General features: G+C 46.4%; 1 protein-coding gene across 4 annotated transcripts; it reads left to right on the top strand.

The window, feature by feature from the left end:
* Positions 1–8690: 8690 nt before the first annotated feature.
* On the top strand, positions 8691–25000 carry LOC115151453 (angiomotin-like 2a). Of its 4 annotated transcripts, none has more exons than XM_029695399.1 (11): positions 8691–8998; positions 10491–10666; positions 10754–11397; positions 11565–11751; positions 15380–15524; positions 16084–16167; positions 19859–20112; positions 20462–20760; positions 20958–21322; positions 23787–24026; positions 24758–25000. In XM_029695399.1, the coding sequence occupies exons 2-11, from the start codon at positions 10571–10573 to the stop codon at positions 24838–24840; spliced, it is 2397 nt and encodes a 798-aa protein (XP_029551259.1). In that variant the 5' UTR covers positions 8691–8998; positions 10491–10570; the 3' UTR covers positions 24841–25000. The 4 variants fall into 4 exon arrangements, with proteins under 4 accessions (XP_029551259.1, XP_029551257.1, XP_029551258.1 ...); XM_029695397.1 differs by having other exon boundaries at positions 8691–9014; XM_029695398.1 differs by having other exon boundaries at positions 8691–9014; positions 10491–10681; positions 10769–11397.
* The last annotated feature ends 42546 nt before the right edge of the window (positions 25001–67546 follow it).

Raw genomic sequence — 67546 nt, 5'->3', positions numbered from 1 at the left:
CTCCCCCTCCCTCTCTCTCCCTACCCCTTCCCCTCTCTCCCCTCCCCTCCCTCTCCCCCCTCTCCTTCCCCTCTCACTCTCTCCTCTTCCCCTCCCCCTCCCCTCTCTCTCTCTCCTCTTCTCCCTCTCTTGGCCGGTATCAGCAGCAGAAAACAGAGGCTGGGAGGTGGGGGGGTGGTAGCCCCCATGGACATGGTAATGTCAGGAATGTGTCCATTTCCTCCTTTAGCAGTGAAACAAAGGGAGTGGAGTGGCTGGCCTGGTGTGTCCCACCTCCCAACACAAGGCAGGTCGCACCCACAATGCTCATAAACTGCATTGTGCTGCTACTGCCTCAGTCAAACCAGGCCTAAACCAGGCCTAATCTCCCGTGGGCAGATTCAGTTTGTAGGCTGAGAGAATCTGCTAGAATTTAACAGGATGCGCGAGATAACGTGAGATAACGAACACAGAAATTAATTTTACTTCTAGGTTGACAGAGATTAAACCAGGCCCAATGGCACATTAATTAACAGGTTCTGATGGTTCTAATGGCCTGTCCAGGTAGATCACAGGTTCTGATGGTTGTAGTGGTCTGTCCAGGTAGATCACAGGTTCTGATGGTTGTAGTCGTCTGTCCAGGTAGATAACAGGTTCTGATGGTTCTAGTGACCTGTCCAGGTAGATCACAGGTTCTGATGGTTGTAGTCGTCTGTCCAGGTAGATCACAGGTTCTGATGGTTGTAGTCGTCTGTCCAGGTAGATCACAGGTTCTGATGGTTGTAGTCGTCTGTCCAGGTAGATCACAGGTTCTGATGGTTGTAGTCGTCTGTCCAGGTAGATAACAGGTTCTGATGGTTGTAGTCGTCTGTCCAGGTAGATAACAGGTTCTGATGGTTGTAGTGGTCTGTCCAGGTAGATCACAGGTTCTGATGGTTGTAGTCGTCTGTCCAGGTAGATCACAGGTTCTGATGGTTGTAGTCGTCTGTCCAGGTAGATCACAGGTTCTGATGGTTGTAGTCGTCTGTCCAGGTAGATAACAGGTTCTGATGGTTGTAGTCGTCTGTCCAGGTAGATAACAGGTTCTGATGGTTGTAGTCGTCTGTCCAGGTAGATCACAGGTTCTGATGGTTGTAGTCGTCTGTCCAGGTAGATCACAGGTTCTGATGGTTGTAGTCGTCTGTCCAGGTAGATCACAGATTCTGATGGTTGTAGTCGTCTGTCCAGGTAGATCACAGGTTCTGATGGTTCTAATGGCCTGTCGAGGTAGATAACAGGTTCTGATGGTTCTAATGGCCTGTCCAGGTAGATCACAGGTTCTGATGGTTGTAGTGGTCTGTCCAGGTAGATCACAGGTTCTGATGGTTCTAATGGCCTGTCCAGGTAGATCACAGGTTCTGATGGTTGTAGTGGTCTGTCCAGGTAGATAACAGGTTCTGATGGTTCTAATGGCCTGTCCAGGTAGATCACAGGTTCTGATGGTTCTAATGGCCTGTCCAGGTAGATCACAGGTTCTGATGGTTGTAGTCGTCTGTCCAGGTAGATAACAGGTTCTGATGGTTCTAGTGACCTGTCCAGGTAGATCACAGGTTCTGATGGTTGTAGTCGTCTGTCCAGGTAGATCACAGGTTCTGATGGTTGTAGTGGTCTGTCCAGGCAGATCACAGGTTCTGATGGTTGTAGTCGTCTGTCCAGGTAGATCACAGGTTCTGATGGTTCTAGTGACCTGTCCAGGTAGATCACAGGTTCTGATGGTTCTAATGGCCTGTCCAGGTAGATCACAGGTTCTGATGGTTCTAATGGCCTGTCCAGGTAGATCACAGGTTCTGCTGGTTGTAGTCGTCTGTCCAGGTAAATCACAGGTTCTGATGGTTCTAATGGCCTGTCCAGGTAGATCACAGGTTCTGCTGGTTGAAGACGTCTGTTTTATTTTTATTTTTATTTCACCTTTATTTAACCAGGTAGGCAAGTTGAGAACAAGTTCTCATTTACAATTGCGACCTGGCCAAGATAAAGCAAAGCAGTTCGACAACATACAACAACACAGAGTTACACATGGAATAAAACAACATACAATCAATGATGCAGTAGAAAAAAATAAGACTATATACAATGTGAGCAAATGATGTGAGATAAGGGAGGTAAAGGCAAAAAATGCCATGGTGGCAAAGTAAATAAAGTATAGCAAGAAAAACAATGGAATGGTAGATTTGTAGTTTGAAGAAAGTTTAAAGTTAAAATATAAATAATATGGTGCAAAGGAGCAAAATAAATAAAATAAATAAATACAGTAGGGGAAGAGGTAGTAGTTTGGGCTAAATTATAGATGGGCTATGTACAGGTGCAGTGATCTGTGAGCTGCTCTGACAGCTGGTGCTTAAAGCTAGTGAGGGAGATAAGTGTTTCCAGTTTCATAGATTTTTGTAGTTCGTTCCAGTCATTGGCAGCAGAGAACTGGAAGGAGAGACGACCAAAGGAGGAGTTGGCTTTAGGGGTGACCAGAGAGATATACCTGCTGGAGCGCGTGCTACAGGTGGGTGCTGCTATGGTGACCAGTGAGCTGAGATAAGGAGGGACTTTACCTAGCAGGGTCTTGTAGATGACCTGGAGCCAATATGTCAGATCACAGGTTCTGATGGTTGTAGTGGTCTGTCCAGGTAGATAACAGGTTCTGATGGTTCTAGTGACCTGTCCAGGTAGATCACAGGTTCTGATGGTTCCAGTCTGTGCAGCAAAACAGTTCTGTAGCTTAGCATCCGCGTCATCTGACCACTTCCGTATTGAGTGAGTCACTGGTACTTCCTGCTTTAGTTTTTGCTTGTAAGCAGGAATCAGGAGGATAGAATTATGGTCAGATTTGCCAAATGGAGGGCGAGGGAGAGCTTTGTACGTTCGAAGCGTTTAACAAAGGCTTCCAAACTGGCAGTGACTACAGGGCAAAACAGACCAAAAAGACATGGGAAAATGCTTAACCTTTTAAGGTTTAAGACTTAAGTTGATAGGCACTATAAGCACATACAGTATATTGGTTAAATTGGTACTGTCACGACTTCCTCCGAAGTCGGTCCCTCTCCTTGTTCGGGCGACGTTCCGCGGTCGACGTCACCGGTTTTCAAGCCATCGTCGATCCACCTTTCATTTTCCATTTGTTTTGTCTTGTCTTCCCACACACACCTGGTTTCAATTCCATCAATTACATGTTGTGTCTTTAACCCTCTGTTTCCACTCATGTCCAGAATTGTTTGTTGTAAGTGCTTGTGCATGTTATGCTGGTGGTTGACGGGTTTTATATCCATTTGATTTATTGTTCTGTTAACGGTGGTTTTAATTATTTAAACTGCGCCGTTGTAAATCAGTTTTTGTTCTCCTGCGCCTGACTTCTCTACCGCCAGTACACACCCTTTACAGGTACAGCATTCTGACTCAAGGGTACAACAAATATAGCCACTTACAAGGCACGCCTCAAAATATGTTATTGTGACAGAAACAACAATACCATGCAGCCACAAGTGTCAAAATATGCTCGCGCTCCAAAGACACGGTATTACAGAATTAGAGTGCCATTCGAAATACAGCAATTCTCCCACAATGCACCATCATTTAAAGTAACACAGTTTTTTTTACTCTTGATAATACCTAAAATTACCATATAAATGTCAATTTTCCATGACAGTGTATAGTTTTTCATTTTATTTAATTCATGCAATCTAAATCCACAGCATACAAGCTCTATGGAAAAAGGGTTTAGGGCTATTGAGTTTGTGGCAGAATATTATGTTAACAGTTCCAGATTAGGGGGATACCTAGTCCCGTTGTCCAACTGAATGTATTCAACTGAAATGTGTCTTCCTCATTTAACCCAACCCCTCTGAATCAGAGAGGTGCAGCTGCCTTAACCGACATCCACAGCACCCAGAGAACAGTGGGTTAACTTCCTTGTTCAGGGGGCAGAACGACAGATTTTTACCTTGTCAGCTCGGGGGGATTCAATCCAGCAACCTTCCAAGTTACTGGCCCAACAGCTCTAACCACTAGGCTACCCTGCAATAGTGTATGTTGTTTTGTGTTGTTAGCTAGGTATCGCTGCACTGTTGGAGCGAGAAACATGAGCATGTCACTACACCTGCGATAACATCTGTAAAATACGTATGCAGGACCAACAACATTTCATTCGATACGGGCTGAATGTACGTAGCAACAACGGTTGGCACCAAATGAACCAGGAGGTCATTTCACAAGGAGATGATTGGTTGTTTACAGACAAGATAAGGATCTATGTCATCCTGACAGTGTCAGCAAGTTGAGGCTTGTCATAAAACACAATCACTCTAAAGACAAATCCTGGCTAAAAGTACATAGTCTATAACTGAAAATCAGATGCGTCCAGGTCTCTCTATACATTTTTAGAGGCACAACTTTCTCCCTTTATCAGCCACTAGCCTCCCCTCCTCTCTCAGCCAGGCCAACTGATCCTAGAGCCTATGCAGCATCCCCTTCTCTCAGCCAGGCCAGCTGATCCTAGAGCCGATGCAGCATCCCCTTCTCTCAGGCCCATCCCCTTCTCTCAGCCAGGCCAGCTGATCCTAGAGCCTAGACAGCCTCCCCTTCTCTCAGCCAGGCCAGCTGATCCTAGAACCTAGGCAGCATCTCCCTCTCTCAGCCAGGCCAGCTGATCCTAGAGCATCTCCCTCTCTCAGCCAGGCCAGCTGATCCTAGAGCCTAGGCAGCATCTCCCTCTCTCAGCCACATCCCCTTCTCTCAGCCAGGCCAGCTGATCCTAGAGCCTAGGCAGCATCTCCCTCTCTCAGCCAGGCCAGCTGATCCTAGAGCCTAGGCAGCATCTCCCTCTCTCAGCCAGGCCAGCTGATCCTAGGGCCTAGGCAGCATCCCCTTCTCTCAGCCAGGCCAGCTGATCCTAGAGCCTAGGCAGCCTCCCCCTCTCTCAGCCAGGCCAGCTGATCCTAGAGCCTCCCCCTCTCTCAGCCAGGCCAGCTGATCCTAGAGCCTAGGCAGCCTTCCCCTCTCTCAGCCAGGCCAGCTGATCCTAGAGCCTAGGCAGCCTCCCCCTCTCTCAGCCACATCCCCCTCTCTCAGCCAGGCCAGCTGATCCTAGAGCCTAGGCAGCCTCCCCCTCTCTCAGCCAGGCCAGCTGATCCTAGAGCCTAGGCAGCCTCCCCCTCTCTCAGCCAGGCCAGCTGATCCTAGAGCCTAGGCAGCCTCCCCCTCTCTCAGCCAGGCCAGCTGATCCTAGAGCCTAGGCAGCCTCCCCCTCTCTCAGCCAGGCCAGCTGATCCTAGAGCCTAGGCAGCCTCCCCCTAGGCAGCCTCCCCCTCTCTCAGCCAGGCCAGCTGATCCTAGAGCCTAGGCAGCCTTCCCCTCTCTCAGCCAGGCCAGCTGATCCTAGAGCCTAGGCAGCCTCCCCCCTCTCTCAGCCACATCCCCCTCTCTCAGCCAGGCCAGCTGATCCTAGAGCCTAGGCAGCCTCCCCCCTCTCTCAGCCAGGCCAGCTGATCCTAGAGCCTAGGCAGCCTCCCCCTCTCTCAGCCAGGCCAGCTGATCCTAGAGCCTAGGCAGCCTCCCCCTCTCTCAGCCAGGCCAGCTGATCCTAGAGCCTAGGCAGCCTCCCCCTCTCTCAGCCAGGCCAGCTGATCCTAGAGCCTAGGCAGCCTCCCCCTAGGCAGCCTCCCCCTCTCTCAGCCAGGCCAGCTGATCCTAGAGCCTAGGCAGCCTTCCCCTCTCTCAGCCAGGCCAGCTGATCCTAGAGCCTCCCCCTCTCTCAGCCAGGCCAGCTGATCCTAGAGCCTCCCCCTCTCTCAGCCAGGCCAGCTGATCCTAGAGCCTAGGCAGCCTCCCCCTCTCTCAGCCAGGCCAGCTGATCCTAGAGCCTAGGCAGCCTCCCCCTCTCTCAGCCAGGCCAGCTGATCCTAGAGCATCCCCCTCTCTCAGCCAGGCCAGCTGATCCTAGAGCCTAGGCAGCCTCCCCCTCTCTCAGCCAGGCCAGCTGATCCTAGAGCCTAGGCAGCCTCCCCCTCTCTCAGCCAGGCCAGCTGATCCTAGAGCCTAGGCAGCCTCCCCCTCTCTCAGCCAGGCCAGCTGATCCTAGAGCCTAGGCAGCCTCCCCCTCTCTCAGCCAGGCCAGCTGATCCTAGAGCCTAGGCAGCCTCCCCCTAGGCAGCCTTCCCCCTCTCTCAGCCAGGCCAGCTGATCCTAGAGCCTAGGCAGCCTTCCCCTCTCTCAGCCAGGCCAGCTGATCCTAGAGCCTCCCCCTCTCTCAGCCAGGCCAGCTGATCCTAGAGCCTCCCCCCTCTCTCAGCCAGGCCAGCTGGTCCTAGAGCCTAGGCAGCCTCCCCCTCTCTCAGCCAGGCCAGCTGATCCTAGAGCCTAGGCAGCCTCCCCCTCTCTCAGCCAGGCCAGCTGATCCTAGAGCATCCCCCTCTCTCAGCCAGGCCAGCTGATCCTAGAGCCTAGGCAGCCTCCCCCTCTCTCAGCCAGGCCAGCTGATCCTAGAGCCTAGGCAGCCTCCCCCTCTCTCAGCCAGGCCAGCTGATCCTAGAGCCTAGGCAGCCTTCCCCCTCTCTCAGCCAGGCCAGCTGATCCTAGAGCCTAGGCAGCATCCCCCTAGGCAGCCTCCCCCTCTCTCAGCCAGGCCAGCTGATCCTAGAGCCTAGGCAGCCTCCCCCTCTCTCAGCCAGGCCAGCTGATCCTAGAGCCTAGGCAGCATCCCCCTAGGCAGCCTTCCCCCTCTCTCAGCCAGGCCAGCTGATCCTAGAGCCTAGGCAGCCTTCCCCCTCTCTCAGCCAGGCCAGCTGATCCTAGAGCCTAGGCAGCCTTCCCCCTCTCTCAGCCAGGCCAGCTGATCCTAGAGCCTAGGCAGCCTTCCCCTCTCTCAGCCAGGCCAGCTGATCCTAGAGCCTAGGCAGCCTTCCCCCTCTCTCAGCCAGGCCAGCTGATCCTAGAGCCTAGGCAGCCTTCCCCTCTCTCAGCCAGGCCAGCTGATCCTAGAGCCTAGGCAGCCTTCCCCCTCTCTCAGCCAGGCCAGCTGATCCTAGAGCCTAGGCAGCCTCCCCCTCTCTCAGCCAGGCCAGCTGATCCTAGAGCCTCCCCCTCTCTCAGCCAGGCCAGCTGATCCTAGAGCCTAGGCAGCCTCCCCCTCTCTCAGCCAGGCCAGCTGATCCTAGAGCCTAGGCAGCCTCCCCCTCTCTCAGCCAGGCCAGCTGATCCTAGAGCCTAGGCAGCCTCCCCCTCTCTCAGCCAGGCCAGCTGATCCTAGAGCCTAGGCAGCCTCCCCCTCTCTCAGCCAGGCCAGCTGATCCTAGAGCCTAGGCAGCCTCCCCCTAGGCAGCATGTGTGTGAAGAATGCAGGACATCTAGGACCAGGGGGTTGGTGTTGGTTAGTCCTGGCCAGTGTCCCAAATGGAACCCTATTCCCTATGGGCCCTGGTCAAAAGTAGTCCACTACATAAGGAATAGGGTGCCATTTATGATGATGATGGTGGAGGAGGGGCTCCCATACAGCAGATGGCAGGGCTGTCCCCTCCCCTCCTCCCCTCCCCTCCTCTCCTCACCTCCTCTCCTCACCTCCTCTCCTCCTGGTCATGTCTGCTGTGAGGAGAACAATGCATCTCTTCTCTCAGAGCTAACCCTGATTAGGAAGGGGACATGGGACAGAGGACAGAGGACAGGGGGCAGGGGACAGAGGACAGGGGATAGAGGACAGGGGACAGGGTACATGGGCAGGGGACAGGGGATAGGGGACATGGGGCAGGGGACAGGGGACATGGGCAGGGGACAGGGGACATGGGCAGGGGACATGGGCAGGGGACAGGGGACATGGGACAGGGGACATGGGGCAGGGGACAGGGGACATGGGCAGGGGACAGGGGACATGGGACAGGGGACCGGGGACCCCAGACAGCTGGCAGGTAGCATGGCTCATACACCCAACCAGCACACACCCCTCACACAAACAGGAACACACACACACACACACACACGCACACACACACTCGACCTCGGCTTAAATATTTACCAGACACAGGCAAACAAAATACCTTTGAAGAAATAACGATGAATGATGAATACTGCTAGATAACCTGCCTAGTATATGCTATTTTCATTCATGCTAAAGTACATGTTAGGACATATTGCAGTAACTTCTGTCTGAATTGCAGGTGAGTAGTAAGGCCTGTATTTGATCAAGCATCCAATTACCATTTCATGGTATTGTATTTTATAAAGCCCTTCTTACATCAACAGTTGTCACCAAGTGTGATAAGGGATTTTTCAGACTTAACTAATATTACAGCTGTTGATGGTGAAACTCTAAAGCAAAACAATGTGTCATATCATGATAGAATATTTTTGATAGACTATTTCTAGATGTAATTAATAGGATATTGGTGTATGGTATACTATAAAAGGATTTTAGAATGTTATGTAGGCTAAACAAAAGCTTTTTTTTAAATGGAAAACATTAACTCTCTGCTTCACAATAGCGCCCCGATCTGTTTCTAGTCACAGCATGCTATATAGCTAATTACACCCATCTCCCCAACTGCTAACAACAAAACGCTTTACATTACACAGGCAGATCTCTCTCTCTCTGCTATGTGCACGGTGCTGCTCCGCTCCGTTCTGCTCTGCAGTTTCCGATTCTACTTGCCCTGCCCCCCCCCCCCCCCCTTTTCCCTCTGTGCACTTTGCGCTTTGCTCTGCGGTTCTGCTTTTCATCCCTGGGGGGGACTTGGAGTTCTCTCATTCCAATCATTCCAGTCTCAGGGAACAATCGGCCCTCAGTTATTTAATAGCAGCGCGATCTCTCGCACACGGCTCAGTCTGTTGTGAGGTCTTCTCAGACGCACACCGTAGCAGCGCTCCCTCTCTCTCTCTCTCTCTCTCTCTCTCTCTCAGAGCAACAAATACTCTACATCATTTGCAGTTCCACTAAATTGTATTAGGATTATTATTTTTCGTCAGCAAGAAATAGAAACAATATACGCGTGAACAACTTGCTTCCGCGGTGAGAATGTAAAGGGGTAAGAATTTAATTTAGCTGGTTTCTGGAATGAGTTTTACGCATGGTGGATAGGTCTTCCAGAGTAGTATTATAGGCGAAAATTCGGGTTTGTTCCTTTCATCTTGATTTGTTACAATAATGTTATAATAATTGTCTTTTAATTCCTTGTTACATATATTTTATACTTTCATTTAAATGTTGGGAAGTCGGCTTTGGTCTGTGATCAAGTCTGAGACTTTATCTGCACTTTATTGACAGTCGAGTTGAAATAGTTTTATTGGGTTATATGTTTTCTTTTCCTAGTTGAGACTGGAATGTTATCAGATATGTGAAAGTCTAGCCTGTCTATGTGTGTTGACTGTAGAGTTTCTAGTATTTAGGCTCATGTATACAGTAGGCCTGCGTTATCCACACTGTTTAGATTGTAGAGTAAACATACATTTTGTCTTTTAACAAAACCTCAATGAATATGTGGCCTACATTTGGTCTCTGTCATACTACTGTATGTGCACGTCTTGGAAAGACCAAATAATTAGTAAAAAAAAAAAGACAGGACAAATCAGGCAATTTAATGGCATCTGAACAGAATATGAAAGGAAACTGTGTAGCTGGAAGCAGGAAATGACTCAGTATAATGATATCCAATAACTAAAATAAACATTTTATTTTTTTCTTCAATACTTTAGGGTTTTCACCTTTTTTTCCAAAATAGATATATATATATATTTTTTATTTTACCTTTATTTTACTAGGCAAGTCAGTTAAAGAACAAATTCTTATTTTACAATGACGGCCTACTGGGGAAAAGTGGGTTAACTGCCTTGTTCAGGGGGCAGAACGACAGATTTGTACCTTGTCAGGTCGGGGATTTAAACTTGCAACCTTTCGGTTACTAGTCCAATGCTCTAACCACTAGGCTACCCTGCCGCCCCATAATGCCTAGTAATATGGCTTGACAAGCTAATATAGGCCTATGCTATAGTATACAGTGTGTGGTATGTTTGCATTTACATGCTGAAGTAAATTCTACTTAATTATAATAGACTACCCTGAACTGAATGCAGATAGAATCTATACTGAGTATCATGTACTAGAGTCCTAGCTCGTACTTTAAAAAAAAATGAACAGCAAAAGCCCAGAGGGGAATGTTGCAGGGGTTGTATTTGTTTGTAACTTGGTGTTACTATGGGAATTGGGGTGGCAGGTAGTCTAGTGGTTAGAGTGTTGGACCAGTAACCGGAAGGATGCAAGATTGAATCCCCGAGCTGACAAGGTAAAAAAAAAAACATGTCTTTCTGCCCCTGAACAAGGCAGTTAACCCACTGTTCCCCGGTAGGCCGTCATTGTAAAATAAGAATTTGTTCTTTAACTGACTTAGCCTAGTTTAATAACAAGTCTTAATTATAACGGCATTATAAGGCTTTATGTTAAATGCTTCCAAATGTATTAGCTAGTTACTTGATTGAGCTAATTCTCTTATTTCTCCTCTATATAGATCTGTGGTTAATTAAGAATCCAAAAAACATCCAACTCTTCAACACAGCCCTTCACTTATATATTCTCTGATTGACTGAGATGAGAACTGCTGAGGAGTCTTCTGGCACGGTCCTGCACCGTCTAATCCAGGAGCAGCTCCGTTACGGGAACCCCACAGACACCACTACCCTCCTGGCCCTCCAGCAGCAGGCCCTCCAGCAGGCCCTCCAGCAGCAGGCCCTCCAGCAGCAGGCCATCCAGCAGCAGGCCATCCAGCAGCAGGCCATCCAGCAGCAGGCCCTGCGTGGAGGCAGCAACAGCAGCAGCGGAGGAGGAGGAGGAGGCGGTACCGGATCACCCCGTTCCTCCCTGGAGAGCCTGACCCAGGAGGAGTCCCAGTTCATCCACATGTCCACCAGACAGGATCCCCAGGGTCAGGAATACAACCACTTTGAGAGTGACTCTGTGTGTCATCTCTACCAGCTTCACAGACACGGAGAGGAGTTGCCCACCTATGAGGAGGCCAAGGCCCACTCTCAGTACCTGGCCTCTGTAGGGGCCCACCAGGGTCAGCGTCAGCTTGGTCTGAGACCTGAGATGATGGATCACCAGGGAGACGGCCAGTGGGACCTGAAACGGAAGCACGCCCGGAGTCTCAGTGAACGTCTCATACAGCTCTCCCTGGAGAGATCAAGTGGAAACATTCAACCTCTCAGTTCCTCTTACAGTTACCCTCAACTGTCTAATGGCCACTCTGGGCCTGTTGAACACCAGGGACCAGAGTCTCTCCAGTACCCTGATCAGAGGGGACCTCCCCCGGACTACCCCTTCCTGGTCAGGCCTCCTGGATACATGCTCAGCCACTCACAGGAGACACACGGACACTACCACCAGGAACCTCCTCCCTCATTCCAATCACAGCACAGGTAAATATGACACACATATACCATATTATGGGTGCCAGACCAGTAATGACACTCTGTTTTCTATATGGGATGAATATAGCTTATATCCCAGTGACCCTATGTGTTTACAACCAAGATTTTGTGAATGATACCATTTGATATTAATGAGTCCCTCTCCTCTCCCCCAGGTACGTACCTTCCCAGCCCCAGGCTGAGATGGTTCGACACAGTGTCCACTATGGTCCAGAGGACTACATGAGCCACAGCAACCCCAGTACTCACAACAACACTGCCCAAATGGACCTGTTGAGGGAGAATGAGAGACTAAGGAAAGAATTGGAGGTGTACAGCAAGAAGGCTGCTAGACTTCAGAAGGTGAGAGAGAGGAGACTCCTTGGTTACAATGCCTTTTGAAATGCATCGTTGAGATCCTTATATATATATTTTTTTGGGGGGGGGGGGATTAACTAGGCAAGTCAGTTAAGAACAAATTATTATTTACAATGACGGCCTACCAGGAAACACTACTGTCTTGTTCAGGGGTGGAACGACATATTTTTTACCTTGTCAGCTCGAGGATTCAATCTAGCAACCTTCCAGTTACTAACCCAACGCTCTAACCACTAGGCTACCCTGCCACCCCATTTAACTTATACAGTCATTCTAATTCACATTTGACATGTACATTTTAGTCATTTATGGGTTTTCCCTGGTGGAAACACAGCATCTCCCTTGTGATCAAAGCAAATCATTCCAATCTTCTAATTTCCCTTTAGGTTTGACGCTTGAGTCACTCTGTTCCTGCTGTCTTTACAACCCTTCATTATACTGTTCGTTAAGTGGTCCGTGTTTAAGAAGATCAGAGGGGCAGCTAGACTCGTCACCTGTAGAGAGAGAGAGATCACTCATTTTGACATGTACATTTGAGTCATTTAGCAGACGCTGTTATCCAGAGCGACTTACAGTTAGTGATTTTATCTTAAGCTAGCTGTGTGGGACAACCACATATCTCAGTCATAGTAAGGACACTTTTCTTCAATAAAGCAGCTATCAGCAAAATCAGAGCTTGAAAGAGGAGGGGGTGAGGGGGGAGGCGCTGTGGGATTATTTAAGATACTTATTGAAGAGGTAGGGTTTCAGATGTTTTAGGAAGATGGGCAGGGACTCTGCTGTCCTAGCTTCAGAGGTAAGCTGGTTCGGCCACTGGGGTGCCAGGAGAGAGAAGAGCTTGGACTGGGCTGAGCGGGAACTGCCTTCCCGTAGGGGAGGGAGGGCCAAGAGACCAGATGTGGCAGAACGGAGTGCTCGGGTTGGGGTGTAGGGTTTGATCATAGCCTGAAGGTAGAGGGGCAGTTCCTCTTGCTGCTCCGTAGGCAAGTACCATGGTCTTGTTGTGGATGCAAGCAGAGGAGCGGGTGACATGGAAGAACTTGGGAAGGTTGAAAACCAGGAGGGCTTGCAGCATTCTGGATAAATTGCAGGGGTTTGATGGCACAAGCAGGCAGCCCAGCCCATCAGTGAGTTGCAGTAGTCCAGACGTGAGCTGACAAGTGCCTGGATTAGGACCTGCGCCACTTCCTGTATGAGGTAGGGTCATACTCTACGGACGTTGTAGAGCATGAACCTGCAGGAGTGAGTCACTGCTTTGATGTTTGCAGAGGGACGACAGGGTGTCGTCCAGGGTCAAGCCAAGGTTCTTTGCACTCTAGGAGGGGGGACACTGTGGAGTTGTCAACCGTGACGGAGAGGTCTGAGCGGGCAGGAGAAAGAGCAGTTCTGTCTTGTCAAGATTGAGGTAGTGGGCCAACATCCAAGCTTATAGATACCTGCCAGACAGGCAAAGATGCGAAGATGCATGTCGCCACCTGGGTGTTAGAAGACGGGAAGGAGAAAAGGAGTGGAGTGTCATCCTCATAGCAGTGACAGTAGAGACCATGTGATGATATTTCAGAGCCGAGTGCCTTGGTGTATAGAGAGAAGTGGAGAGGGCCTAGAACCGAGCCCTGGGGGACACCAGTAGTGAGAGTACGGGGTGCAGAGACAGATCCTCTCCATGTCACCTGGTACGAGCGACCTGCCAAGTAGGGTAGTCTAGTGGTTAGAGCGTTAGCCTAGTGGTTAAAGTGTTGGATTAATAACCGCAAGTTTGCAAGATCAAATCCCTGAGCTGACAAGGTACAAATCTGTCGTTCCACCCTGAACAAGGCAGTTAACCCACTGTTCCTAGGCCGTCATTGAAAATAAGAATTTGTTCTTAACTGACTTGCCTAGTTAAATAAAGGTAAAATATCTATATATTTTTTGGGAAATCCAAGAGTGTGCAGAGCCTGAAACACCTGGCCCTGAGAGGGTGGAGAGGAGGATCACATTGTTGAAGGGAAGCAGATAGATCAAGGAGGATGAGAACAGTGGAGAGAAAGAGTCAGCTTTGGCAGTGCGAGGAGCCTCCCTGACTCAGAGAAGAGCAGTCTTGGTTGAGTGACCCGTCTTGAAGACTAACTTGTTTGGGTCATGAAGATTGTTCTGAGAGAGATAGCAAGAGAGATATCAAAAACAGCATGGTCAAGCTCACAGTACCCTTGAAAGACTGCGTCACTGCATCCTGTTCGTAGCAGCCTATCTGCTTGTAATATAGTTTGTGACAGTAATAATTATCAGTAAACTATAATTTCATTATGTAAGCATTAATAGGTTTATTTCTAAGCCCTGTTGGCACACAAAGGTTGTAGAGGTAGGTAGAGGTGTGTGTGTGTGTGTGTGTGTGTGTGTGTGTGTGTGTGTGTGTGTGTGTGTGTGTGTGTCATTGCTGCATATCAGTGAGATTAGCCCTCTAGCTGTGCTGTAGCAGGAATGTGCACAGTGGATGGATCAGAGGGACATTCATTTCTAATGACAGAGACGTGTTTACAGGCTCTTTTAGTGACAGAGACATGTTGTGACCACCTCCTGCTCCTCCACCTCCTGCTCCTTCACCTCCTGCTCCTCTACCTCCTGCTCCTCCACCTCCTGCTCCTCCACGCCCTGCTCTTCCACCTCCTGCTCCTTCACCTCCTGCTCCTCTACCTCCTGCTCCTCCACCTCCTGCTCCTCCACGCCCTGCTCCTCCACCTCCTGCTCCTTCACCTCCTGCTCCTCCACGTCCTGCTCCTCTACCTCCTGCTCCTCTACCTCCTGAGCCTCCACCTCCTGCTCCTTCACCTCCTGCTCCTCCACCTCCTGCTCCTCTACCTCCTGCTCCTCCACCTCCTGCTCCTCCACCTCCTGCTCCTCCACCTCCTGCTCCTCCACCTCCTGCTCCTCTACCTCCTGCTCCTCTACCTCCTGAGCCTCCACCTCCTGCTCCTCCACCTTCTGCTCCTCTACCTCCTGCTCCTCCACCTCCTGCTCCTCCACCTCCTGCTCCTCCCCCTCCTGCTCCTCTACCTCCTGCTCCTCCACCTCCTGCTCCTCCACCTCCTGCTCCTCCACCTCCTGCTCCTCCACCTTCTGCTCCTCCACCTCCTGCTCCTCCACCTCCTGCTCCTCCACCTTCTGCTCCTCCACGTCCTGCTCCTCCACGTCCTGCTCCTCCACGTCCTGCTCCTCCACGTCCTGCTCCTCCACCTCCTGCTCCTCCACGTCCTGCTCCTCCACTTCATGCTCCTCCACGTCCTGCTCCTCCACCTCCTGCTCCTCCCCCTCCTGCTCCTCCACCTCCTGCTCCTCCCCCTCTTCCTCCTCCCCCTGCTCCTCCCCCTCTTCCTCCTCCCCCTGCTCCTCCTCCACATGTCTCATTCATTCATTCAGTATCCCAGTCTTGTGAGACCATTGATATCTTGATTCTAAATCACCCCTCTAATTGTCACTTTTCCACTGTCTGACTTTTCATCAGTGTTTTATTGTCACTATTCCAATGTCGACTTTTGTGTTTCCACCTCAAAAAGTGACCACTGTTGGGGATGAGCTGGGTTTTAAGCTAGAGACCCTCAGACTGACAGTGTCCTCCTCTTGTGTTTCCTTCCAGCTTGAAGTAGAGATCCAGAGGATATCTGAGGCCTACGAGACCCTGATGAAGGGCTCAGCAAAGCGAGAGATCCTGGAGAAAACCATGAGGAACAAACTGGAGTCAGAGATCAAGCGACTACACGACTTCAACAGAGACCTCAGACGTAAGGCTACAAGCAGCTAGATGCTAATGCTAACACAGCTAGTCATTTCAAATAATCAATCTTTTTTTTTATGGACTTACTTGCATAAATAAAGGTTAAATAAAGCAAAACTAAAGACTGCAGTGGGCTAAATCAGGGTTTCTTTCTTAAACAAAATCTACTTTGAAACAAGCATATCCACCTCACATACATGGTTATGAAGACACCTGTACCATGTCAGATATAGAGATGAAATGTATTACATTTTGAATTTACATCCCAATATTACACTTTATATACATCACAGAAGACTGAAATATGACAAAACTGTTTGACATAGAAACACCGTATTTTCGGGCAGGTTTAAAAAAAATTAACCTAATGTTTATTAATGATAAAATTATTTGAAAATATTAATAACATTCCATCCGTGATGTCACAAGAGATCAATTTGGTCATTTGACTGCAGGAAAGCTAGTAACCTGCAGCAGGAGTCTTTAGGGGTTTAAGTGTGTCTCTCCCTTCCAACAAGTACTAATAGATCCTAACTGAGTTCCCTCCCTCTCTCTTCAACCTGTAGATCGTCTGGACACCGTTACCAAACAGCAGGAGGTTGAATCGGCAGACGAGAAACAGCAGGTCTTCACCGAACTCCTGGAACAAAGTAAGTAGAGATCAGACGCCAACATGTTGAGAGAGACGAAAGACGAAAGAGGAAGCACTTCTTGTTGTTACATACTCTTTATAATCGGGGTGGCAGGGTAGCCTAGTGGTTAGAGGGTTGGACTAGTAACCAGCAGGTAGCCTAGTGGTTAGAGTGTTGGGCTAGGAACCAGCAGGTAGCCTAGTGGTTAGAGCGTTGGACTAGTAACCAGCAGGTAGCCTAGTGGTTAGAGTGTTGGACTAGTAACCAGCAGGTAGCCTAGTGGTTAGAGGGTTGGACTAGTAACCAGCAGGTAGCCTAGTGGTTAGAGTGTTGGGCTAGGAACCAGCAGGTAGCCTAGTGGTTAGAGTGTTGGGCTAGGAACCAGCAGGTAGCCTAGTGGTTAGAGGGTTGGACTAGTAACCAGCAGGTAGCCTAGTGGTTAGAGTGTTGGGCTAGGAACCAGCAGGTAGCCTAGTGGTTAGAGCGTTGGACTAGTAACCAGCAGGTAGCCTAGTGGTTAGAGTGTTGGACTAGTAACCAGCAGGTAGCCTAGTGGTTAGAGGGTTGGACTAGTAACCAGCAGGTAGCCTAGTGGTTAGAGTGTTGGGCTAGGAACCAGCAGGTAGCCTAGTGGTTAGAGTGTTGGGCTAGGAACCAGCAGGTAGCCTAGTGGTTAGAGCGTTGGGCTAGGAACCAGCAGGTAGCCTAGTGGTTAGAGCGTTGGGCTAGGAACCAGCAGGTAGCCTAGTGGTTAGAGAGTTGGGCTAGGAACCAGCAGGTAGCCTAGTGGTTAGAGCGTTGGGCTAGGAACCAGCAGGTAGCCTAGTGGTTAGAGCGTTGGGCTAGGAACCAGCAGGTAGCCTAGTGGTTAGAGCGTTGGGCTAGGAACCAGCAGGTAGCCTAGTGGTTAGAGCGTTGGGCTAGTAACCAGCAGGTAGCCTAGTGGTTAGAGCGTTGGACTAGTAACCAGCAGGTAGCCTAGTGGTTAGAGTGTTGGACTAGTAACCAGCAGGTAGCCTAGTGGTTAGAGCGTTGGACTAGTAACCAGCAGGTAGCCTAGTGGTTAGAGCGTTGGACTAGTAACCAGCAGGTAGCCTAGTGGTTAGAGCGTTGGACTAGTAACCAGCAGGTAGCCTAGTGGTTAGAGCGTTGGACTAGTAACCAGCAGGTAGCCTAGTGGTTAGAGTGTTGGACTAGTAACCAGCAGGTAGCCTAGTGGTTAGAGCGTTGGACTAGTAACCAGCAGGTAGCCTAGTGGTTAGAGCGTTGGACTAGTAACCAGCAGGTAGCCTAGTGGTTAGAGCGTTGGACTAGTAACCAGCAGGTAGCCTAGTGGTTAGAGCGTTGGACTAGTAACCAGCAGGTAGCCTAGTGGTTAGAGCGTTGGACTAGTAACCAGCAGGTAGCCTAGTGGTTAGAGGGGGGAGGCAGGTAGCCTAGTGGTTAGAGCGTTGGACTAGTAACCAGCAGGTAGCCTAGTGGTTAGAGGGGGGAGGCAGGTAGCCTAGTGGTTAGAGCGTTGGACTAGTAACCAGCAGGTAGCCTAGTGGTTAGAGCGTTGGACTAGTAACCAGCAGGTAGCCTAGTGGTTAGAGCGTTGGACTAGTAACCAGCAGGTAGCCTAGTGGTTAGAGGGGGGAGGCAGGTAGCCTAGTGGTTAGAGCGTTGGACTAGTAACCAGCAGGTTGCAAGATCAAATCCCCGAGCTGACAAGGTAAAAATATGTCTTTCTGCCCCTGAACAAGGCAGTTAACCCACTGTTCCCCGGTAGGCCGTCATTGTAAAATAAGAATTTGTTCTTAACTGACTTAGCCTAGTTAAATAAAGGTTAAATAAAATAATTGCTTGTGGGAGATTTTCTGCAGGGCACTGGGCAAGAGAGAGTGTTTGCAACGTCTGTTTTTACAAAGCACATAGTTCTCCTAGACTGTGTCTGATATTGTTGCCATATTAATGTAGTCTGTGGTCTGAGGTCAGATGGGCAGGTCGGCTAGGGGGGTATTCCCTGCTCTCTGCTCCTGCCTCCCTCCCCGGCCTGCTAACAGAGTCGGCCTTGGCACTTGAACGCCAGCCATTATTCACATCCCTCCACAGTATATGCGGCCTGGATACCTGGAATGTATTCTGGTATGTCAGGCTGTTCTGTTCACTGGGAATGCCTCCCTCCCCACTCTGCTGCACAAGGCTGCCGAGCTGTTGAGCTGCCGAGCTCCCTCCCTTCCTCATGGGCAAATAATGCAGGGCTTCCATTCCCCTACTCACAACACACTGACCCCTTGATAGATATGTCTCCATCTTTGGGCATTTTCTTTATCTCAGTAGGTGACGTCAGGTTTATTATCACATTATCATCATCTGCCCTGGCAATAATTGTTGTGGTAAATCTTCACAACTATTATTTAGTGAACTTGGTATTGTATTGAGGAATGAAGTTTAAATCAGCTTCAAGTGGTCCCTTGTCAGCAGTTATGGAACAGAATAACGTTCAGGTTACACTGCCCTGTCTGTTGGCCTCCAAGATTACCTTTTGTGTGACTGTGATTACCAATGATTACCTTTTGTGTGACTGTGATTACCAATGATTACCTTTTGTGTGACTGTGATTACCAATGATTACCTTTTGTGTGACTGTGATTACCAATGATTACCTTTTGTGTGACTGTGATTACCAATGATTACCTTTTGTGTGACTGTGATTACCAATGATTACCTTTTGTGTGACTGTGATTACCAATGATTATCTTTTGTGTGACTGTGATTACCAATGATTACCTTTTGTGTGACTGTGATTACCAATGATTACCTTTTGTGTGACTGTGATTACCAATGATTACCTTTTGTGTGACTGTGATTACCAATGATTACCTTTTGTGTGACTGTGATTACCAATGATTACCTTTTGTGTGACTGTGATTACCAATGATTACCTTTTGTGTGACTGTGATTACCAATGATTACCTTTTGTGTGACTGTGATTACCAATGATTACCTTTTGTGTGACTGTGATTACCAATTTTGAGGAATGCTCCTATTTTGACTGTGAAAATGTCAGTTGGTGGGCCGAAAAACGGGGTTTACCTAAAAATTGATGGCCGTGCTTAGTTATTTTTGCAAGAAATACATTGCTTTTTCATTGTAAGCTCATTTACTTGTGTGGCTGGCAGCCAAATACCGTTACAACTTTGGTTGTCATTCTTGATCTACTGAAACAAAACAAAAAAACACGTGACTTTCAATACAACAGCTGGACTCACCTGCTCCTTCTTTCTCCCGTTGTGTTATTTTACAAACAAAAACACGACGTGACTGACTCAACTGTTCTGGGGAATTGCGGTAAGCTTCATAATGTCTTCTCATCTGAACATCTCCAACCAGACTCTCTCTCTCTCTCTCCCTTTCTCTCTCTCTCCCTTTCTCTCTCTCTCTCTCCCTTTCTCTCTCTCTCTCTCCCTTTCTCTCTCTCTCTCTCTCTCTCTCTCTCTCTCTCTCTCTCTCTCTCTCTCTCTCTCTCTCTCTCCTCTTCTCTCTCTCTCTCTCCCTTTCTCTCTCTCTCTCCCTTTCTCTCTCTCTCTCCCTTTCTCTCTCTCTCCCTCTTTCTCTCCCCTTTCTCTCTCTCTCCCTCTTTCTCTCCCCTTTCTCTCTCTCTCCCTCTCTCTCCCCCTTTCTCTCTCTCTCTCTCTCTCTCTCTCCCTCCCTCCCTCCCTCTCAGATGAGGAACAGCAGAGGGAGGTGCAGCGTCTGCGTGGTTCCGGGGAGGTTCTGGAGTTGGCCCTGGGGTCGGCGCAGGCCCGTAACCTGGCCCTGGAGGAGGAGCTGAGGAGGAAGAGGGCGTACGTAGAGAAGGTAGAACGGCTACAGAGTGCCCTGGGTCAGCTACAGGCAGCCTGTGAGAAGAGAGAAGCCCTGGAACTGAGGCTGAGGACCAGGCTGGAGCAAGAGCTGAAGAGCCTCCGATCAGCACAGGTGAGCAGGAGAGGAGACACATGGTGCAGGCTGAGCCTGGTGCAGGCTGTTCAATGTCGGTCCTGGAGGGCCTCTCTGCCTCTCCTTCTAATCAGGGACTTATTCAGGACCTGGGACACCAGCTTGGTGCAATTAACTAGCAGGTAGAAACAAAAACCTGAATTGTTTTGACCCTCTAGGACCAGAATTGAACAGCACTGGTATATAAAATGAAACCTTCTGATCCACCTTGACACGTGAATATTTGACAACCCCTAAGTTTGCACAGTAAACGTAGTCTTACAAAACAAAACAGCTCCATGTTTGTTAGAATGTTTTTTTTTTATTCCATTTCTTTCCACGGTGTCAGTCTCACAGCACGGCTAGCGGTCCTGGCTCCCTGCCCTCTGATCTGAGCTCCATGGTGTCTGTACAGCAGCAGCTGGCTGAGAGAGAAGAGAGGATCCTGGCTCTGGAGGCTGACATCACACACTGGGAACAGAAGTACCTGGAGGAGAGCACCATGAGACAGTTCGCTATGGACGCAGCCGCTACGGCTGCAGCTCAGAGAGATAGCAGCATCATCAAACACTCGCCTCGTCACTCACCCAACAACAGCTTCAACGACCACGTGCCATCCAGCCACAGACATCAGGAGATGGAGAACAGGTACAATTTCTGCTTTTAATAACTTCCTGCTGACTGAACGGCGATACAGTAAAGCCAGTTGGTCTTGGTTCAGGTGGAACTCACAGGTAGATCAACATAGTGATCTGACTGACTTCATATGTAATCGTTGTGTGTGTGTGTGTGTGTGTGTGTGTGTGTGTGTGTGTGTGTGTGTGTGTGTGTGTGTGTGTGTGTAGGGTCCGAGCGCTACACTCCAGGCTCCTGGAGAAGAATGCAGTGATCAGGGTGTTACAGCAGCGGTCTGGACGGGAGCAGAACAGGCTAGTTCAGCAGGCCCTCCGTCCTGCCAGGTCCGTCCCCTCTATAAGCACCGAGCAGCAGGACCTCTGTCCAGCCAGGTCCGTCCACTCCATCAGCACCGAGCAACATTACCTCCGTCCAGCCAGGTCCGTCCCCTCCATCAGCACCGAGCAGCAGGACCTCTGTCCAGCCAGGTCCATCCACTCCATCAGCACCGAGCAGCAGCAGGACCTCCGCCCTGCCAGGTCCGTCCCCTCCATCAACACTGATGGCCCAGTGGAGCAACCCATCCGGGGGAAAGGTGAGCTCTAGGGCCCGGGGTCACAAGTCAAACACTAAGTCTGGGTCCCAAATGGTACCCTATAGTGCTCTACTCAGGGCTCTTCTTGGTGCTCTACTTAGGGCTCTAATTAGGACTCTACATAGGGCTCTGGTAAAAAGTTGTCTACTATGTAGGGACTATGGCAGTGGAGGCTCCTCAGAGGTGGAAGGGAAAGACCATCCTCCTCAGTGAATTTCTGAAATGTTTAATTAATATTGAAACATTATAAAAGTTATCCTTTTTAGATTAAACTATACTAAATATATTCACGTCATCAAATAATTTATTAAAACACTCTACAGGAGCCTCTACTTCCTGCTTGGATTTTTCTCAGGTTTTTGCCTGCCATATGAGTTCTGTTATACTCACAGACACCATTCAAACAGTTTTAGAAACTTCAGAGTGTTTTCTATCCAAATCTACTAATAATATGCATATTCTAGTTTCTGGGCCAGAGTAGTAACCTGTTTAAATTGGGTACGTTTTTCATCCGGCGTGAAAATACTGCCCCCTAGCCCAGACAGGTTAAAACACACTACAGGAGCCTCAACAGCACTCTGTAAGGTAGCACCATGGTGTAGCCGGAGGACAGCTAGCTTCCGTCCTCCGCTGGGTACATTGACTTCAATACAAAACCTAGGAGGCTCATGGTTCTCACCCCTTTCTATAGACTTCCAAGGTAATTATGACAACTTCCAGAAGACATCCTCCAACCTATCAAAGCTCTTGTTGAATGAACTGACATGTTGTTAACCCATTCATAGGATCAGAGAATGTATCTAGTACTGAAAGTGTAAGCGACAGCTAGCTAGCACTGCAGTGCATAAAATATGGTGAGTAGATGACTGAAATAGAGAGAAAGACAATAGTTAAACAATTTAGAAAATGTAATTTCTTCCAAAATTAAGGAGAAGTAAGTGAGAGGGAGAGAGAGAGAGAACTAGCTATCATAGTGTATATTTTTTTACTTTCACTTACTTAGCTGGTGTGAAATGCAGCTAGCTAGTTGAGCGTAGTTAAACACCCAGGTCAAACAGAGAGGGATGCTATGTTAGCTAGCTGGCTATGGCTATCCAACACTGGTAACTCTTCCAAGTCAAGGTACGCTTTTAGTTTTATTAATGTATTGCCACCGGGGCCTGTCGGTGTCACTGCTAAACTGCTTGCTGCTGACTACACTGTACTGCAGGATTGTAGAGGGTTTACTAACACGTTAGTTCTAGTAGCTATGTTGACTATCACTGACAAACGATCTAGGTTATGTCTAGCGGTTAGCAGTTATGATATGAAGGTTTGGCTTGGAAAGTTTATTTTTTGGGGCCTGGTCACAAGACAGCTGATGTGTTGTGCACTGTAATCCACAAACAAAGCAAAACAGGTGATATGAGGAGAGAATGTAGATAGATGAGAGTAGGAATTATGTATACAACGAGCTGTTTGTACGTGGCTGCTATGAAAGTGAACTGTGTTTACATGTGATCAGGGGGTGTATTCATTGCGTAAGCAAACGTAACAAAACAGGGATAAACATACCTGAATTTGTCCAATAGAAACTCTCATTTGTGATTGTTGGACTAATGATTACTCCCTAGATCAGCTAGATGCAGGCAAGATTGTGCAAAGTGGTATTGAATGTGTCACTGCCTCTCCATGTGTCACTGTCTGTCACCTTGATTACTCAAAATTCACTTGACCGACGTTGTAAACTTTCATTCGTAGGCTAGGTTGTAGCAACCTCATGATGAGTATAGGGAACATTCTAGCATCATCTAGTAGCCTAAACCTATCGATGTTACGTTGAACTGGGTGAACGGAATACTCAGTGTAGCTCCTCCCTGAAGAATCTGTAGAATTATGACATCGTCTGTCTTCTTCTTTTGAGTGTTCTGGGGGGAGGGGGAGAGGGGGGGGGTCACAGGTCATAACGCCTGGAGGAATGTCCGATCTTAAACAGCCCATGTTATTATCTCAAGAGACAACTGCTGGCTGTTAAGTGCTTAGTGCGTAGTGTCGCCGGGCAGAATGTTACGCTTCCTAAAATAACTACTGCTGGGGAGAGATCCCGGTGAGGGACCTTCCTCAAGTAGATGATGATATTTGTTAGTTATAAATATGCATGTACTGTATGTCGTCTCCCCGCTCCGGGATAGCCGCTCTAGGATAGATGTGGCAGGGAAGCTGACAGAGTAGATGTTTGAGCGTGCGTGCGTACTTGGTTAATCCGGTAATTAACCATCTGCCTCTTGTTGTCTGTGATCCAGTAATTAACCAGCTTCCTCTTGTTGTCTGTGATCCAGTAATTAACCATCTGCCTCTTGTTGTCTGTGATCCGGTAATTAACCATCTGCCTCTTGTTGTCTGTGATCCAGACAATTAACCATCTTCCTCTTGTTGTCTGTGATCCAGTAATTAACCATCTTCCTCTTGTTGTCTGTGCTTGTAGGGAAGAGCCTCTCTGATGACCAGACGGCTACTGCAATGTCTCCTCTCTCCCTGCCCCCCCACCAACACCCCTGCGCCCCATTGGCCCTGCCTGCCCTGTTGCTCCCGTCCAAGCCCCAGAGCAGGGACTGCAGCACCCAGTGTGATCAGGATGTCCTAGCCCAGGAGACGGATCTTACAGTGGATCCCACCAGCATGCTGGCACCCTCTGAGGCTTCCTCGACTTCAACACCTGCCTCCGGTGTGTAACCTACTGTCTCCTATTCTGAAATGTGTGTGTGTGTGTGTGTGTGTGTGTGCGTGCGTGCGTGCGTGCGTGCGTGCGTGTGTGTAGAAACACTACTGGGACCCAAAATGAGCACTGGCAGCTAAACAGAAACAGTTCACGGGGACCCAAAAATGAGCATGGACACCTATTTCAGTCACATACAATACAGAGAAAATGACATGTTGTAGTGGAATTACAATGGACCACAGGCTTTATATGATGATGTAATAATAATAAAAGTCCCTTTTTATCTGTGCTGGTTGAAGTGTAACCAGAACACCAGGGTCACAGCAGACAGTCTGTATCCCAAATGGCACCCTTCCAGGCTCAGAGAGGGGAAGTAGTGGACTTATTCATTCATACCAGCCAGAGTTACAGCATGTGTCTGTGTGTGTTGGCTAGAGTCACGGTTTAGTCAAGGCTGGAGGCTTCCCAAGTAGAAGACATTACAGCTTGATTGTCTTGTCAAACATCACAGCTTGATTGTCTTGTCAAACATTATGGCTTGATTGTCTTGTCAAACATCACAGCTTGATTGTCTTGTCAAACATCACAGCTTGATTGTCTTGTCAAACATTATGGCTTGATTGTGGCCCACTGACCCTCTGTCTATGTTGTACTACGTAACTCATTGTGGAGCTGAAATCCTGCAGTTTTTAATCCAGTGTCTAAAACGTGGCTTATTTTTTTCCGTTACACCTCAGATCACTTCCTGGCACCACTCAACACACACAAGAGCCTCAGTAGTTCAGACACAGCAGCAGAAGTGGTGGAAATTCTAATTTAAGAAACATTGAACGCCGAACTGTGGGATCCGCTGTGGATGGATGGTGACAGCACGGTAGACGACCCGAGAGATCCTCGTGTCCTGTATGTCCCTCCCAACGAGGAGAAGATAAACCTGTCTGTCTGTCTCTGGTCAGACTGACCTCCAGATGGACACTTCCTTTGGAGAAAGACAGACAGTTTGGAGACATGGACATGTGCTCCCTACCTACCTACCTACCTACCTACCTACCTACCTACCTCCCTACCTCCCTACCTACCTCCCTACCTCCCTCCCTCCCTCCCTCCCTCCCTCCCTACCCACCCACCCACCCACCCACCCACCTACCTACCTACCTACCTACCCACCTACCCACCTACCCACCTACCTACCCACCTACCTCCCTACCTCCCTACCCACCTACCCACCTACCCACCTACCCACCTACCTACCTACCTACCTACCTACCTACCTACCGGGGAAAGAATCCAGAAGTGTAGTGAAGTGATTAGCAGACAGAGCAGAGTGGAGAGCTGTACGTCCCTCGACTGTTTCTCTCTTTCCACCTAGAAAAGTGAAGAGGAACTTTTTAGTTGTCCGTGTTCTCTAGTGGACCTGCCAGGTGCAACTATGACAGTCTCCATCTAAAGCCTCCAAGGTACACGGACAGGATTCTGCATCGCTGCACAGCCTGTATGTCATTGGTGTTTTATTTAATGTATTTAAATTCTTATTAAAGTGTTGCTCATTGTGTGATGTGTTTGTGTGATGTGTTGTGTTGTTTGGCCTTTAAGAATGTCTGTCTGTCTGTCTGTCTGTCTGTCTGTCTGTCTGTCTGTCTGTCTGTCTGCCTACCCCTGCTGGTCTATACATGTCTATTCATACTGCGTATCTGTTTCCTTTAAGGTCAGTGAGCTACACTGAGCTCACCATGCCAAGTCAAATGATCCAACATTCCTGGATAAACGACATAATACTCCCACAGCTACTCTAGCTTGTTCTACGATTACACACATCCTACCTATAATACTTTGACAGTAATATGTGTGCTTAGTGAAGTCAGTTGTAGTTGTAATCTCTCCTCCTCCCCAGACAGCCACTACCCAGAATGCCCCCCCCCGCTCCCCTCGCCCACCCTACATCCCTACCTCTCTCCCACTCTCCTACACGCTCCGAGAAACAGCATATCTATTCTGACCCCTCACCCTGGTTAACATGGCATGCATTCTGCATTCTGAGGAGTCTATCTAGTCTGACCCTTCACCCTGGTTAATAACATGGCATGCATTCTGCATTCTGAGGAGTCTATCTAGTCTGACCCTTCACCCTGGTTAACATGGCATGCATTCTGCATTCTGAGGAGTCTATCTAGTCTGACCCCTTCACCCTGGTTAACATGGCATGCATTCTGCATTCTGAGAATCGATTCTCTTTTTCAGTCTGTTTATTTCTGCCAAGCCTCCACGGTAGCTGGTTTCTACCAGGAGCATCTGAGTATCTTCTAAATCGATGACAGGTTGTATACAGCTACATGTCTTAGAGAGAGAGAGAGAACCTTTATCTGGTTAATGCCTCTGTCAGAACCTTTAGCTGGTTAATGTCTCTGTCAGAACCTTTAGCTGGTTAATGTCTCTGTCAGAACCTTTAGCTGGTTAATGTCTCTGTCAGAACCTTTAGCTGGTTAATGTCTCTGTCAGAACCTTTAGCTGGTTAATGTCTCTGTCAGAACCTTTAGCTGGTTAATGTCTCTGTCAGAACCTTTAGCTGGTTAATGTCTCTGTCAGAACCTTTAGCTGGTTAATGTCTCTACAGAACCTTTAGCTGGTTAATGTCTCTGTCAGAACCTTTAGCTGGTTAATGTCTCTGTCAGAACCTTTAGCTGGTTAATGTCTCTGTCAGAACCTTTAGCTGGTTAATGTCTCTACAGAACCTTTAGCTGGTTAATGTTTCTGTCAGAACCTTTAGCTGGTTAATGTCTCTGTCAGAACCTTTAGCTGGTTAATGTCTCTGTCAGAACCTTTAGCTGGTTAATGTCTCTGTCAGAACCTTTAGCTGGTTAATGTCTCTACAGAACCTTTAGCTGGTTAATGTCTCTGTCAGAACCTTTAGCTGGTTAATGTCTCTGTCAGAACCTTTAGCTGGTTAATGTCTCTGTCAGAACCTTTAGCTGGTTAATGTCTCTACAGAACCTTTAGCTGGTTAATGTCTCTACAGAACCTTTAGCTGGTTAATGTCTCTGTCAGAACCTTTAGCTGGTTAATGTCTCTGTCAGAACCTTTAGCTGGTTAATGTCTCTGTCAGAACCTTTAGCTGGTTAATGTCTCTGTCAGAACCTTTAGCTGGTTAATGTCTCTACAGAAACTTTAGCTGGTTAATGTCTCTACAGAACCTTTAGCTGGTTAATGTCTCTGTCAGAACCTTTAGCTGGTTAATGTCTCTACAGAACCTTTAGCTGGTTAATGTCTCTACAGAACCTTTAGCTGGTTAATGTCTCTACAGAACCTTTAGCTGGTTAATGTCTCTACAGAACCTTTAGCTGGTTAATGTCTCTACAGAACCTTTAGCTGGTTAATGTCTCTGTCAGAACCTTTAGCTGGTTAATGTCTCTACAGAACCTTTAGCTGGTTAATGTCTCTGTCAGAACCATTTGTATTTTGATGAACACCCTTGTCGCTATTAATTTAAATTTGTTTACATAAAAGGTTGTTATTTTGAAAGGAGAGAAGTTCATATATTTTGTATATTATTTCCTTTTAAGTACTTAGTAATGTTAGAGATTAGAAAAAATCTAAGCGGCAGGGTTTAGTGTAAACAAACCCCTTGCTCTCGCTGGTTGAACCTGACGTTGCTGCGACCTTCTGAAACGGGGCATTTTTTTTGTGTGTGTATGTCGTTAACATTTCATTAATATATATATATATATAAATATATAAAACCTTAATATATGTATCTTTAAAACTTTTTAAAATGGACTTCTACACACTGTGTACTTGCAAATACACATCATGAAAGGGCAACAATTTAATCACATAGCTCAAGATGGATTCTTCCGATGTTCTATACACACAACGTGTACATCTGTATAACACCTCCTGTGTCAGGGATAGAGTAGTCACCCCACAGACATGTACTACAAGTACAAGTTAGTACAAACCCCTTCTTATCAGACCCACTAGACAGGCGTGAATAGCATCTTCCATAAAGCAGTGAAGATTGTCGCTTTATTCCCGTGTAGAATAACAACTCTGCCACCCGCTTGACTGTATCACAAAACACCATTGGCGCATCACGCACACACACACACACGTACACACACACAGGGACACACACACACACACACAGGGACACACACACACACACACACACACACAGTGGGACACACACCCACACCCACAGGGACTGAGTATAACCCCTTGCCCAGTCAGGAGGAGGAATGCAAAGTATTTTATCTAGTTCACAAAACAAAGAGTCTGCCTAGCTGTCAGTTGTGCTGTTCTCTCTCTTAGCACTCCTTTACCAGTAGACAAGGCTGGTCTGGGCACTCCTTTACCAGTAGACAAGGCTGGTCTGGGCACTCCTTTACCAGTAGACAAGGCTGGTCTGGGCACTCCTTTACCAGTAGACAAGGCTGGTCTGGGCACTCCTTTACCAGTAGACAAGGCTGGTCTGGGCACTCCTTTACCAGTAGACAAGGCTGGTCTGGGCACTCCTTTACCAGTAGACAAGGCTGGTCTGGGCACTCCTTTACCAGTAGACAAGGCTGGTCTGGGCACTCCTTTACCAGTAGACAAGGCTGGTCTTGGCACTCCTTTACCAGTAGACAAGGCTGGTCTGGGCACTCCTTTACCAGTAGACAAGGCTGGTCTGGGCACTCCTTTACCAGTAGACAAGGCTGGTCTGGGTCAATTCACAAGGCTGGTCTGGGTCAATTCACAAGGCTGGTCTGGGTCAATTCACAAGGCTGGTCTGGGTCAATTCACAAGGCTGGTCTGGGTCAATTCACAATGGGTCAATTCACAAGGCTGGTCTGGGTCAATGCACAAGGCTGGTCTGGGTCAATTCACAAGGCTGGTCTGGGTCAATTCACAAGGCTGGTCTGTATCAATTGACAAGGCTGGTCTGTATTTAACATGAGATCCTCTCTAATCTTTACAGGAATGTGGTTCTGAATATAAACAACAACACCTCCCCCATTGGCATTTCTGTCTTTTCTGTCAATGTTATAACCTTGTTTTGCTACCACTGTATCATCAAAGGTGTTATCTAAGTGAGTTTCAGAATATGAATGTCATCTGTTAATAGCAAATGATTGATTTCATGATGTTATGGCTGTGTAGGGGAGGTGAAGTCAGGTGCAGGAGACCAGAGTAGATTTAACAGGCACACTTTTATTCCGGTCAAGAAATAGACACAAAATGACATCAAAGTGCCCAAAAGAAAACACGGAACATGTACAAAAGTATAGCGCGTGAATATCTCACATAACAACAAACAATTACACACAAAGACATGGAGGGGAGCAGAGGACTAAATACATGCAGTGGGATTATGGAATGAAAACCAGGTGTGTAATGGAAACAAGACAAAACAAATGGAGCGGCGATGGCTAGAAAGCCGGTGACGTCGACCGCCGAACAAGGAGAGGAGCCGACTTCGGTGGACATCGTGACCACATTAACCTTGTTTCATAAGCTACGTATGTTAACGTGGGATATTTTGAGCACTTTTCTTCTGGGATGCTTGCTTGTTTTCATTGCTTTACTGGGAAGCTTAGCAGAAGTAGATATGCGCAAGTTCTTTATGTTAGTGCAGGGTGAGCTGCACATAGTGAACTTCTTACTAGGGCACACCGCCTCAGTGCTAACAGTATAACTCTGGTTCATTATTACTGCATAATAACAGCTGTAGGATCAGCAAAGGCATTCAGGGCAGTTAGAGGGACATAAATTAGGTTACTTACATTGTGTCTTCCAACGCCCCTGGGATAATGTACATTTACTGAAGCATTATGACGACTCAGCGTCACAATGGTGGGAATTAACTGAGCTGGGTTTGGGTCATTGATAAGTCATTGTCTCAACGCTGCCTTATCATGCTGTGAAAGGATCCAGGAACCCAAATGATTTTGGGTGGATCCCATCCTCGGCCCATCTGCCCTGGCTGACTCGGCAAGTAGAGCTCTTGGGGGTGTTATAGGAAAAACAACAACACTCAAAGATATTGGTTATGCTACGTATTCCAAAACTCTATCAGACATGCCGTGGTACCCTTGGTCATCCCTGTGGCTCAGTTGGTAGAGCATGGTGTTTGCAACGCCAGCATAGTGTGTGCAACGCCAGGGTTGTGGGTTCGATTCCCACGGGGGCCAGTACAAAAAAAAAAAAAAAAAAATGCATGAAATGAAATGTATGCATTCACAACTGTTAGTCGCTCTGGATAAGAGCGCCTGCTAAATGACTAAAAATGTAAAAATGTACATGTGAGGATCCTGTTCTGGTCTATTCAGCAGGAGTGTGGGGATCTAAGAGGTTTCTCAAAAACAAAACATGTTCATAACAGAGCAGTATGTTATTTTTTGTAGGTATCCACAAGTTTGCACCTATACTCGCAATAACTTGGGACATGGGGCTGGGAAGCCTGTGAGATCAGATGGAAGGTGTGTATGGTGAGACTTTGGAATAGACTGTTCGATATGCCAACTGCCAGAATAGCTAGTAACGTTTTTCAATGTTTGCCCTTTTCCAACAGTCTGACTAGGAACATCTGTACGAAAACCAAATGAAGAGAGACATAAACGCTATTAAAAACAACTAATGATGCAATATGAAAATAAATGGGTGGAGGAGATGAATCATAAACCCATATTGAAAACCTTTTCTTTGATTCAGGGTGAATTCGTGCGTGAAAGATATATTATGTATAACCGAACTAAAAGCGAGAGATTGCGCTATGTGCCCAGGTACGATCAGGGATATTGCCTCTGTGCATTGAAACAGGTCAGATCAGGGATATTGCCTCTGCGTATTGAAACAGGTCAGATCAGGGATATTGCCTCTGTGCATTGAAACAGGTCAGATCAGGGGTATTGCCTCTGCGTATTGAAACAGGTCAGATCAGGGATATTGCCTCTGAGTATTGAAACAGGTCAGATCAGGGATATTGTCTCTGCGTATTGAAACAGGTCAGATCAGGGATATTGTCTCTGCGTATTGAAACAGGTAAGATCAGGGATATTGCCTCTGCGTAATGAAACAGGTCAGATCAGGGATATTGCCTCTGCGTATTGAAACAGGTCAGATCAGGGATATTGCCTCTGCATATTGAAACAGGTCAGATCAGGGATATTGCCTCTGCGTATTGAAACAGGTCAGATCAGGGATATTGCCTCTGCGTATTGAAACAGGTCAGATCAGGGATATTGCCTCTGTGTATTGAAACAGGTCAGATCAGGGATATTGTCTCTGCGTATGGAAGCAGGTCAGATCAGGGGTATTGTCCCTGCGTATTGAAACAGGTATTGTGGAGAAACAGAAGAGGAAAGCCTATGTAACTATTGTGACCTCGAAGAAATAGAGAATTAAATTCATTTTATCCTCTATTGCCCTTTCTACCATGATATACGCTTGTCCTTATTCCAGAAAACGCACCAGATATACCCTGGTGTTATGTAGCCATGAGGAGACAGACCACCAGATATACCCTGGTATTATGTAGCTGAGGAGACAGACCACCAGATATACCCTGGTATTATGTAGTCATGAGGAGACAGACCACCAGATATACCCTGGTATTATGTAGCCATGAGGAGACAGACCACCAGATATACCCTGGTATTATGTAGCTGAGTGATGAGGAGACAGACCACCAGATATACCCTGGTATTATGTAGCCATGAGGAGACAGACCATCAGATATACCCTGGTATTATGTAGCCATGAGGAGACAGACCACCAGATATACCCTGGTATTATGTAGCCATGAGGAGACAGACCACCAGATATACCCTGGTATTATGTAGCTGAGCCATGAGGAGACAGACCACCAGATATACCCTGATATTATGTAGCCATGAGGAGACAGACCACCAGATATACCCTGGTATTATGTAGTCATGAGGAGACAGACCACCAGATATACCCTGGTATTATGTAGCTGAGGAGACAGACCACCAGATATACCCTGGTATTATGTAGCCATGAGGAGACAGACCACCAGATTTACCCTGGTATTATGTAGCCATGAGGAGACAGACCACCAGATATACCCTGGTATTATGTAGCCATGAGGAGACAGACCACCAGATATACCCTGGTATTATGTAGTCATGAGGAGACAGACCACCAGATATACCCTGGTATTATGTAGCCATGAGGAGACAGACCACCAGATATACCCTGGTATTATGTAGCCATGAGGAGACAGACCACCAGATTTACCCTGGTATTATGTAGCCATGAGGAGACAGACCACCAGATATACCCTGGTATTATGTAGCCATGAGGAGACAGACCACCAGATATACCCTGGTATTATGTAGCCATGAGGAGACAGACCACCAGATATACCCTGGTATTATGTAGTCATGAGGAGACAGACCACCAGATATACCCTGGTATTATGCAGCTGAGGAGACAGACCACCAGATATACCCTGGTATTATGTAGCCATGAGGAGACAGACCACCAGATATACCCTGGTATTATGTAGTCATGAGGAGACAGACCACCAGATATACCCTGGTATTATGTAGTCATGAGGAGACAGACCACCAGATATACCCTGGTATTATGTAGCCATGAGGAGACAGACCACCAGATATACCCTGGTATTATGTAGTCATGAGGAGACAGACCACCAGATATACCCTGGTATTATGTAGCCATGAGGAGACAGACCACCAGATATAGCCTGGTATTATGTAGTCATGAGGAGACAGACCACCAGATATACCCTGGTATTATGTAGCTGAGGAGACAGACCACCAGATATACCCTGGTTTATGTAGTCATGAGGAGACAGACCACCAGATATAGCCTGGTATTATGTAGTCATGAGGAGACAGACCACCAGATATACCCTGGTATTATGTAGTCATGAGGAGACAGACCACCAGATATACCCTGGTATTATGTAGCCATGAGGAGACAGACCACCAGATATACCCTGGTATTATGTAGCCATGAGGAGACAGACCACCAGATATACCCTGGTATTATGTAGCTGAGCCATGAGGAGAAACTGTTTTTTTGTCCATTGTCGATTTCCGTTTGCAGAATTTTTAGATAAAGCTTGGAATAAAAGAAAAAGCGCAGCCTATAATTAAATTCTAAAAATGTTTAGCTCTTAAATAGCAAATGGCATGTACTGTGCATTCTGAACATTTTTCAGACACCTTGAATTTTTCCACATTTTGTTAAGTTACAGCCTTATTCTAAAATGGATTAAATAAATGTTTTTCCTCATCAGTCTACACACAATACCACATTATGACATCACAATACTCCATTATGCCATCACAATACCCCATTATGACATAGCGAAATCGGGTTTTTGGAAATGTTTGAAAATGTATTAAATAAAAAAAACAGAAACAGCCTTTTTTACATTAGTATTCAGACCCTTTGCTATGAGACTCGAAATTGAGCTCAGGTTCATCCTTTTTCCATTGATCATCCTTGAGATGTTTCTACTACTTGATTGGAGTCCACCTGTGGTAAATTCAATTGATTGGACATGATTTGGAAAGACACACACCTGTGTATATAAGGTCCCACAGTTGACAGTGCATGGCAGAGCATGTTCAGCTGCTCCTTCTCATCTGGGGGAAGGGTATTTTTGGGGCTATCTGTCATCAATTCCTGCTGAGTCACCTGAGTCACCTGCTGAGTCACCTGAGTCACCTGCTGAGTCACCTGCGACTGCCGTTGTCTTCTTCCACTGCTCCGAAGTTCCATCACGGAGTCTTTCGTCTGGAGTTTATGTATTCCAACGTGCTCCCACTTGACTGAGAAAATCCAACCCTAGGATGCAGTCATCTTGAATATCGGCCAACCAGAACTCGTGCTCCCACTTGACTGAGAAAATCCAACCCTAGGATGCAGTCATCTTGAATATCGGCCAACCAGAACTCGTGCTCCCACTTGACTGAGAAAATCCAACCCTAGGATGCAGTCATCTTGAATATCGGCCAACCAGAACTCGTGCTCCCACTTGACTGAGAAAATCCAACCCTAGGATGCAGTCATCTTGAATATCGGCCAACCAGAACTCGTGCTCCCACTTGACTGAGAAAATCCAACCCTAGGATGCAGTCATCTTGAATATCGGCCAACCAGAACTCGTGCTCCCACTTGACTGAGAAAATCCAACCCTAGGATGCAGTCATCTTGAATATCGGCCAACCAGAACTCGTGCTCCCACTTGACTGAGAAAATCCAACCCTAGGATGCAGTCATCTTGAATATCGGCCAACCAGAACTCGTGCTCCCACTTGACTGAGAAAATCCAACCCTAGGATGCAGTCATCTTGAATATCGGCCAACCAGAACTCGTGCTCCCACTTGACTGAGAAAATCCAACCCTAGGATGCAGTCATCTTGAATATCGGCCAACCAGAACTCATGCTCCCACTTGACTGAGAAAATCCAACCCTAGGATGCAGTCATCTTGAATATCGGCCAACCAGAACTCGTGCTCCCACTTGACTGAGAAAATCCAACCCTAGGATGCAGTCATCTTGAATATCGGCCAACCAGAACTCGTGCTCCCACTTGACTGAGAAAATCCAACCCTAGGATGCAGTCATCTTGAATATCGGCCAACCAGAACTCGTGCTCCCACTTGACTGAGAAAATCCAACCCTAGGATGCAGTCATCTTGAATATCGGCCAACCAGAACTCGTGCTCCCACTTGACTGAGAAAATCCAACCCTAGGATGCAGTCATCTTGAATATCGGCCAACCAGAACTCGTGCTCCCACTTGACTGAGAAAATCCAACCCTAGGATGCAGTCATCTTGAATATCGGCCAACCAGAACTCGTGCTCCCACTTGACTGAGAAAATCCAACCCTAGGATGCAGTCATCTTGAATATCGGCCAACCAGAACTCATGCTCCCACTTGACTGAGAAAATCCAACCCTAGGATGCAGTCATCTTGAATATCGGCCAACCAGAACTCATGCTCCCACTTGACTGAGAAAATCCAACCCTAGGATGCAGTCATCTTGAATATCGGCCAACCAGAACTCGTGCTCCAACAAAACATTGCTAACTCTCACCAATAAGGACCTCTGGCCCTTCATGTCCGCGACTTCCCTTGCCACAGTGCAAGGACATACCGAGGTAGGGGTCCAACACATAGGTGATTGGCACACTGTTTCTGGAAGAATACCAGGCCGAACAAGGGATATCGTGGAACAAGTGTCAATCAACACCTGGCAGTCCTCACCGCTGATCCTGCATGGAAGGTGGAGGCCCTGCATCTGGTCCAAACGACCAACTTGATGTTCTGGCTCAATGAGGAGGTCAAGGGACTTCAATTCAATTTAAAGGGCTTTACTGGCATGGGAAACATATGTTTACATTGCCAAAGCAAGTTAAATAGATAACAAACAAAAGTGGAATAAACAATAAAAAATGTACAGTAAATCTATCAATCAATCAAATGTATTTATAAAGCCCTTTTTACATCAGCCGTTGTCACAAAGTGCTATACAGAAACCCACCCTAAAACCCCAAACAGCAAGCAATGCAGATGCAGAATCACGGTGGCTAAGAAAAACTCTCTAGAATGGCAGGAACCCAGGAAGAAACCTAGAGAGGAACCAGGCTCTGAGGGGTGGCCAGTCCTCTTCTGGATGTGCGGGTGGAGATTATAACAATACATGGCCAAGATGTTCAAACGTTCATAAATGACCAGCAGGGTCAGATAATAATAATCACAGTGGTTGTAGAGGGTGCAACAGGTCAGCACCTCAGGAGTAAATGTCAGTTGGCTTTTCATAGTAGATCATTCAGAGTTAGAGACAGCAGGTGCGGTAGAGAGAGAGAGTCGAAAACAGCAGGTCTGGGACAGGTAGCACGTCCGGTGAACAGGTCATGGTTCCATAGCCGCAGGCAGAACAGTTTAAACTGGAGCAGCAGCAGGTGGACTGGGGTGGACTGGGGACAGCAGGTTGACTGGGGACAGCAAGGAGTCATCAGGCCAGGTAGTCCTGAGGCATGGTCCTAGGGCTCAGGTCCTCCGAGAGAAAGAAAGAAAGAAAGAAAGAAAGAAAGAGAAAGAGAGAATTAGAGAGAGCATACTAAAATTCCCACAGGACACCGGATAAGACAGGAGAAATACTCTAGATATAACCGACTGACCCTAGCCCCCCGACACAAACTATTGCAGCATAACTACTGGAGGCTGAGACAGGAGGGGTCAGTAGACACGGTGGCCCCGTCCGATGAAACCCCCGGACAGGGCCAACCAGGCAGGATATAACCCCACCCACTTTGCCAAATCCCAGTCCCCACACCACCAAAGGGATATCTTCAACCACCAACTTACGACCCTGAGACAAGGCCGAGTATAGCCCACAAAGATCTCCCCCACGGCACGAACCCGAGGGGGGCGCCAACCCAGACAGGAAGACCGCGTCAGGGACTCAACCCACTCAAGTGACGCAGCCCTCCTAGGGACGGCATGGAAGAGCACCAGTAAGCCAGTGACTCAGCCCCTGTAATAGGGTTAGAGGCAGAGAATCCCAGTGGTGAGAGGGGAACCGGCTAGGCAGAGACAGCAAGGGCGGTTCGTTGCTCCAGTGCCTTTCCGTTCACCTTCACACTCCTGGGCCAGACTATACTTAATCATAGGACCTACTGAAGAGCTGAGTCTTCAATAAAGACTTAAAGGTTGAGACCGAGTCTGCGTCTCTCTCATGGGTAGGCAGACAATTCCATAAAAATTGTGTTCTATAGGAGAAAGCCCTGCCTCCAGCTGTTTGCTTAGAAATTCTAGAGACAATAAGGAGGCCTGTGTCTTGTGATCGTAGCGTGCGTGTAGGTATGTACGGCAGGACCAAATCGGAAAGATAGGTAGGAGCAAGCCCATGTAATGCTTTGTAGGTTAGCAGTAATACCTTGAAATCAGCCTTTGCCTTAACAGGAAGCTAGTGTAGGGAGGCTAGCACTGGAGTAATATGATCTAGTCAGGATTCTAGCAGCCGTATTTAGCACTAACTGAAGTTTATTTAGTGCTTTATCCTGCTAGCCGGAAAGTAGAGCATTGCAGTAGTCTAACCTAGAAGTAACAAAAGCATGGATGAATTTTTCTGCATAATTTTTGGACAGAAAATGTCAGATTTTTGCAATGTTACGTAAATGGAAAAAAGCTTTCCTTGAAACAGTCTTGATATGTTCGTCAAAAGAGAGATCAGGGTCCAGAGTAACGCCGAGGTCCTTCACAGTTTTATTTGAGACGACTGTACAACCATCCAGATTAATTGTCAGATTCAACAGAAGATCTCTTTGTTTCTTGGGACCTAGAACAAGCATCTCTGTTTTGTCCGAGTTTAAAAGTAGAAAGTTTGCAGCCATCCACTTCCTTATGTCTGAAACACAGGCTTCCAGCGAGGGCAATTTTGGGGCTTCACCATGTTTCATTGAAATGTACAGCTGTGTGTCATCCGCATAGCAGTGAAAGTTAACATTACGTTTTCGAATGACATCCCCAAAAGATAAAATATATAGTGAAAACAATAGTGGTCCTAAAACGGAACCTTGAGGAACACCGAAATTTACAGTTGATTTGTCAGAGGACAAACTATTCACAGAGACAAACTGATATCTTTCCGACAGAAAAGATCTAAACCAGGCCAGAACTTGTCCGTGTAGACCAATTTGGGTTTCCAATCTCTCCAAAAGAATGTGGTGATCGATGGAATCAAAAGCAGCACTAAGATCTAGGAGCACGAGAACAGATGCAGAGCCTCAGTCTGACGCCATTAAAAGGTAATTTACCACCTTCACAAGTGCAGTCTCAGTGCTATGATGGGGTCTAAAACCAGACTGAAGAGTTTCATATACATTGTTTGTCTTCAGGAAGGCAGTGAGTTGCTGCGCAACAGCTTTTTCTAACATTTTTGAGAGGAATGGGAGATTCGATATAGGCCAATAGATTTTTATATTTTCTGGGTCAAGGTTTGGCTTTTCAAGAGAGGCTTTATTACTGCCAGTTTTAGTGAGTTTGGTACACATCCGGTGGATAGAGAGCCGTTTATTATGTTCAACATAGGAGGGGAAGCAGCTCTTTCAGTAGTTTAGTTGGAATAGGGTCCAGTATGCAGCTTGAAGGTTTAGAGGCCATGATCATTTTCATCATTGTGTCAAGAGATATAGTACTAAAACACTTGAGTGTCTACCTTGATCCTAGGTCCTGGCAGGGTTGTGCAGACTCAGGACAACTGACCTTTGGAGGAATACGCAGATTTAAAGAGGAGTCCGTAATTTGCTTTCTAATGATCATGATCTTTTCCTCAAAGAAGTTCATGAATTCATTACTGCTGAAGTGAAAGCCATCCTCTTTTGGGGAATGCTGCTTTTTAGTTAGCTTTGCGACAGTATCAAAAAGAAATTTCAGATTGTTCTTATTTTCCTCAATTAAGTTGGAAAAATAGGATGATCGAGCAGCAGCGAGGGCTCTTCGATACTGCACGGTACTGTCTTTCCAAGCTAGTCGGAAGACTTCCAGTTTGGTGTGGCGCCATTTCCGTTCCAATTTTCTGGAAGCTTGCTTCAGAGCTCGGGTATTTTCTGTATACCAGGGAGCTAGTTTCTTATGACAAATGTTTTTGTTTTTTTTAGGGGTGCAACTACATCGAGGGTATTGCGCAAGGTTAAATTGAGTTCCTCGGTTAGGTGGTTAACTGATTTTTGTCCTCCGACATCCTTGGGTCGGCAAAGGGAGTCTGGAAGGGCATCAAGGAATCTTTGGGTTGTCTGAGAATTTATAGCACGACTTTTAATGCTCCTTGGTTGGGGTCTGAGCAGATTATTTGTTGTGATTGCAAACGTAATAAAATGGTGGTCCGATAGTCCAGGATTATGAGGAAAAACATTAAGATCCACAACATTTATTCCACGGGACAAAACTAGGTCCAGAGTATGACTGTGGCAGTGAGTAGATCCGGAGAGTCGATGATGGCTCCGAAAGCCTTTTGGAGTGAGTCTGTTGACTTTTCCATGTGAATATTAAAGTTACCAAAAATTAGAATATTTTCTGCTATGACTGTAAGGTCCGTTAGGAATTCACGGAACTTAGTCAGGAACGCTGTATACGGCCCAGGAGGCCTGTAAACAGTAGCTATAAAAAGTGTACTACTATAGTCCCTGGGTCACTCCACTGTGTACTACTATAGTCCCTGGGTCACTCCACTGTGTACTACTATAGTCCCTGGGTCACTCCACTGTGTACTACTATAGTCCCTGGGTCAATCCACTGTGTACTACTATAGTCCCTGGGTCACTCCACTGTGTACTACTATAGTCCCTGGGTCAATCCACTGTGTACTACTATAGTCCCTGGGTCACTCCACTGTGTACTACTATAGTCCCTGGGTCAATCCACTGTGTACTACTATAGTCCCTGGGTCACTCCACTGTGTACTACTATAGTCCCTGGGTCACTCCACTGTGTACTACTATAGTCCCTGGGTCACTCCACTGTGTACTACTATAGTCCCTGGGTCAATCCACGGTTTACTAAAGGCCCCTTAGCCTGGGGCCTATAGGCTGGTTCTCCGTAGACTCATCATACCCAATGTCTTTCAGAGGGTTTATACCTTATACACACGCATAACTCAGCGGCTAGATCCAATGTTTTTCTGTGGGTTTATTCTTCTAGGCCTACACATACCTTTGGTGTGATGCCGGTAGTTGTCTGGCTGAGAGGTCGTAATTATATGACTGAGCGCTGAGCCAAGTTTAAACAGCTGCGTTCCCTGAGCTCCCATATCCTAGATCCTCGCTGCACCGCTCAGAGCGGAGGGAAGTTCCTGACGGAGCCCACTATCCTCCACCCTTCTCCCTCGTCTCAACCTCTTTCCACGCTAGCTCTGTCCTACCCCCCCACCCCTCCATCTTCCCACTGCTCCATCTCTTCATCCCTCCTACCTTCCACGCTAGATCTGTCCTACCCCCCCACCCCTCCATCTCCCCACTGCTCCATCTCTTTATTCCTCCTACCTTCCACGCTAGCTCTGTCCTACCCCCCACCCCTCCATCTCCCCACTGCTCCATCTCTTTATTCCTCCTACCTTCCACCCTAGCTCTGTCCTACCCCCCCACCCCTCCATCTCCCCACTGCTCCATCTCTTTATTCCTCCTACCTTCCACGCTAGCTCTGTCCTACCCCCCCACCCCTCCATCTTCCCACTGCTCCATCTCTTCATCCCTCCTACCTTCCACGCTAGATCTGTCCTACCCCCCACCCCTCCATCTCCCCACTGCTCCATCTCTTTATCCCTCCTACCTTCCACCCTAGCTCTGTCCTACCCCGCACCCCTCCATCTCCCCACTGCTCCATCTCTTTATCCCTCCTACCTTCCACCCTAGCTCTGTCCTACCCCCCACCCCTCCATCTCCCCACTGCTCCATCTCTTCATCCCTCCTACCTTCCACGCTAGATCTGTCCTACCCCCCACCCCTCCATCTCCCCACTGCTCCATCTCTTCATCCCTCCTACCTTCCACCCTAGATCTGTCCTACCCCCCACCCCTCCATCTCCCCACTGCTCCATCTCTTCATCCCTCCTACCCCGCAGGGACTGAGTGAGCATTCCTGAGACATCTGGAGTTTTCCAAGAAAGATTCCGTTGGTTTTGCTGCATGCCTGCCAAAAGGTGACTGTTTTCATGTTGGTTTTGCTGCATGCCTGCCAAAAGGTGACTGTTTTCATGTTGGTTTTGCTGCATGCCTGCCAAAAGGTGACTGTTTTCATGTTGGTTTTGCTGCATGCCTGCCATAAAGATGTATCAGATATCTGTCCTCAGATCAATGTGGCTTGAAGCTTTAACACTTGTCACTGCTATCCAATATGATTGTAATGAAAGTAAACCCAGTTAGGAGAGGACAAAACTCTTAGGAAGTTTAGCCCAAATCCCCAAGAGTTATTTTATTAATAGCCATTTATTAGATAGATTATTAGATTATTAGATAGATTATTAGATTATTAGATTATTAGATAATTAGATAATTAGATAGATTATTAGATTATTAGATTATTAGATTATTAGATAATTAGATAGATTATTAGATTATTAGATTATTAGATTATTAGATAATTAGATAGATTATTAGATTATTAGATTATTAGATAATGAAATGTTTTTCCAGAAACATGTGCTTTGGGAGTATTTACACATTAATGTATATTAGAGTCAATGGTCCGTGTCTAGCATGCTGTAGAGGACGCCAAGAAAGCAAAGCAAAGTCAAGCACAGGCTTCTCCCTCTTGGCATTTGATATATTTTCCCCCTCAAACTATGTCAGAGAAATTCTCAGTAAAGAGAGAGAGAGAGAGAGAGAGAGAGAGAGAGAGAGAGAGAGAGAGAGAGAGAGAGCTGGAGATTCATTAACCATTAACTTCCTGCCCAGAGTGGAGAAGAAAGGAATGTATTTTCCACTCCTTATCTCTTTTCCACATAAACCAGGTCATTATGGCCGAGCAAAAGGCATATTAGACCAGAGTCTTTATCTGCGTCCCACTTGCCACCCTATATATACTGTACGGATGTGTTTGAGCCAGTATCCTAGACTGTGGCTGAATTTGTAGTCCCGGGATTCAGCCATGGGACAATTATTTTCCTTCAGAGGATGGTCGGAGGGCTTGGAACATAATTACAAATCATTTGTAGACTGCAAATTGACCGCAAGAAAGCCAAACAGATATAATATTTAACTAAAACCTAATCATTTTAATCCTTGCTTACATTTGTATTTGATCAGGTCTCTCTATTATGCATGGAAATACTTGGGAACAGATTAACCAAATTAAAATCACTTGGAGCTGATTTCCTGTGGTTTTTACAGTTGTTTATATCCAACAATGAACATTCAACAAATTCCGTAAACATGGGGGGGGGGGGTAAATTCAGACACGCGGGCCACCAGTTGAGGAACCCTGGTGTAGTCCATCTAGACAGGTTGGTTCCTAGACTGTGGGTCGTCCTACCATACAGACTACAGTATGAGCAGCACAGAGGGAGCAGAGGGACAGGAAGTGGTGAGAAGCCTGATGAATCAAAGTGTTACTGTGTCTGGTCCATGGAGCTTTGGGAGGAGTCAGGGCAGAGGCAGAACACAATAGACCCCGGTCATGACTAGGTTATAAATGTTGTTTAGGAGAGGCGTCGTCACCAAGCCAGGTGTATCTATCTATCTATTCAAGTAGAGTAGACAATTTGTCAGAAATGATACATCTATGTCTATTTTACAACAATGAAGGATTATACTGCCTAGACTGTGGCTGAACCCACAATGATACAGACCATAGGGAATCGAGCTACAGAGATGTCTGGAGATTCAGGGTTAAAATCCACTGTCATCAAGTCATCAGAGACATGGGCTGAGTCTGACACGGCCCCTTAAACTCTTGGGTCTCTGGTCTAAAGTAGTGCACTATATAGGGGCTCTGGTCTAAAGTAGTGCACTATATAGGGAATAGGGCTCTGGTCTAAAGTAGTGCACTATATAGGGGCTCTGGTCTAAAGTAGTGCACTATATAGGGAATAGGGCTCTGGTCTAAAGTAGTGCACTATATAGGGAATAGGGCTCTGGTCTAAAGTAGTGCACTATATAGGGAATAGGGCTCTGGTCTAAAGTAGTGCACTATATAGGGAATAGGGCTCTGGTCTATAGTAGTGCACTATATAGGGAATAGGGGCTCTGGTCTATAGTAGTGCACTATATAGGGAATAGGGGCTCTGGTCTAAAGTAGTGCACTATATAGGGAATAGGGCTCTGGTCTATAGTAGTGTACTATATAGGGAATAGGGCTCTGGTCTAAAGTAGTGTACTATATAGGGAATAGGGTCTCTGGTCTAAAGTAGTGCACTATATAGGGAATAGGGCTCTGGTCTATAGTAGTGCACTATATAGGGAATAGGGCTCTGGTCTAAAGTAGTGCACTATATATAGGGAATAGGGCTCTGGTCTAAAGTAGTGCACTATATATAGGGAATAGGGCTCTGGTCTAAAGTAGTGCACTATTTAGGGGCTCTGGTCTAAAGTAGTGCACTATACAGAGAATAGGGTCTCTGGTCTAAAGTAGTGCACTATATAGGGAACAGAGTGCCATTTGGGAATCCGCCATTCTGTTTATTCTGCGGTTTACCCATGATGCATATTCCCAGGTCCTGCGCTGCCTAAAAACAAGTTCATTGTGGCGATCAACTGGACAGGAATCACCTTCCTGGATGAGAAGGAGAGAAGACTGCTGCAGCTCTCCTACCCAGAGGTCACTAGGGGTCAACACCATGAGGTACAGAAAGATAGGTCAAAGGTCATAGTTTCAGGCATGCACAGTGGTTGGGAGCATGGAGTTTAGTGGGACTAAAAGGAGCAATCTGCAATTCAGACAACAACGCTACGGCATCTCACCACTTTTTTTTGTTAAACAGTTGCGGCATGAGGCTGGAGAAATGTAACCAGTCGCGAATTCCTCGACAGAGTTATGGATTCAAGGATCTGACCGTCCGTGATCTGTGTGGTGTGGTATTGATTTCCCTCTCCTTCCCTCAGGGGAGGGCAAGACGTTTGGCCAGTCTGTGAGTCTCCTGACTCTGAAGGGAGACTTCTCTCTGAATGCAGTGATGGCTGGGAACATAGCAGAGCTGGTGCATATGTTCCTGGGAGGACTGAGGGAACACTGTGGCCCTACAGGAGGTTACGCTGTGGCCCTTACAGGAGGTTACGCTGTGGCCCTACAGGAGGTTACGCTGTGGCCCTACAGGAGGTTACGCTGTGGCCCTACAGGAGGTTACGCTGTGGCCCTTACAGGAGGTTACGCTGTGGCCCTACAGGAGGTTACGCTGTGGCCCTACAGGAGGTTACGCTGTGGCCCTACAGGAGGTTACGTTGTGGCCCTTACAGGAGGTTACGTTGTGGCCCTTACAGGAGGTTACGCTGTGGCCCTACAGGAGGTTAAGCTGTGGCCCTACAGGAGGTTACGATGTGGCCCTTACAGGAGGTTATGCTGTGGCCCTACAGGAGGTTACGCTGTGGCCCTACAGGAGGTTACGCTGTGGCCCTTACAGGAGGTTACGCTGTGGCCCTACAGGAGGTTATGCTGTGGCCCTACAGGAGGTTACGCTGTGGCCCTACAGGAGGTTATGCTGTGGCCCTTACAGGAGGTTACGCTGTGGCCCTACAGGAGGTTACGCTGTGGCCCTACAGGAGGTTACGCTGTGGCCCTACAGGAGGTTACGCTGTGGCCCTTACAGGAGGTTACGCTGTGGCCCTACAGGAGGTTACGCTGTGGCCCTACAGGAGGTTACGCTGTGGCCCTACAGGAGGTTACGCTGTCTGTGGCCCTACAGGAGGTTACGCTGTGGCCCTACAGGAGGTTACGCTGTGGCCCTACAGGAGGTTACGCTGTGGCCCTACAGGAGGTTACGCTGTGGCCCTACAGGAGTTTACGCTGTGGCCCTACAGGAGGTTTACCAAGGTTAGTCAGACATAACACCAACAAATTATTTAGAGACATTACTTTCCTTTTGGCAAACTTTAATCAAGTTTTATATACAGTACCAGTGTAACGCCCTGGCCATAGAGAGGGTTTTTTGTTCTCTATTTTTGGTTAGGCCAGGGTGTGACATGGGTGGGCGTTCTAGGTTTCTTTTTCTATGCTGTTGGTTTTCTTTGTTTCGGCCGTGTATGGCTCTCAATCAGGAACAGGTGTAGATCGTTGTTGCTGATTGAGAGTCATACATAGGCAGCCTGTTTTTCCTTTGGGGTTTGTGGGTGAATGTTTTCTGTTTAGTTTGTTCCTGACAGAACTGTTGCTGGTCGTTTTTTTTGTATAGTGTTCATTCGGTTATTAAAATCTTGTAAGATGAACACATCCTCCGCTGCACCTTGGTCTCATTCTGACGACGGCCGTTACAACCAGTCAAAGGTTTGGGACACAACTCATTCAAGGGTTTTTCTTTGTTTTTACTATTTTCTACATTGTAGAATAATAGTGAAGACATCAAAACTATGAAATAACACATAAATCATGTACTAAACCAGAAAGTGTTAAACAAATCAAAATGTATTTGATATTCTTCAAAGTAGCCACCCTTTGCCTTGATGAATGAGTAGGTGTGTCCAAACTTTTGACATATACATATATATCTCAATACACACACATATAAAAGCATGTGAACCCTTTGTAATTACCTGGATTTCTACATACATTTTGACCTGATCTTCATCTAAGTCACAATAATAGACAAACACAGTCTGCTTAAACTAATAAACGCACAAACAATTATATGTTTTCATGTGTAAACATTCACAGTGCAGGGTGGGAAAAGTATGTGAACCCTTGGATTTAATAGCTGGTTATTAAAGGAGACACAAACTCTCCTTTGGCAGCAATAACCTCAACCAAATGTTTTCTATAGTTGCGGATCAGACCTGCACAACGGTCAGGAGGAATTTTGGACCATTCCTCATTACAAAACTCTTTCAGTTCAGCAATATTCTTGGGATGTCTGGTGTGAACTGCTCTCGAGATCATATCACAGCATCTCAAAAATCGGGTTGATGTCAGGTCTGGGCCACTCCAGAAGCCGTATTTTCTTCTGTTAAAGCCATTCTGTTGTTGATTTACTTCTGTGTTTTGAGTCATGGTCCTGTTGAATTTAATTTAGGGCAACAGACATATAGAACAAAATACACAATGTGGACTCAGAGGATATCACTTGAAAGTATTAATTAAAACACTTAATTCCAAAGTGGTCCTCGATGGTAAAAGCAATAACACAGTGATTAAAAGATGAGACAAAATTACAAAACCACCATAAATATTCATTTATATTGACATCCTAAAAAATGTCACTATTCACTGCTCTTCTCCCTAACCTTAAAAAAAATAAATCAACCATATTAATTTCACATTAAAACAATCTATTAATTGCGCATCACACCAATCCTTCAAATCAATACACCTGACCAGCAGTAGAGGGCAGTGGAGTGGTTTCCCTTACTTAGACAACCTTGTCCAAATGAAAGCTTTTGCCTGCTTTTTAAAGCTATTTTAACTTTTTAATTTGCTTCATCTCCAAGGGGAGGCTATTCCATAGACAAATGACTGGTTGGAAAAAAACGTGCTGAACTTTCTCCATTTATAGACAATTTATCTTACCGTGAACTGATGAATGTCACAGCTTTTAGAGATACTTTTGTAACCCTTTCCAGCTTTATGCAAGTCAACAATTCTTAATCTTAGGTCTTCTGAGCTCTCTTTTGTTCGAGGCAGGGTTCACATCAAGCAATGCTTCTTGTGAATAGCAAACTCACATTTTTGTGAGTGTTTTTTTATAGGGCAGGGCAGCTCTAACCAACATCTCCAATCTGGTCTCATTGATTGGACTCCAGGTTAGTTGACTCCTGACTCCAATTAGCTTTTGGAGAAGTCATTAGCCTAGGGGTTCACATACTTTTTCCAAACTACACTGTGAATGTTTAAATGATGTATTCAATATAGACAAGAAAAATACAATCATTTGTGTGTTATTAGTTTAAGCAGTCTGTGTTCGTCTGTTGTTGTGACTTAGATGATCAGATCACATTTGATGACCAGTTGATGCAGAAATCCAGGTATTTCCAAAGGGTTCACATACTGTTTCTTGCCACTGTAAATGTTTTTAAGTATACTGAAACGAGTAGTATTTCAGCTATATTCATTACTATCTCTATCTCTTATTCTCTCCCCTTTGTCTGCCTCTCTCACCCCCCCTCTCTCACCCCCTCGCTCCCTCTCACCCCCTCGCTCTCTCTCATCCCCCTCTCTACCTCTCTCTCCCTCTCATCTCTCTCCATCTCTCTCTCCATCTCTCTCTCCATCTCTCTCTCTCTCATCTCTCTCTCTCTCTCATCTCTCTCTCTCGCTCTCTCTCTCTCTCTAGAGAACCCTATGTTTCTGAGCTTTAAGAAAGGAGAGCTGATAGTCCTCATTAGAGACGATGAGCTGACTGTCGGCCGCGGCTGGATCAAGAACGAACGCACCGGCAAGACAGGGGCGGTACCCACCGACGCTATCCGACCAGGATATATACTGCTCAAAAAAATAAAGGGAACACTTAAACAACACATCCTAGATCTGAATGAAATAATCTTATTAAATACTTTTTTCTTTACATAGTTGAATGTGCTGACAACAAAATCACACAAAAATAATCAATGGAAATCCAATTTATCAACCCATGGAGGTCTGGATTTGGAGTCACACTCAAAATTAAAGTGGAAAACCACACTACAGGCTGATCCAACTTTGATGTAATGTCCTTAAAACAAGTCAAAATGAGGCTCAGTAGTGTGTGTGGCCTCCACGTGCCTGTATGACCTCCCTACAACGCCTGGGCATGCTCCTGATGAGGTGGCGGATGGCGTCCTGAGGGATCTCCTCCCAGACCTGGACTAAAGCATCCGCCAACTCCTGGACAGTCTGTGGTGCAACGTGGCGTTGGTGGATGGAGCGAGACATGATGTCCCAGATGTGCTCAATTGGATTCAGGTCTGGGGAACGGGCGGGCCAGTCCATAGCATCAATGCCTTCCTCTTGCAGGAACTGCTGACACACTCCAGCCACATGAGGTCTAGCATTGTCTTGCATTAGGAGGAACCCAGGGCCAACCGCACCAGCATATGGTCTCACAAGGGGTCTGAGGATCTCATCTCGGTACCTAATGGCAGTCAGGCTACCTTGGGCGAGCACATGGAGGGCTGTGCGGCCCCTCAAAGAAATGCCACCCCACACCATGACTGACCCACCGCCAAACCGGTCATGCTGGAGGATGTTGCAGGCAGCAGAACGTTCTCCACGGCGTCTCCAGACTCTGTCACGTCTGTCACGTGCTCAGTGTGAACCTGCTTTCATCTGTGAAGAGCACAGGGCGCCAGTGGCGAATTTGCCAATCTTGGTGTTCTCTGGCAAATGCCAAACGTCCTGCACGGTGTTGGGCTGTAAGCACAACCCCCACCTGTGGACGTCGGGCCCTCATACCACCCTCATGGAGTCTGTTTCTGACCGTTTGAGCAGACACATGAACATTTGTGGCCTGCTGGAGGTCATTTTGCAGGGCTCTGGCAGTGCTTCTCCTGCTCCTCCTTGCACAAAGGCGGAGGTAGCAGTCCTGCTGCTGGGTTGTTGCCCTCCTACGGCCTCCTCCACGTCTCCTGATGTACTGGCCTGTCTCCTGGTAGCGCCTCCATGCTCTGGACACTACGCTGACAGACACAGCAAACCTTCTTGCCACAGCTCACATTGATGTGCCATCCTGGATGAGCTGCACTACCTGAGCCACTTGTGTGGGTTGTAGACTCTGTCTCATGCTACCACTAGAGTGAAAGCACCGCCAGCATTCAAAAGTGACCAAAACATCAGCCAGGAAGCATAGGAACTGAGAAGTGGTCTGTGGTCTCTACCTGCAGAACCACTCCTTTATTGGGGGTGTCTTGCTAATTGCCTATAATTTCCACCTGTTGTCTATCCCATTTGCACAACAACATGTGAAATGTATTGTCAATCAGTGTTGCTTCCTAAGTGGACAGTTTGATTTCACAGAAGTGTGATTGACTTGGAGTTACATTGTGTTGTTTAAGTGTTCCCTTTATTTTTTTGAGCAGTGTATATAATATAATCATATACTAAGCGTACTGCTACTGAAAATAATCTGCTACTGAAAACATCAGGATAACCTTCTAGGATGAATCACGAACGGATCTTGTCTACGTTTCATTATTTTAATAAGAGAGGAAAAGCAAAACATGCACCTGTCTTCAGTCCTCGATCTCACATGCTGACCGTCACGACGCTCGCCGCCTTCAGGTTTCTGTCTATCTGATTAAAGAGATGCAGTCCAGGACAGGCCTGTTTCAGAAAGCTTCCTGAATGGACATATAGAGAATGAACAAACTCATACACGAACACCCAAAGGACCCATCAATCAAAGCAGCGCATCTCACTCAGACACTTAAGCAAATCACATTTCTCCTGTCCCTAAAAAAAAACATATTAAAAACCTTGCCTTAGCTTCAAATCCGTTCCGCAGGATATCAAAAATGAGTTCAGGCCTACATTGTAGAATAATGCTAAATCAACGTAGCCTATTATATACATTGACGAGGAAAGTTTTAAAGGGAAGATATAGAGACAGCTGTAATACAGGCCTAAGCTATATGAAGATGAAATGGACAACCATTTGAAAGTAGAAACACAGGCCTGCAACCTACTGATCAGCCCTTCCAGGGGCCTACTGATCAGCCTGTCCAGAGCATACTGATCAGCCCTTCCAGGGGCCTACTGATCAGCCTGTCCAGAGCATACTGATCAGCCCTTTCAGGGGCCTACTGATCAGCCCGTCCAGAGCCTACTGATCAGCCCCTCCAGAGCCTACTGATCAGCCCGTCCAGAGCCTACTGATCAGCCTGTCCACAGCCTACTGATCAGCCCGTCCAGAGCCTACTGATCAGCCCGTCCAGAGCCTACTGATCAGCCCGTCCAGAGCCTACTGATCAGCCCCTCCAGAGCCTACTGATCAGCCTGTCCAGAGCCTACTGATCAGCCCCTCCAGAGCCTACTGATCAGCCCGTCCAGAGCCTACTGATCAGCCCGTCCATAGCCTACTGATCAGCCTGTCCAGAGCCTAATGATCAGCCCATCCAGAGCCTAATGATCAGCCCATCCAGAGCCTAATGATCAGCCCCTCCAGAGCCTACTGATCAGCCCGTCCACAGCCTACTGATCAGCCTGTCCAGTGCCTACTGATCAGCCTGTTCCACAGCCTACTGATCAGCCTGTCCAGAGCCTAATGATCAGCCCGTCCATAGCCTACTGATCAGCCCCTCCAGAGCCTACTGATCAGCCTGTCCAGAGCCTACTGATCAGCCCGTCCATAGCCTAATGATCAGCCCCTCCATAGCCTACTGATCAGCCCCTCCAGAGCCTACTGATCAGCCCGTCCAGTGCCTACTGATCAGCCCCTCCAGAGCCTACTGATCAGCCTGTCCAGAGCCTAATGATCAGCCTGTCCATAGCCTACTGATCAGCCCGTCCATAGCCTAATGATCAGCCCGTCCAGAGCCTAATGATCAGCCTGTCCATAGCCTACTGATCAGCCCGTCCAGAGCCTAATGATCAGCCCGTCCAGAGCCTACTGATCAGCCCGTCCATAGCCTACTGATCAGCCCCTCCAGAGCCTAATGATCAGCCCCTCCAGAGCCTAATGATCAGCCCCTCCAGAGCCTACTGATCAGCCCCTCCAGAGCCTAATGATCAGCCCCTCCAGAGCCTAATGATCAGCCCGTCCAGAGCCTAATGATCAGCCCGTCCAGAGCCTAATGATCAGCCCGTCCAAAGCCTAATGATCAGCCCGTCCAGAGCCTAATGATCAGCCCGTCCAGAGCCTAATGATCAGCCCGTCCAGAGCCTAATGATCAGCCCGTCCAGAGCCTACTGATCAGCCCGTCCAGAGCCGAATGATCAGCCCCTCCAGAGCCTACTGATCAGCCCATCCAGAGCCTACTGATCAGCCCATCCAGAGCCTACTGATCAGCCTGTCCAGAGCCTTTGATACATTTTAGTGATCCTAATAATTAGCTGGTTGTTAAGCTGAATCAGGTTAGTTACAACTGGGATTGAAAGGAAAACCTACAGGAGGGTATCTCTCCAGGAACAGGGTTGGCAGTAACCTACAGGAGGGTATCTCTCCAGGAACAGGGTTGGAGGTAACCTACAGGAAGGTCTCTCTTCAGGAACAGGGTTGGAGGTAACCTACAGGAGGGTATCTCTTCAGGAACAGGGTTTGAGTAAAACATACAGGAGGGTATCTCTCCAGGAACAGGGTTGGAGGTAACCTACAGGAGGGTATCTCTCCAGGAACAGGGTTGGAGGTAACCTACAGGAGGGTATCTCTCCAGGAACAGGGTTGGAGGTAACCTACAGGAGGGTATCTCTTCAGGAACAGGGTTTGAGTAAAACATACAGGAGGGTATCTCTCCAGGAACAGGGTTGGAGGTAACCTACAGGAGGGTATCTCTCCAGGAACAGGGTTGGAGGTAACCTACAGGAGGGTATCTCTTCAGGAACAGGGTTGGAGGTAACCTACAGGAGGGTATCTCTTCAGGAACAGGGTTGGAGGTAACCTACAAGAGGGTATCTCTTCAGGAACAGGGTTGGAGGTAACCTACAGGAGGGTATCTCTTCAGGAACAGGGTTGGAGGTAACCTACAGGAGGGTATCTCTTCAGGAACAGGGTTGGAGGTAACCTACAGGAGGGTATCTCTTCAGGAACAGAGTTGGAGGTAACCTACAGGAGGGTATCTCTTCAGGAACAGGGTTGGAGGTAACCTACAGGAGGGTATCTCTTCAGGAACAGGGTTGGAGGTAACCTACAGGAGGGTATCTCTTCAGGAACAGGGTTGGAGGTAACCTACAGGAGGGTATCTCTTCAGGAACAGGGTTGGAGGTAACCTACAGGAGGGTATCTCTTCAGTAACAGGGTTGGAGGTAACCTACAGGAGGGTATCTCTTCAGGAACAGGGTTGGAGGTAACCTACAGGAGGGTATCTCTCCAGGAACAGGGTTGGAGGTAACCTACAGGAGGGTGTCTCTTCAGGAACAGGGTTGGAGGTAACCTACAGGAGGGTATCTCTCCAGGAACAGGGTTGGAGGTAACCTACAGGAGGGTATCTCTTCAGGAACAGGGTTGGAGGTAACCTACAGGAGGGTATCTCTTCAGGAACAGGGTTGGAGGTAACCTACAGGAGGGTATCTCTCCAGGAACAGGGTTGGAGGTAACCTACAGGAGGGTATCTCTTCAGGAACAGGGTTGGAGGTAACCTACAGGAGGGTATCTCTTCAGGAACAGGGTTGGAGGTAACCTACAGGAGGGTATCTCTTCAGGAACAGGGTTGGAGGTAACCTACAGGAGGGTATCTCTTCAGGAACAGGGTTGGAGGTAACCTACAGGAGGGTATCTCTCCAGGAACAGGGTTGGAGGTAACATACAGGAGGGTATCTCTTCAGGAACAGGGTTGGAGGTAACCTACAGGAGGGTATCTCTCCAGGAACAGGGTTGGAGGTAACCTACAGGAGGGTATCTCTCCAGGAACAGGGTTGGAGGTAACCTACAGGAGGGTATCTCTTCAGGAACAGGGTTTGAGGTAACCTACAGGAGGGTATCTCTCCAGGAACAGGGTTGGAGGTAACCTACAGGAGGGTATCTCTTCAGGAACAGGGTTTGAGTAAAACATACAGGAGGGTATCTCTTCAGGAACAGGGTTGGAGGTAACCTACAGGAGGGTATCTCTTCAGGAACAGGGTTGGAGGTAACCTACAGGAGGGTATCTCTTCAGGAACAGGGTTGGAGGTAACCTACAGGAGGGTATCTCTTCAGGAACAGGGTTGGAGGTAACCTACAGGAGGGTATCTCTTCAGGAACAGGGTTGGAGGTAACCTACAGGAGGGTATCTCTCCAGGAACAGGGTTGGAGGTAACATACAGGAGGGTATCTCTTCAGGAACAGGGTTGGAGGTAACCTACAGGAGGGTATCTCTCCAGGAACAGGGTTGGAGGTAACCTACAGGAGGGTATCTCTTCAGGAACAGGGTTGGAGGTAACCTACAGGAGGGTATCTCTCCAGGAACAGGGTTGGAGGTAACCTACAGGAGGGTATCTCTTCAGGAACAGGGTTTGAGTAAAACATACAGGAGGGTATCTCTTCAGGAACAGGGTTGGAGGTAACCTACAGGAGGGTATCTCTTCAGGAACAGGGTTGGAGGTAACCTACAGGAGGGTATCTCTTCAGGAACAGGGTTGGAGGTAACCTACAGGAGGGTATCTCTTCAGGAACAGGGTTGGAGGTAACCTACAGGAGGGTATCTCTTCAGGAACAGGGTTGGAGGTAACCTACAGGAGGGTTTCTCTTCAGGAACAGGGTTGGAGGTAACCTACAGGAGGGTATCTCTTCAGGAACAGGGTTGGAGGTAACCTACAGGAGGGTATCTCTTCAGGAACAGGGTTGGAGGTAACCTACAGGAGGGTATCTCTTCAGGAACAGGGTTGGAGGTAACCTACAGGAGGGTATCTCTTCAGGAACAGGGTTGGAGGTAACCTACAGGAGGGTATCTCTCCAGGAACAGGGTTGGAGGTAACCTACAGGAGGGTATCTCTTCAGGAACAGGGTTTGAGGTAACCTACAGGAGGGTATCTCTCCAGGAACAGGGTTGGAGGGAACCTACAGGAGGGTATCTCTTCAGGAACAGGGTTGGAGGTAACCTACAGGAGGGTATCTCTCCAGGAACAAGGTTGGAGGTAACCTACAGGAGGGTATCTCTTCAGGAACAGGGTTTGAGGTAACCTACAGGAGGGTATCTCTCCAGGAACAGGGTTGGAGGTAACCTACAGGAGGGTATCTCTTCAGGAACAGGGTTGGAGGTAACCTACAGGAGGGTATCTCTCCAGGAACAGGGTTGGAGGTAACCTACAGGAGGGTATCTCTCCAGGAACAGGGTTGGAGGTAACCTACAGGAGGGTATCTCTCCAGGAACAGGGTTTGAGTAAAACATACAGGAAAAAAATGAAAAAAAAGATAGAATAACTCGAAATAACCCGAAAAAACTCAATAGGGAAAACAGTATTAAGCAAACTGTAAAACTGATTTTATAGGGCCCTACAACTGTAAAAGTATTTAAACCCTTTTGTTATGGCAAGCCTATATAAGTTCAGTAGTAAACATGTGCTTAACATGTCACATAATAAGTTGCATGGACTCACTCTGTGTGCACCTGTGTGCAGGTCTGGGATAAGTTGAGCAGTGAATTTCAACAACAGATTCAACCACAAAGACCAGGGAAGTTTCCCAATGCCTCGCAAATAAGGGCACCTAATTAGTACATGGGTAAAATAAAATAAAAATAAAAAGCAAGCCTCCCAAGTGACGCAGTGGTCTAAGACACTGTATCTCAGTGCTAGCTGTGCCACTAGAGATTCTGGGTTTGAGTCCAGGCTCGGTCGCAGCCGTCCGCGACCGGGAGACCTATGGCACAATTGGCCCAGCGTCGTCTGGGTTAGGGGAGGGTTTGGTCGGCAGGGATGTCCTTGTCCCATCACGCACTAGCGACTCCTGTGGCAGGCCGGGCGCTGTGCATGCTGACACGGTCGCCAGGTGTACGGTATTTCAGTGATGAGACAAGACTGTAACTACCAATTGGATACCATGAAAAAGGGGTAAAAGTAACAAACTTTTTAAAAATAAAAGCACATGTTAACATTCTCTTTGAGCATGGTGTATTAATACACCCAGTTACTACAAAGATACAGGTGTCCTTCCTAACTCAGTTGCCAGAGAGGAAGGAAACCATTCAGGGATTTCACCATGAGGCCAAGGGGGACTTTAAAACAGTTGCAGAGTTTAATGGCTGTGATGGGATACAGCTGAGGATGGATCAACAACATTGGAGTTACTCCACAATACTAACCTAAATGACAGAGTGAAAAGAAGGAAGCCTGTACAGAATACAAATATTCCAAAACCTGCATCCTGTTCGCAATAAGGCACTAAAGTAAAACTGCAAAGAAATTGGCTAACAAATTAACTTTATGTTCTAAATACAAAGGGTTATGTTTGGTGCAAATCCAACCAAACCCATGACTAAGTACCACTCTTCATATTTTCAAGCATGGTGGTGGCTGCATCATGTTATGGGTATGCTTGTCATCGGCAAGGACTTGGGAGTTTTATTAGGATAAAAATAAACGGAATAGAGCTAAGCACAGGCAAAATCCTAGAGGAAAACCTGGTTCAGTCTGCTTTCCAACAGACACTGGGAGACAAATTCACCTTTCAGCAGGACAATAACCTAAAACACAAGGTTGAATATACAAGGTCGAAAATAGCTTGTATCGTCATACCCAAGAAGACTAGAGGCTGTAATTTCTGCCAAAGGTTTTTCAACAAAGTACTGAGTAAAGGGTCTGAATACTTATGTAAAGTGTTATATTTCCGTTTTTTATTTGTAATACATTTGCAAACATTTCTAAACACCTGTTTTTGGGGGTATTGTTTGTAAATTGAAGTGGGGGAAAAAACTATTTAATCCATTTTAGAGTAAGGCTGTAAGGTAACAAAATGTAGTAAAAGTCAAAGGGTCTGAGTACTTTCTGAATGCACTGTATGTGTATATGAACAATGTGGAATTTTTTGAGGACCATTGGCTTCCCTGAAAACAGGTACTGTTGAATTCCTTGATGCCCTCCTCTTCGTTAACTGTGCTCTACTTTACTGTGATCTGAGAACCCTTTCTATCAGTGACGGAGTAACATGATTGGTCCTAACTACTGTAACATGCTTGGTCCTTAACACGCTTGGTCCTAACCACTGTAACATGCTTGGTCCTAACCACTGTAACATGCTTGGTCCTAACCACTGTAACATGCTTGGTCCTAACCACTGTAACATGCTTGGTCCTTAACACGCTTGGTCCTAACTACTGTAACATGCTTGGTCCTAACCACTGTAACATGCTTGGTCCTAACCACTGTAACATGCTTGATCCTAACCACTGTAACATGCTTGGTCCTTAACACGCTTGGTCCTAACCACTGTAACATGCTTGGTCCTAACCACTGTAACATGCTTGGTCCTAACCACTGTAACATGCTTGGTCCTAACCACTGTAACATGCTTGGTCCCAACCACTGTAACATGCTTGGTCCTAACCACTGTAACATGCTTGGTCCTAACCACTGTAACACGCTTGGTCCTAACCACTGTAACATGCTTGGTCCTAACCACTGTAACATGCTTGGTCCTAACCACTGTAACACGCTTGGTCCTAACCACTGTAACATGCTTGGTCCTAACCACTGTAACACGCTTGGTCCTAACCACTGTAACATGCTTGGTCCTAACCACTGTAACATGCTTGGTCCCAACCACTGTAATATGCTTGGTCCTAACCACTGTAACATGCTTGGTCCTAACCACTGTAAATTGCTTGGTCCTAACCACTGTAACATGCTTGGTCCTAACCACTGTAACACGCTTGGTCCTAACCACTGTAACATGCTTGGTCCTAACCACTGTAACATGCTTGGTCCTAACCACTGTAACATGCTTGGTCCTAACCACTGTAACACGCTTGGTCCTACCCACTGTAACATGCTTGGTCCTAACCACTGTAACACGCTTGGTCCTAACCACTGTAACACGCTTGGTCCTAACCACTGTAACACGCTTGGTCCTAACCACTGTAACACGCTTGGTCCTAACCACTGTAACATGCTTGGTCCTAACCACTGTAACACGCTTGGTCCTAACCACTGTAACATGCTTGGTCCTAACCACTGTAACACGCTTGGTCCTAACCACTGTAACACGCTTGGTCCTAACCACTGTAACATGCTTGGTCCTAACCACTGTGTCGTGTCTTTGGGGTACCATTAAACTGAAGACATGTTTATCAATTAACTCCCTGTAATTATTAGCACGCGATTAAACTGATTAATCGTTTAATTGTAATTAACTAGGAGATCGGGGCACCAAGGAAAATATTCAGATTACAAAGTTATAATTTTCCTAATATAACTTTCCTATATTATAATATAGGCCGATTATCTTCTGGTTTAAATGGTGTATTTTACCTCGCGTCCAGTCTCATTCCAAACGTCGTAAATTGTTGTATCTGCACGAACCCAGTCTTTACTAAAATCATCCATACATCAATTGTCTTATAATCATTTATTTACTACACTAAGTAATTAACAGAAAACATACAAACAGTAATTATCGTCACAAAGTATTGGTAGGGTAATGTGCCCTAATGGCTAACAGGCATGGCTGGTCTGTTAGACAATGGGTCATAAACGGTCAGCTGAGGAGGTACACAGAGTTCATTAATAGTAACAATTGACAATTGAACGCTCACTCATTCGGGAACAATTGCAATCAATATATATTTACGCTCAGTGTGTCATGGGGATCCTTGTTGGAGAGTTCTGTTCTGTTGGGGAGTTTTGTCCGCGTTCTCTCTCTCTCTCTCTCTCTCTCTCTCTCTCTCGGTTAGAATGGATATTTCAGAGCGACATTCATTAATGTCGTCATAGAATGGATGTTTCGTTGGTCTTCGCGTTCGATGATATAATTTACTTAGCTGCAGACTAATAATTAATATCAAAGACTTGTTCTTATTCTGTCGGTCTCGATAGTCTAAAAGTTAACCACGTGTTGTAGTTCACTTTCAGTAGAGGAATTGTATGGTAAAACCTATTGGCCAACTCACTAATGGAGTGGAGGCCTGGTCTAAAGAAATGTAGCTCAGGGTATAGTTTTATAGTGACCCTAGAACAGGCTTGTCAAATGACGCCTGGTCCTGTCTGTGTCCCTGGGGGGCGTGCCGATGGCTGAGTTAAGCTTGGTACAGAAATCAAATTCTATCACATTAACATCAGTACATAGCATCTCAATGTATTACAAATAGCTTTATCCTTGTTAATACATTTTATACAACCATTATGATGTTTGTCTCATCGCTGAGGCTATTATATAAAGAGTTTTATGGTAATATGGCTATATTGTCTCTTCTGAGTATCACAAAATTGTACCAAGTGGACCAGTTCGTAGCTGGAGTCTTCACCAATCTTCCATATCTTCTCCAGAACACACATGTCGCTCGGTTCTCCAATTCTATGAGTTGGAATAATTTCCTTTGTCTCTCTATGAAACATGTGGTAGGAGATTCTCCTCTTAGAGTTTTTACAACCCTTTCACACAGGGCCTGGGTTGGGGGGAAGGTAGGTTGGCACTGTAACATGCTTGGTCCCAACCACTGTAACATGCTTGGTCCTAACCACTGTAACATGCTTGGTCCTAACCACTGTAACATGCTTGGTCCTAACCACTGTAACATGCTTGGTCCTAACCACTGTAACACGCTTGGTCCTAACCACTGTAACATGCTTGGTCCTAACCACTGTAACATGCTTGGTCCTAACCACTGTAACATGCTTGGTCCTAACCGCTGTAACATGCTTGGTCCTAACCGCTGTAACACACTTGGTCCCAACCACTGTAATACGCTTGGTCCTAACCACTGTAACATGCTTGGTCCCAACCACTGTAACATGATTGGTCCTAACCACTGTAACATGCTTGGTCCTAACCACTGTAACATGCTTGGTCTTAACCACTGTAACATGCTTGGTCCCAACCACTGTAACATGCTTGGTCCCAACCACTGTAACATGCTTGGTCCCAACCACTGTAACATGCTTGGTCCTACCCACTGTAACATGCTTGGTCCCAACCACTGTAACATGCTTGGTCCCAACCACTGTAACATGCTTGGTCCCAACCACTGTAACATGCTTGGTCCTACCCACTGTAACATGCTTGGTCCTACCCACTGTAACATGCTTGGTCCTACCCACTGTAACATGCTTGGTCCTACCCACTGTAACACGCTTGGTCCTAACCACTGTAACATGCTTGGTCCTACCCACTGTAACATGCTTGGTCCCAACCACTGTAACATGCTTGGTCCTACCCACTGTAACATGCTTGGTCCCAACCACTGTAACATGCTTGGTCCCAACCACTGTAACATGCTTGGTCCCAACCACTGTAACATGCTTGGTCCTACCCACTGTAACATGCTTGGTCCTACCCACTGTAACATGCTTGGTCCTACCCACTGTAACATGCTTGGTCCTAACCACTGTAACATGCTTGGTCCTAACCACTGTAACATGCTTGGTCTTAACCACTGTAACATGCTTGGTCCCAACCACTGTAACATGCTTGGTCCTACCCACTGTAACACGCTTGGTCCTAACCACTGTAACATGCTTGGTCCTAACCACTGTAACATGCTTGGTCCTACCCACTGTAATACGCTTGGTCCTAACCACTGTAACATGCTTGGTCCTAACCGCTGTAACACACTTGGTCCCAACCACTGTAATACGCTTGGTCTTAACCACTGTAACATGCTTGGTCCCAACCACTGTAACATGCTTGGTCCCAACCACTGTAACATGCTTGGTCCCAACCACTGTAACATGCTTGGTCCTACCCACTGTAACATGCTTGGTCCCAACCACTGTAACATGCTTGGTCCTACCCACTGTAACATGCTTGGTCCCAACCACTGTAACATGCTTGGTCCTACCCACTGTAACATGCTTGGTCCTAACCACTGTAACACGCTTGGTCCCAACCACTGTAACATGCTTGGTCCCAACCACTGTAACATGCTTGGTCCTAACCACTGTAACATGCTTGGTCCTAACCACTGTAACATGCTTGGTCCTACCCACTGTAACATGCTTGGTCCTAACCACTGTAACATGCTTGGTCCTAACCACTGTAACATGCTTGGTCCCAACCACTGTAACATGCTTGGTCCCAACCACTGTAAAGCAGGATGCCTGCATGCCCCAGGTGCCCTTGTTTTTTTAACAATGTCTGGTACTGACAGGAAGGGCAGCGGTTAAAGGTTCAAGCAGACATGTATTCCACTGAACCAGCCCCAGAGACGGTTCCTTAGCTACTAGATCCTCTGTGGGCTCTCGGGACAGAGGGGTTGTAGTCTTCAGCTGGGTACAGGTCCTCCACTAACTGCACCTGGTTTGGCACGGCTGGCTTCCTCCGCTCACATTCCACATCCTTACGGCCGATATTGTGAACCACCAAAATAGGCTTCATGGCTACACTGATGAGCTCCATGGAGGCTTTTACATGTTGTAGAGAGAATCCCCTGGTCACCTATAGAGACCTGCCAACAGGAAGTGGTCACCTATAGAGACCTGCCAACAGGAAGGAGGTGAAGTGTTACATGTGGTGGGGAGAATCCCCTGGTCACCTATCTAGAGACCTGCCAACAGGAAGTGGTCACATGTAGCGACCTGCCAACAGGAAGTGGTCACCTATAGAGACCTGCCAACAGGAAGTGGTCACCTATAGAGACCTGCCAACAGGAAGTGGTCACCTGTAGAGACCTGCCAACAAGAAGTGGTCATTTACAGAGGCCTGGAGAAATGTCCTCTGGTCTGATGAAACACAATTAGAACTGTTTGGCCATAATGACCATCGTTATGTTTGGAGGAAAAAAAGTGAATGCTTGCAAGCCGAAGAACACCATCCCAACCGTAAAGCATGGGGGTGGCAGCATCATGTTGTGGGGGTGCTTTGCTGCAGGAGGGACTGGTGCACTACACAAAGTAGATGGGATCATGAGAAGGAAAATGATGTGAATTTATTGAAGCAACATCTCAGGACATCAGTCAGGAAGTTAAAGCTTGGCCGCAAATGGGTCTTCCAAATGGGCAATGACCCCAAGAACACTTCCAAAGTTGTGGCAAAATGGCTTAAGGACAACAAAGTCAAGGTATTGGAGTGGCCATCACAAAGCCCTGACCTCAATCCTATAGAAAATTTGTGGGCAGAACTGAAAAAGTATGTGCGAGCAAGGAGGCCTACAAACCTGACTCAGTTAAACCAGCTCTGTCAGGAGGAATGGCGCAAAATTCACCCAGCTTATTGTGGGAAGCTTGTGGAAGGCTACCCAAAACGTTTGACCCAAGTTAAACAATTTAAAGGCAATGCTACCAAATACGAATTGAGTGTATGTAAACTTCTGACCCGCTTGAAATGTGATGAAAGAAATAAAAGCTGAAATAAATAATTCTCTCGACAATTATTCTGACATTTCACATTCTTCAAATAAAGTGGTGATCCTAATTTTTTTTTAAATGTTTTTATTTCACCTTTTTTTTAACCAGGTAGGCCAGTTGAGAACACGTTCTCATTTACAACTGAGACTTGGCCAAGATAAAGCAAAGCAGTGCGACACAAACCACAACACAGAGTTACACATGGAATAAACAAATGTACAGTCAATATCACAATAGAAAAGTCTATAAACAGTGTGTGCAAATGAGGTAAGATTAGGGAGGTAAGGCAATAAATATGCCATAGTGGTGAAATAATTACAACTTAGCAATTAAACACTGGAGTGATAGATGTGCAGAAGATGAATGTGCAAGTAGAGATACTGGGGTGCAAAGGAGAACAAAAAAGAATAATAATAACAATATTGGGATGACGTAGTTGGGAGGGCTATTTACAGATGGGCTGTTTACAGGTGCATTGATCTGTGAGCTGCTCTGACAGCTGATGCTTAAAGCTAGTGAGGGAGATATGAGTCTCCAGCTTCAGTGATTTTTGCAGTTTGTTCCAGTCATTGGCAGCAGAGAACTGTAAGGAGAGGCGGCCGAAGAGGTGTTGGCTTTGGGGATGACCAGTGAAATATACCTGCTGGAGCTCCTGCTACAGGTGGGTGCTGCTATGGTGACCAGTGAGCTGAGATAAGGCAGGGCTTTACCTAGCAAAGACTTATAGATGACCTGGAGCCAGTGGGTTTGGCGACGAATATGAAGTGAGGGCCAGCCAACGAGAACATACAGGTCGCAGTGGTGGGTAGGATATGGGGCTTTGGTGACAAAACAGATGGCACTGTGATAGACTGCATCCAATTTGCTGAGTAGAGTGTTGGAGGCTATTTTGTAAATGACATCGCCAAAGTCTAAGATCGGTAGGATAGTCAGTTTTACGAGGGTATGTTTGGTAGCATGAGTGAAGGATGCTTTGTTGCGAAATAGGAAGCCGATTCTAGATTTAATTTTGGATTGGAGATGTTTAATGTGAGTCTGGAAGGAGAGTTTACAGTCTAACCAGACACCTAGGTATTTGTAGTTGTCCACATATTCTAAGTCAGAACCGTCCAGAGTAGTGATGCTGGACGGGCGGGCAGGTGCGGGCAGTGATCAGTTGAAAGCATGCATTTAGTTTTACTTGCATTTAAGAGCAGTTGGAGGCCACGGAAGGAGAGTTGTATGGCATTGAAGCTCATCTGGAGGTTAGTTAACACAGTGTCCAAAGAAGGGCCAGAGGTATACAATGGTCAGAGTGGGATGTTCTCTCATTTGTGTCTGGAAGTAGCTAGCAAGCTAGCCAACGTTAGCCAGTTAGCTTGGTTAGCATCCAGTGTGCGCTCTGAACGCTCCGAGAGCGAAACGCTCTGAATTTACAAATGGACAATCTGACAGCGCTCTGAATTTACAGATGGACAATCTGACAGCGCTCTGAATTTACAGATGGACAATCTGACAGCGCTCTGAATTTACAAATGGACAATCTGACAGCGCTCTGAATTTACAGATGGACAATCTGACAGCGCTCTGAATTTACAGATGGACAATCTGACAGCGCTCTGAATTTACAGATGGACAATCTGACAGCGCTCTGAATTTACAGATGGACAATCTGACAGCGCTCTGAATTTACAAATGGACAATCTGACAGCGCTCTGAATTTACAAACACCCAACTCTGATGTCTAGCCTGGGTTTGTTTACATGGTGTCTAGCCTGGGTTTGTTTACATGGTGTCTAGCCTGGGTTTGTTTACATGATGTCTAGCCTGGGTTTGTTTACATGGTGTCTAGCCTGGGTTTGTTTACATGATGTCTAGCCTGGGTTTGTTTACAAGATGTCTTGCCTGGTTTTGCTTTGTCGCCCTGACAGTTTGAGATTTCATAATCACAAATTATGTAAATGAGATTTACTGAGTCTGGCTTGAATGTTCCGGAACGGTAGGTAGCTAGCTAGCACTCACTCACTCACCTGGCTGCTAGCACGTCATGAAAAGTTGTCTGCTTGACTAAAACAAGCAGACAACAAGAAGATTGCGTTTGAAAAAGGTCAAGTTTTTGCTGTGAGGCCAATTCGGTAACCAAGGTGACCATGGGTTGTTGTCCCTCGAGGCAGGCGGTGCCGCAACGTTCTATTTAATACCGACTGCGACTATGGCACTTTTTATGAAAGTATTGGCCATGTGTATGTTGTATATCGTGGGCAGGATAGGCTAACAATGGGGATTCCAAACCACCTATTGTATGACCACATTTTGTATAATAAAATCTTATTCTCACTAATTAGAAAAGTTATTCAATGTTTCTGTCACCCCAACATATATAAATAATTTAAAAAATATATATTGTTTATTTGTAATAAACAAATGTATGTGTGTACTGTATATATTTTTCACATGTAATATTTCCTTAACATTCTGTGGTAATCCTATACCAAACATGGAGCCATTCATACAAAATAATATTGCAATGTTTTATTCAATATTTTACATTTTGGCATTGACGTTATCAGCATTTTGTCCTTTTTCATGCACAAATCAAAGTAGCTTGGAGTAGGAAGAGCTGATTAAAACAAGACCTTAAAATCAGACAAAACAATGATCAACGCTAAACACACTGTTGTATTTGGGAGTGATTTCAATCTGAACTGTCAAATATGTTCTGACTTGAGTTTGGAAGTCTGTTTGTTTGCAAGCTGTTATTTCAGGCCCAGATAATTATATTGTAAGATATTTCACTACTGCAGTAAGGAAGCTACGTACAGTACTATGGGCATGTCATATAAAGTACACAGACTGGGCTTACTGTTATCAACTGTTTGTCTTTTTTTATATTTATTCACTAATACTGTATCTTTACTTTGGGACTGTAAATTAATAACTTGTTAGAAATCCATTGTATTTTTGTCCCCTATTGTGCTGTATGTCTCCTATAGTGGTATATGTCTCCTATAGTGATATATGTCCCCTATTGTGCTGTATGTCTCCTATAGTGGTATATGTCTCCTATAGTGATATATGTCCCCTATTGTGCTATATGTCCCTGTCACGCCCTGATCGTAGAGAACCTTTTTATTTCTCTATTTGGGTAGGTCAGGGTGTGATTTGGGTGGGCATTCTAGATTATGTTTATCTAGTTCATTCTTTCTATGTTGTGTTCTAGTTTCTTTTTTCTATGTTGGGGGTTTTGTATGATTCCCAATTAGAGGCAGCTGGTCATCGTTGTCTCTAATTGGGGATCATATTTAAGTAGTTGTTTTTTCCCACCTGTTGTTTGTGGGAGATTATTTTGAGTTAGTGCATGTTGCACCTCTATCGTCACGGTTTGTTGTTTGTTTATTAGTTTATTGTTTGTTTGGCTAAGATTCACAATCAAATAAAAGATGTGGAACGATATTCACGCTGAGCCTTGGTCCGTTCCTACACACACGCGTGACAGTCCCCTATAGTGATATATGTCTCCTATAGTGGTATATGTCCCCTATAGTGGTATATGTCTCCTATAGTGGTATATGTCCCCTATTGTGATATATGTCCCCTATTGTGGTATATGTATCCTATAGTGGTATATGTATCCTATAGTGGTATATGTCCCCTATAGTGGTATATGTCTCCTATAGTGGTATATGTCCCCTATTGTGATATATGTCCCCTATAGTGATATATGTCCCCTATAGTGGTATATGTATCCTATAGTGGTATATGTATCCTATAGTGATATATGTCCCCTATAGTGGTATATGTATCCTATAGTGGTATATGTCCCCTATAGTGGTATATGTCCCCTATAGTGGTATATGTCCCCTATAGTGGTATATGTATCCTATAGTGGTATATGTCTCCTATAGTGGTATATGTCCCCTATAGTGGTATATGTCCCCTATTGTGATATATGTCTCCTATAGTGGTATATGTATCCTATAGTGGTATATGTATCCTATAGTGGTATATGTCCCCTATAGTGGTATATGTCTCCTATATTGGTATATGTCCCCTATAGTGGTATATGTCCCCTATTGTGGTATATGTATCCTATTGTGGTATATGTCTCCTATAGTGGTATATGTCCCCTATAGTGGTATATGTATCCTATAGTTATATACTGTATGTCCTCTATGGTGATATAGTCTATGTCCCATATAGTACATATATTGTACAGTGTAGACTGAGGTTAGAGAAGCCTGTTTCAGTGGTTAAATAACTATGTGAGTTGCATCAAGATTAGAGAAGCCTGTTTCAGTGGTTATTAAGTAACTGTACTTGAGTTGCATCAAATTAATACGTAACGTTGTTGGGTTTCCACTAAAACCCTCATGCTGTCCTCTTCTAGGTATCCAGGTAACTGCCGAAATAAAGGAAACACCAACACAAAGTGTGTTAATAGGGCGTTGGGCCCACCGTGAGCCAGAACAGATTCAACGCACCTTGGCGTAGATTCTACTGGGTCTGGACCTCTATCTGGGGACCAGAAATTCCATCAGTTTGTGTTTTGTTGATGGTGGTGGTGGAAAACGCTGTCTCCGGCGCCGAATCCAGAATCTCCCATAAGTGTTCAGATAGGTTGAGATCTGGTGACTGACACGGCCATGGCATATGGTTTCTATATAATGGCCTGCCCATCATTTTTATACATGACCCTAAGCATGATGGGATGTTAATTGCTTAATTAACTCAGGCCCTGGTCAAAAGTGGTGCATTATATTTCTTTAGTTATTTCATTTCACCTTTATTTAACCAGGTAGGACAGTAGAGAACAAGTCCTTTATTTAACCAGGTAGGCTAGTTGAGAACAAGTCCTTTATTTAACCAGGTAGGACAGTTGGGAACAAGTCCTTTATTTAACCAGGTAGGCCAGTAGAGAACAAGTCCTTTATTTAACCAGGTAGGCCAGTTGAGAACAAGTCCTTTATTTAACCAGGTAGGCCAGTTGAGAACAAGTCCTTTATTTAACCAGGTAGGACAGTTGAGAACAAGTCCTTTATTTAACCAGGTAGGCTAGTTGAGAACAAGTCCTTTATTTAACCAGGTAGGACAGTTGAGAACAAGTCCTTTATTTAACCAGGTAGGACAGTAGAGAACAAGTCCTTTATTTAACCAGGTAGGCTAGTTGAGAACAAGTCCTTTATTTAACCAGGTAGGCCAGTTGAGAACAAGTCCTTTATTTAACCAGGTAGGCCAGTTGAGAACAAGTCCTTTATTTAACCAGGTAGGACAGTTGAGAACAAGTCCTTTATTTAACCAGGTAGGCTAGTTGAGAACAAGTCCTTTATTTAACCAGGTAGGACAGTTGAGAACAAGTCCTTTATTTAACCAGGTAGGCCAGTTGAGAACAAGTCCTTTATTTAACCAGGTAGGACAGTTGAGAACAAGTCCTTTATTTAACCAGGTAGGACAGTTGAGAACAAGTCCTTTATTTAACCAGGTAGGACAGTTGAGAACAAGTCCTTTATTTAACCAGGTCGGCTAGTTAAGAACAAGTCCTTTATTTAACCAGGTAGGACAGTTGAGAACAAGTCCTTTATTTAACCAGGTAGGCCAGTTGAGAACAAGTCCTTTATTTAACCAGGTAGGACAGTTGAGAACAAGTCCTTTATTTAACCAGGTAGGACAGTTGAGAACAAGTCCTTTATTTAACCAGGTAGGACAGTTGAGAACAAGTCCTTTATTTAACCAGGTCGGCTAGTTAAGAACAAGTCCTTTATTTAACCAGGTAGGACAGTTGAGAACAAGTCCTTTATTTAACCAGGTCGGCTAGTTAAGAACAAGTCCTTTATTTAACCAGGTAGGACAGTTGAGAACAAGTCCTTTATTTAACCAGGTCAGCTAGTTAAGAACAAGTCCTTTATTTAACCAGGTAGGCCAGTTGAGAACAAGTCCTTTATTTAACCAGGTAGGACAGTTGAGAACAAGTCCTTTATTTAACCAGGTAGGACAGTTGAGAACAAGTCCTTTATTTAACCAGGTCGGCTAGTTAAGAACAAGTCCTTTATTTAACCAGGTAGGCCAGTTGAGAACAAGTCCTTTATTTAACCAGGTAGGACAGTTGAGAACAAGTCCTTTATTTAACCAGGTAGGCCAGTTGAGAACAAGTCCTTTATTTAACCAGGTAGGACAGTTGAGAACAAGTCCTTTATTTAACCAGGTAGGACAGTTGAGAACAAGTCCTTTATTTAACCAGGTAGGACAGTTGAGAACAAGTCCTTTATTTAACCAGGTAGGCCAGTTGAGAACAAGTTCTCATTTACAACTGCGACCTGGCCAAGATAAAGCAAAGCAGTGCGACACAAACAACAACACAGAGTTACACATGGAATAAGCAAGCGTACAGTCAATAACCCAATAGCAACAGTCTATATACAGTGTGTGCAAATGGTGTGAGGAGGTATGGCAATAAATAGGTCATAGTAGCAAAGTAATTACAATTTAGCAAATTAACACTGGAGTGATAGATGAGCAGATGATGATGTGTAAGTAGTGATACTGGTGTGTAAAAGAGCAGAAAAGTAAATAATAACAATATAGGGATGAGGTAGGTGGAAATGAGGTAGGAAATAGGGTGACATTTGAGACTCATACACAGACAGGATAGAAACCTTCAGGGTTCAGTAACACCTCATTGTGTAGGTCATGTGACTCAGACTGTGGGTTCTCTTTTCAGGTCATGTGACTCAGACTGTGGGTTCTCTTTTCAGGTCATGTGACTCAGACAGTGGATGCATGTGTCTGTGGTAACCAGTAGTGAACAGTAGTGACCTGTAGTAACCTGTAC

Source organism: Salmo trutta, chromosome 17 (assembly GCF_901001165.1).
Source record: "Salmo trutta chromosome 17, fSalTru1.1, whole genome shotgun sequence".
NCBI classification, from domain to species: domain Eukaryota; kingdom Metazoa; phylum Chordata; class Actinopteri; order Salmoniformes; family Salmonidae; genus Salmo; species Salmo trutta.
Note: the sequence above shows the minus strand (reverse complement) of the source record. Positions and strands in the feature narration are given on the sequence as shown.

Bases quoted from the DNA above. Each gene is read 5' to 3' on its own strand.
- LOC115151453 (XM_029695399.1), top strand. From the start codon at position 10,571: ATGAGAACTGCTGAGGAGTCTTCTGGCACGGTCCTGCACCGTCTAATC. The intron at 11,398-11,564 runs GTAAATATGACA...CCTCTCCCCCAG, and splicing joins TCATTCCAATCACAGCACAG to GTACGTACCTTCCCAGCCCC. The intron at 24,027-24,757 runs GTGTGTAACCTA...GTTACACCTCAG, and splicing joins GACTTCAACACCTGCCTCCG to ATCACTTCCTGGCACCACTC.